Below are 69389 nucleotides of genomic sequence, written 5' to 3'. Positions count from 1 at the left end.
CCCAAGAAGCTCTTGATCTTCAAGTTCCACTGCAAAGTCTGATCTCAAGGAAGAGAGAGATTACTTTGTTGAGCAAGATTCTCTCCTCCTGTATCCCCAGGCAATTAAAAAAATTTTTGACAGCACAAGTCAGCAAGGTCCCAGGGTCCCAATATTCCTCATCCTATAGTCACTAACCTTTTCAGAAATAAATATTATAGTAAAAACCACCTCTTTCTGGAAAGGTGAGGGGGCCAGGGGGTCAAAACTCTCATGAGGCTGATTTCAAAGGATTCAAAGCCCTGTATTTAGTTATGTTCATCCAGCAAGCACTCTGAGTAGGCATTGTATGACATACTCATTCAATATTCGTAATGCTTTAAGGTTGTATTAGTTAGTGTTATAATACTGGATGCTCTAACAAATATAACCTAAAATTTCAGAGGTTTAACACAATCAAAGTTTGCTTTTCCCCTCACTTAACAGTCCAAAGAGGGTGTTCCTGGTCAATGGGTGGTTTTCCTCTTTATGGTGACTCAGAGACCCAGGCCTGGAAATGACACACATCACTTGTATTCACATCTCAGAGGCAAAAATTTGTCTTTGGCTGCATCTGGGTGCAAAAGGGGCTGGAAAATGGAAACCATGGTTGGGCAGTTGAAGTTGTTGATGAAACAACTTCAACTTCACACTACGGAAGAGGAAGCATAGGTTTTTGGTGGACAGCTAGTTATCTCTTCTGTAAAAGTATCATCATCATCATCCCCATTTTTTGGATGGGGAAACTGAGGCTTATTTAAATAACTTCCCCAAGGTCCAAAGCTGATAAGTGGTAGAGGCTGGATTTGAACCCAGGTAGTCCATTTTCAAATCCCACGTGCTTGCCATTGTATCCTGCTCGTTCACAGTGATGAATAAGATGTAGTCTCCACTGTCAAGAAAAAGACAAAGTCAGACACACCCTTGAAATTTTATTTTCAAGATTAAAGCTCTTGGGACGTCCCTGGCGGTCCAGTGGTTAAGACTCTGCACTTCCACTGCAGGGAGTGCGGGTTTGGTCCCTGGCTGGGGAACTAAGATCCCACATGCTGTGTGGTGTGGCCAAAAAAAAAAAAAAAAAGCTCTTGAAATAAGCTAAATAAGTACTTGAAAACTAGTGCTCTCACAGTCGTTCAGAGCTCAGACGCCACCTTCTCAGAGAGGCCTTCCCTGCTCCCCTTTTCTTCCAACCACCCTGCTCCTCCAGATACGCTATTTCGTGTAACCTTGTGTATTCTCTCTGTAGCACTATCTATCTGAAATCAGGCACATACTTGTTTCCTGTGGATTGACCGTGTCCTTGACTATAATATAAGCTCCCTGGAAGCAAGGAGCTTGTCTGTCTTGCTCACTTTGTATCCCAGTGACCATCACGGAGTCTGGCACACAGTAAATCCTCAATAAATTGTTGTGAAAAGAATGAGTAGACGTATCCACAAAGTGCAGATGCATTCATTTATTCATTCTCACATTCATTCACTCATGTATTAGTCATTCCTTCCTTCCTTCATTCATTCATAGACTCTTTCTAAAATGCCAGGGCCTAATCTAAGGATAGAGAGATGATAGTCCTTGGTCTAAGGGTAACTTGTGAAACCCTGGAAGGCTTCCGGTAGGTGGTAATATTAGAGCTGGAGGGAGTATTTAATTGTGCCTCAGAGAAGGGGGTGTCATATTACTTCTCTTGATGCTTTTACACCTTCATTTGGTCTGTAACCAAATACATTGCTTCCCTGGGCTTTGTAAACTATCATTGTTCAGCAAGGAGACCAGCCCGGCTACCACTTTATGATGACAAAGCTCCTGAACCCTGTACACCAGGGGTCCCTAAGCCCCGGGCTGCGGACCGGTACCTGTTAGGAATGGGGCTGCACTACAGGAGGTGAGCAGCTGGCGAGCAAGCAAACCTTCACCCGCTGCTACTCATCGCTCCCCATCGCTCGCATTACCACCTGAACAATTCTGCCCACCCCCCACCCCCGTCTGTGGAAAAATTGTCTTTCATGAAACTGGGCCCTGGTGCCAAAAACGTTGGGGACCGCTACTATACACAATATAAAGAGTAGAGAATGGACTCACAATGGGACAAGGTGGGCTTGCCCTTTCTTTCTTTCTTAGAGGGGGCCGAGGGCAGATGCTAGGTTCATAGCAAAGGGCTGGCACCTTTCTTTAGCCTATAAATAAAAATGACCCAGCCATCCATATGATGGTCCGCCCATCTCAAAGTCCTGATGTCACAGCAATGCAAATGTCACAGCTGTAGGCATCAGTGTCCCTAAGGAGAGGTACCCAATGTTTTTCTTAGAAATCTGAGTGCCTACTCTCCTATTTTCTTTTTGGGTAAGTTAAGTCAATGGATATGGCAGCTACTATGAATATGCTTAGATAATGTCACAAGTGACATGTCTGGCGCGGATCAAAGTTAGGGTCGGCTGCTAGAGAATGAAGTATTTGACCTTTCCCCGTAAGAGGCTGCTCCAGCCTTGGCATTGTGAGTTCTGATGCCAGTGGGAAGCTTTAGGGAACAGGATAAGAGCAAAGAGCCAGGTGTTCCAAGGACCGTTCACATCTTTTGGGGGATGTTTTTCTTATTACCACTGTAATAAGGTTTCGATGTCTGAAATCCAGAAAAATACAAACACGCAACAATACAAACAAAAGAAAATAGAAATCACCTCCATTTTCAAGAGCCCGGAGGTCATCAGCGAGCATTTTGATATCTACTCTTCCATTCTTTCTGTGCGTGTGTGTGTCTTTCTTTCTTTTTTTTTTTTTTAACAGAAATAAGATCCTTATCTCTTTGCAAACTGCTTTTTTTCACCTAATAACACATTGTATACATTATTCCATTCCATTTCATTGGATCGATCATGTTCTACGAGACTATTTGGAATGGCGAGAGATATTCTATGGTATGGTGACATCCTAGCTTATTTGAAAAACCCACTCTTGCTGGATATCTAGGTTGTTTACCATTTTTTCCCATGATAACAAATGCTGTAATGATTATCTTTAAGGTTAGGCATCGAGTCAAATGGTGTGCACATTTTAAAAGCATGACTAGCTCTTTACCAGCAAAGTAGAGAAATTCTAGCGGCTCTAGCTGAACAAATAAAAATAAAGGCTAATTTAAATAAAGTGGGTGTGTGTGTGACAGAGGGAGAGAGATTAACTGTAAATACAAAAATTAAACGTTCATTTCTTTAAATAGATCTACTCCACCGGGGTCATTTTGGCTCCAATTCCTTTTTCATCTAACCAAAAAAAAAAAAAAAAAAGAAAAGATGTTTGGTAGGGGAGTAGTAGGTATAATGGAACCACCAGATTTTACTTCCTTTTGTTACCAACCAGTGTTCTTGGCCTCCTTAATCAATAGAAATTGATCAGAGACCAGACAAGAAATTCAGGCAAGGCTTTATTGGGGCCCCTGCTACAGCAGGGGGCAGCAAGAACAAGTAACAGGTTCCCTTGCTGGCTTGCCCTCGGAGGGAGGTCAAGCTGGTTCCGTATATGGGGTGAGGGTAGGGGTGTGCCCAGGTGTCGGGCCAGAGGGGTAGCTTAAGTGGTTTGCCCACCCCTTTGGTGGTGGTGAGTGCAGGGGGCATGTGCTGGACGCTGCTTTGCTCCCGGCTCTTCAGGAGTGCCGGCTGGACTTTTTGGTCTCTTTGTATCTTCTTGTCCAGAATTTGTCCTCTAAGTTTCTTTGTATGTTGGAACTCGAGGAGGAGACGTTTGTCCAGGTGCAAGCATTGCAGCAAAGGGTTCCAGGTCCCAGCCTGTCTCACTTTCCGAATGTTTTTGAGTTTGTCCTTTTGCACCCGGAGGTTTCACAGAGGATTCTTAGGTGAGCTTGGGAACATTCACTTTTTTTTTTTTGAGATTTGCTGATACACACCTTTTTATTCCCTCCATCTTCTCCAAGAAGAGAAGTGGACACAGAACCAAAGGCAGCTTCCTGGGATGTCAGAGATGTATCTTCTTCAAGGGACAGACGTGTTGTTGAGGAGGGTTGGGGACAGTGACTTCCAGGACCAGCAGCTGGCAGCAGCTGTCACCATGAGATTCTGGGGTTTAGTATCTGAGGAGTTTTCTTTCTCTCTCAGTGACCAGGCCCAGCTTCAAGTGTCAAAGACAGTTCCCTGCCAACCCAGCCTGCCAATAAAAGCTGCTCCCATTTACGGGATGCTTGGTATAGACCAGGCAGTTTACATCCTCAACTTGCAAGGTGGGCATTAGTATCTCTATTTTACAGATGAAGAGACAAGAATTGAATGGTTAGCTAACTTACCCAGCGTCACGTGTTCAGGAAGCTAAAGAGTCAGGATTCTAACTCTACTCTCAGTGATTCCAGAGCCCCTAAATTCTTGCTGCTACACCTCACTTCTACTCTGATTTATTGTTATCCTTGTGTTTTACAGGTAAACTTTAAACTCATCAGGGTTACGAAGATTTTGGCTACTAAAGGAATTGGGTTTTTTGGTTGTCTATGTTTTAAGACTCCAGCATGCCATTTTCTACCAACCATACATTTTAATTGTCCAAAAAACCTGGAGATAAATACTCAGAGAATCCTGAGAACATGTCAGTGCCTTTATCTAAAAATGTGGGCTTTTGGTTGCCATGGTGAAAGGGACCCACCATCTTTCAGGAGTGGGCGCAGGACTCTCTCTGGAAGCTTTCCCAGATGCTCTTGCTCTGCTCCTTCAGTTCTGGATGGGATGCCCTAGCACCCTAAGCCTGGCACTAGAGAGGTGATATCACAATGAAATGTTCACTTTTGATGTCTGCCTCTCCCAGACATGAGAGCCTTCTTGTCACCAGCTCTCTCTGCCTTGGGTACCCAACAAAGGAGTCTAGGCTTGATTTTCTAGCACAGTGGTCCTCACTCTTTCACTTTCTGCATTTGTCCAGTCCACTCCCATTAATGGGGCCTCTTAGGCCATAGATAGAACTAAGACAGAGTTCTAGCATGGAGGAGCCTAGTCTAGTGGAGAGAGGCAGATAGCAACTCTGAATATTTAATAGCAAAAACTTGAGAATGAAACAACAAAAACTCCATGTATAAACATGGATAACTTTAAAAAATTTAATGTTCATACAGATGGCCAATAGGCACATGAAAAGATTCTCAACGTCGCTAATTATTAGAGAAATCAATACTACAATGAGGTACCACCTCACACCGGTCAGAATGGCCATCATTAAAAAGTCTACAAATCACAAATCTGGAGAGAGTATGGAGAAAAGGGAACTCTCCTACACTGTTGGTGGGAATGTAAACTGGTATAGCCAATATGGAGAACAGTATGGAGGTTCCTTAAAGAACTAAAAATAGTATTGCCATATGATCCAACAATCCCACTCTTGGGGATATATCTGGAGAAAACTATAGTTTGAAAAGATACATGCACCTCAATGTTCATAGCAGCACTATTTACAATAGTCAAGACATGGAAACAACCTAATGTCCGTTGACAGATGAACATATAAAGAAGATGTGGTACATATATACAATGGAATACCATTCAGCCATAAAAAAGAATGAAATGATGCTATTTGCAGCAACATGGATGGACCTAGAGATGATCATACTAAGTGAAGTAAGTCAGAAAGAGAAGGACAAATACCGTATGATATCACTTATATGTGGAATCTAAAATATTACACAAGTGAACTTATTTACGAAAGAGAAACAGATTCACAGACATAGAAAACAAATTTATGGTTACCAAAGGGGAAAGGGGGTGGGGATGGATAAACTGGGAGTTTGGGATTAGCAAATAAAAACTGCTATATATAAAATAGATAAACAACAAGGTCCTACTTGTATAGCACAGGGAACTATATTCAATATACTGTAATAAACCATAATGGAAAAGAATATGAAAACAAATATATATGTATAACTGAATCACTTTGATGTACACCAGAAACGAACACAACGTTATAAATCAACTATACTTCAATAAAAAATAATACATTAAAAATACAATGTTCAGTAAACAAGTCATAGAATGATACATTCACTTTGGTATCATTTACGTAAAGTTAAAAATGCTAAACCATACTGTGTATTGTGTAATGATACAAGCCTATGTATGATAAACACCAGATGTATGAGCATGGTTGCCCCAAGGAGCTAGGGAGGGGGCAGCTGTTGGGGAGCAGTGTATGTGGGGCTTCAGCTGTACGTGACATCTTGTTAGGCGTGTTAGTGTAATTGCATTATTCTTTATCCATTTTTTTCCCCAAACAGTGTGGCTTGCAGGATCTTAGTTCCCTGACCAGGGATGGAACCCAGGCCCACAGCAGTGAAAGCACCGAGTCCTAATCACTGGATGGCCAGGCAATTCCCTATCCATATTTGTAGCTGTTAATATTTCATTTAAAAAGGCAGGTTTTAAAAATATACACATATAGTCCCATCTCAATTTTATATTTAAAAGTTCATTTATGTTCTCATAGAGAAAAGATAGCAGGAAATATTAGGTTAAACCACATGAAATTGTCATTTTTGTAGGTTAAAAAATGGTTGATTATCAGCAATCTCATATGGGTAAAACTGATACACTGAAATGGCAACAATCGCTATCTCTGAGAGTAGATTTATGGATGATTTTTTAAAAAAATTCTTTAATGTCTTTTCAGATTTCCTCCCATGAACAGGTTATATTTTCCATATCAGAAAAATTTCTATGTGGATCGTTTGGAAAGAAAGAGAGAAAGCTGTCTTTCTGCTGCCCCCTTGTGTGCCCTATAGCACAGGGCTCCCTTTCCTTTCACCTGCCAGGTTAGTTAATCTGCACCACGGGGTGGGGTCCTGGCACGGGCGCTGATGGAACAGCTGCAGGTGGTTTACGCAGGATGATGGTAACAACAGACTCTGAGGGCAGTTAGGATCTTTGGCACAGAGATGCCAGACAGAGCAATTATTATGGAGCCGTAAAGATAAATCCTGCAGCTCAAGGACTAGCAAAGCCATTTTGAATGAGTATGGGCATCTAGTTCAGGGACGGGAACTCCCTTTCCCACACCGATCACCTTCTTCTCTCTTCAAGGGTCATTGATGAAACAGAAATCAAGCGAGGACCACATGAAAACAGAAACTGACGTCTTTTAATGCCCTCAAGAGCAGGGTAAAATACTCTATTTAGTTGCCGGAAAAATTAGCAATGGAGGATATGAAACTATTCACTTTACATATATAAATAATTTGGTATATGTAATATATTTCGGTTTTATAGCCACTTAAGGGAAAGTGGAGAGAATGGGCAGTGCTGAGGTAGAAAAAAAAGAGAAGTAAGGGAGAGAGGAGGAAGGAAACTAATACTTAATGGATCAGGTACTTTGTTAGGGTCGTGATATTAATACCTCAGAACAACTCGCAGAAGGAGCCACCACTGCTCTCATTTCCCAGATGAGGAAACTGCAGCTTGGAAAGATTATGGAAAATAGTGCTGGTCACACAGGCCGCAGAAATGGGATTTCGACTTAATTCAGTCTGACCACTCCAAAAGTCCTTTCTTTTCGGTCCGCCATATGCTGAGTGGGTGAGACAAAGGGGGCGCTGGAAATCCAGAGAAAGAGGACAAGTGGGGAAGTAAGAGGGACAGAGGCACCCATTGGGACCAACCACCACCAAGAACAGGAGCCACAAATGGAAAAAGAGGTTTGAAGGGGTGACAGAGCTTCATGTGTATGTGTGCACATATGCCCAAGTGAACGTGCAGAGGGGGTTCTGGGTGGTGGGGTGGGGGGATTATCCTCGTCCTGAGTATTTGATGTATACATATGTGCTTTATGTCCATCAAATAGAACGATGTATCATTAACTCAAATTTAGTACTACACAGTCTGTGACAGTTTGGACATGGCTGAGTTGATATTTAATTCTGCTTAGGAAGCCCTGTCCTTACAGGAAAAGCAAATTAACAGCAAAACGAGATTGATCCAAAGATGACATGGTGAGAAAGGCAAGAAAGCAAGATGCCGAGAACTCTTTTATTATTATTATTTATTTTTATTTATTTATTATTTTTGGCTGTGTTGGGTCTTCGTTGCTGCGTGGGGTTTCTCTAGTTGTGGCTAGCGGGGGCTACTCTTCGTTGCAGTGTGCGGGCTTCTCATTGCAGTGGCTTCTCTTGTTGCGGAGCAGGGGGTCTAGGCGCATGGGCTTCAGTAGTTGTGGCTCTGGGGCTCTAGAGCTCAGGCTCAGTAGTTGTGGTGCACGGGCTTTGTTGCTCCACAGCATGTGGGATCTTCCCGGACCGGGGCTCGAACCTGTGTCCCCTGCATTGGCAGGTGGATTCTTAACCACTGCACCACCAGGGAAGCCCCTGAGAACACTTAAAGACTTAAGAAATACCCACTTCTTGGGAAAAGCAATATGCTTATTACAAATTTGGCTTAGCTGATAAAGAGGTCCCCCAAAGAAGTCTATTGGGCTTCAGTTTGAAGGAAAGAATAGATTTTATTAGTCTAGTAAAAATAATTTTATTAATTTTGTTATATACGTAATACACAATCATATTGCACTCATTTAAAAAAAACCATGTAAGTTCACTTTCACTCTTTCCTCCCTCCTCATTTTTATCAATTTGGTATTTATCTTTCTAGACCATTTTCTACATATTTAGAAGAGTCAGCCCTCTGTATCTGGGGGTTCCACACCCATGGATTCAACTAATGGTGGATCCAAGGTTGGTTGAATCCACAGATGGGGAACCCGTGGTTACAGAGGACCAATTGTACTACAGTCATTTTATATAGGGACTTAAGCACCCGTGGATTTGGTACTGCAGGAGTCCTGGAGCCATCTCCCACAGTTACTGAGGGGTGACCGTACACATGTGTACCTGTAGAAAACGTATAGTTCTGTTTTGTTGTTCTGTCTTACATAAAGGCTACATGGAGTGGATCACTTTACCACGTGATCTTTCATTCCAACACACATCCAGGAGAGCTATCCATTTGAACTCATCTAGGCCTACCTCTTTTCCCCTTCACCATTTTTTTAAATGGTTGCAGAGTATTTCATAAATGGCTGTTTCATAATTGAAGAAGCCATTTTCCTATTGATGGATATTTACACTATAATGATTTACTTTTACTCACCACCATGCCTTAAATATCCTTGGACAGACTTCCTAACGCATGTGTGCAAGATTTGTTTTAGGACAGTTAATGAGATGTGGTATTTCTGGGTCACTGGGCATTTAAAATGTTACCAGAGACTGCCCAAACAGCTCTCCCAGTGGCCAGACTAGTTTAGCTCCCAACAGCAGTGTGTGAGATTTCTCATTTCCCCATACCCTTGATACTATGTTCTTGCAAGTCTTAAAGCTGCATTTCTTCACTAAAATTCTACTAGTCACACTTTTTTTAAAAAACTAATTTGAACTAAATTTGAACTAAATGCCACTCAATGAGGTTTGATGATTCTTTTAATTAATTCATTTAATTCACAAGTCCTCCCTCCCTTTGGCCTTTAGATATAATTTATAAGCAGTATTGATTTGCCCTCAAAGGGAGACATTGTTTAATACAGGCCTCTGATGACAGAAGAGAAGTGAGCTTATTCAAAATTCTAGGCATGGCCTGACAGGTCAAGGGCTTATGCAAGAAAAGGTTTTACAAGAAGGACTGTAATAGGGAAGAACAAACCTGACTCCATATTAGATCTGTTTCTTTTACTTTAACCTTTGTGTTCTATTGCTTTTGCTTCCAGTTAAGAATGTTGCCTATAGCCTGAAATATACAGGATAGCCCATTCTCAAGGCTCTGACTTTTAAGGGTATAACACTTTTCCATTCATACAGTGATAAAAAATTGTAGAACAGAGAAAAACATTTATCTTGTTGGAGGTTTACATCATGACCTGACCTACGTGGACAGCTGCAAGAGCAAAGGATTCCTACACCAAGAAGCTTGCAAAAACCAACCATGCCCCTCCCTCAGCTTGCCTTTAAAAATGCTTTGCTGAAACCTTGGGGAGTTCAGTTTTCTGGGCATGAGTCACCCGTCTCCTCACATGGCCCTGAAATAAACATTTCTGCTCCGAACTCCAACATTTCGGTTTGTTTGGCCTCACTGTGCGTCGGGCACATGAACTTGCGTTCGGTAACAGGGCAAGTCCTTGCATTTCTGTCAATATTTCCACATGTTCCACCCACCTTTCCACATGTTTTGTGGTGACAAAACCTTCTTCCCTGGTGTCTGAAGTTTGCAATGTCACTCTTTGCCCCGAGCCCAGGCGTTTTCCACAGTCAGAAGAATGATTCAAACAACTTCACTAAGCTGGTACTTACTGTTGGCCTAGAGCTTTACACTTTTATGTAATCTTTACAACTCTCCCTCTCATTCTTATGTTATCTTAGTCATTGTATAGAATAGAAAAATGATGTTCAGGAGTCAAATAACTCATCTGAAACCAGGATAGAAACCCAGGCCTATCAGGCTCTAAATCTTTGTGATCCGCTTTAATGCAGAGAAAGTTAACTAGAAAGTCAGACAATAGTGATATCTGACAACAGATATAGTAGAAAGACTATATTGACAACAATTATGGGCAGTGTAAGGGAGTTAATAATGAAATAAATTCAGGTATTTTGTAGAGGACTCTTCGCAGAGTAGTTTATGAAAAAGTTATATGTGTCCTATAACGCGGTGGTTACGAGCATATGTATACTCTGGAGCCAGGTGGCCTGGCTTCAAATCCTGGCTCTGCCACTTACTAGCTATGTGACTTTGGGCAAGTTACTTAACCTCTCTGTGCCTCAGTTTTCTCACCTAGATGGTGGGAATTAAAAATAACACAGATTTCAGTAAGTCAGATAGAGAAAGACAAACATAATATGGTGTTGCTTATATGTGGAATCTAAAAAAAGGGTACAAATGAACTTATCTACAAAACAGAAATAGAGTTACAGATGTAAAAAAAAAAATTATGGTTACCAGAGGGTAAGGGGGGGGGAGTAAATTGGAAGACTGGGATTGACATATACAGACTACTATATATAAAATAGAACTAATAAGGACCTACTGTATAGCACAGGGAACTCTACTCAGTACTCTGTAATGACCTATATGGGAAAAGAATCTAAAAAAGAGTGGATATGTGATACATGTATAACAGATTCACTTTGCTGTACACCTGAAACTAAAACAACATTGTAAATCAGCTATACTCCAATAAAAATTATAAAAAAATTTTTTAAAAGTCCACTTTCAAAAAAACCCCACATATTTCACTGGGTTGTTGTAATGATTAAATAAGGTAGTATTTGTAAAGCAATTAGAATAGTGCCTTGAACATGGTCAATACCATAAAAGTTTGTCATTATTATCATTATGATCGTATGTGGTCTTCACTGTTATTCCTGTTTTACAAATGAGGAAAAGGATGTTAAGCAACTCACCCACAATCATGGAATGAGTTAGCGATAGACCTGAACCGGTACCTGGGGCTCTGCCATCCTGTGCAGTGGTTTTTCCACTCCTAGCACTGCCTCCCAACTTAACTAAATACAAGCAGAGGGGTTGTTGCAGGCCTTGGGATGTCTGTGTAAGAAAAGGCGGGGCCAGGCATAACTCACATTCTTTCTTTCTGAGACTAAAAGAGGGATCTGTAGAGGAGGAATTTCAGCAACTTCAGAGAAGCATGTGAAACATTCTACAACAATTCAGTCCAGTTCCATTTCATGAACTTTTACTAGCATGTGAATTTATCTTTCCGACCTACTTCTCTTCCCTTCCATCCCAGACTCAGCATCCCATCCCAATCCACATCCCCAACCCCATCACCATCACCTGTCCTTGGATAGCTACAGGAACTTCCTACCTGGCATCCCTCCTTCAACCCATTCTCCTAACTAGAGCCAAAGACATTTTTTAAACATAAGCCTGCTCAGGTTAGTTCCTGATTAAAGTGTTTCAATGGCTCCCCATGGCTCTGAGAACTGGGACTAAACCTGTTCACAGGGCCCACAAGACTGGTCCAGATCTGGGCCTTCCTTTCATTTCCTGTCTCATAGCTCAAGTCCTGGGCTGCTGTCAGATTGAACTTTCTTCAGTTCCTCAAAATGGAGCTCTGGTATTGCACACACAATCCCCTCTCTCTTAACTGTCGTAGTCTGGCCAAGTCCTCCTCATCCTTTAAGCTTCAGCCTAGAACCCAGCTCTTCTGGGAAGCCTTTCTGCATTTTTCACTCCACTTTTTGCCCCACTGCACCCTTGATAGAATTTGTCATGCAGTATCGAAATTGCTGTGTCCTTGCCCATATGTCTCATTGGAATCTGGGCTCCCTGAGGGCAATCGCCACGTCTCTTTGATTCAGTGTTACATCTGGTATCTACCACAAGGGCTGAAGTGAGAGTTACTTACACACTGAAGGTAAGTAGAGACATTAGCTGAAACTGAGGAAATGGAGGCTATTCCCAAAGGGGAACTTGTAAGTAGGGAAAGTAACATCATTAAGGGCAGAAACATTAGGAACATTCCCAGAAATGGTGAAAGAGACTGGTTAGAGGGTCAAGATGTGGAGGAGACAGTGGCATCACCGTAGGAAGAGTTAAGAAAGAGGGTCCAGGATGAGGGAGAAGAGGGGATTACAGCAGGAGAGAGGGGATTACTGCTGGAGTTAGCTTCCAGGGTACGTGGATGTGGATTAGGGTTACCAACTACCCTGGTTTACCTGGGGCTAGCCCCGTTTTAAAACTGAAAGTCCTGCACCCTTGGAAAACCCTTAGTCCAGGTAAACCTGGGCTGGTCACCTTACGGTGGAATCAAGATTACAAGAGGAGCCAGTTTTGGACAAGGGCTACCTCCCCCTGAGTTATGAGGGAAGGTAGAGAAGCAGAGAACGCCAGGATTAAGTAAAGTGTATGCGCTTTAGTTCCCCGGCTCTCCTTGACCTTTTCCTGCTTTGTTCTCTCTGGTCCCACCGGCGGCTCACTTGGAGTACCACCCACCGATAGAGGGAGGAGCGAAACAAACAAACATGGCTTCCCCTCTAGCCCTCCCAGGCGAGCTCTCTATGGCGCCTGTCAACCTAGCCGGGCGGAGGGGCGGGGTTCCATCAGATGACCTGGGTCCCCGGCGCCGGCGCAGGCGGGGTGGCAGTGTCGCCGTCGCCGGGTTCCGTAGCCTACGCCGCTTCGCCGCCTCGGCACCTGAGGCGGCCGCCCGGCGGTCCTGCGGCTCTCCCTCCTGCCGCTGCGGGCCGCGGGGCCAAGGACATGTCCCGGAAGCAGGCGGCGAAGAGCCGGCCGGGCAGCGGCAGCCGGAAAGCCGAGGCCGAGCGCAAGCGGGACGAGCGGGCGGCGCGTCGGGCCCTGGCTAAGGAGCGGCGGAACCGGCCGGAGCCCGGCGGCGGCGGCGGCTGCGAGGAGGAGTTCGTCAGCTTCGCCAACCAGCTGCAGGCCCTGGGGCTGAAGCTGCGGGAGGTGCCGGGGGACGGGTGAGGCGGGCTCGGGAGCGCGGGGGGCGGCGCCGGGGGACCCGCCGGGCATGGCGACCGTCGCCGGTTCTCGCCCATCCATTCATCGGGCGGCCCCGAGCGCCAGCTGCGAGCCAGCCGTTTCCTAATGCAGGGGGTCCGGCGGCGAGCGAGGCGGCCAGACCCCTCCCCTCGAGACGCTCGAGTAATCCCCAGTTGCCCTAATCGTGGCAAAGGCTCCAAGCAAACTGTAAAGGGGTCCTGAGAGAGAATACTGGAGCAGGTCTCCTTTAGATCGGTGCTCAGGAAGGCCCCCCTGGAAGGTGACATTTAAGCTGAGACCTGAACGAATGAGATGGAGCCAGTCAGCCGAAGAGCAGGACCGCGCGGAGAGCGGTCGTAATGACCATCAGACGAGTAGAAAGGCGTAAGCCCCACTTGGTATAACGCTTGGCCTCCTTTGAGTCCTTACTGTTGGATATTGCCCTCCTTTTACGCTTGGGAAATTAGGTCTGTGAGGGCCTGTTGTTCACTGAGCTGAAGGCAGCTTCTCTAATTCTTACTTATATGGGCTTCAGTTTCTCTGTAAGCAATGGCGTTTACCCAAGTTTGCTTGGGGTTTAGACTGGAATCTGTGTCCAACTTTTTTAGGGAACACGGGATAAATAAACGGGGTGGGAGGGAGGGACTGGGCGAAGGGAAGGAAGAATGGCCTCGGGAAGGGGCATATGGATCCAGGAGCGTGGAGGGAAGGAGAGAAAGGGTAGGGGAGAGGGCAGGAGATCAGTTAACATCCCCATTGCAGGGGTAGGTAAAAGGGGGTCTGGAGGCCAGAGTGTGGCACTCTTGAAGAGATAGTATTAATAACAGCCTGGTTGTTTTTGTTCCTCCCTTCATTTGGGCATTTTTGTTGAATGAATGAATGATAAAAATATCATAGAGGGAGGCCAACTAGACCCTCAGCAGGGCCCCTCAGAGAGGCATTTTCTTAGTGGAGTCGCTACAGTTAAAAGCTTGCTTTGCTGGGTCTTGCTTTTAGCCTAGTACCTTGATTTTTGTCAAATATAGTTAATAAATATTCAGGGCCTTATTTATCCTAAGCAAACTCACAAGCACAAGACATTGCTCTATAAACCGAAATACCAGTTGAGTACTTTCCGGTGGGATTGGGCTGGGGTCTGCTTCTTCCTTGCAAATGATTGGTTTGCTTGTGTCTGCTGTACTGGGCATGGGCTTCCCACTGGCAGGGTATCCAGGAACTGAAGTACTCAACAGAAGATTGCTTATGAGCAGGAATTGCAGCACAGAGATGCTGGGAACACATTGATGACTAAGATAACGTTCAAGCTTAGTAAGAGAGACATAGCAGCAGGTCTCAAACATTTTGGTCTTAGGATCCCTTTACACTCTTAAAAATTACTGAGAACTCCAAAGAGCTTTTGTTTATGTGGGTTATAGGTATCAATATTTACTATATTAGAAAGTAAAATAAAAATTAAAAACATAATACACAAACACACATTATATTAACTTTCAGAGTGATAACATCGAGTATCACATATCAGGTAGCCTCTGGAAAACTCCACGGGACACTTGTGAGAGAATGAGAGTGAAAAAGATAAATAACATCTTAGTTTTGGACTCATGGATACCCTGAAATGTTCTCAGAGATACCCTCCCTTCCCAAACTGGGCCACACTTTAAGAATGGATGATATAAATAATTAAAATGCAAGTTGATATATTCTTAACAGTGACCGATTATAGTGGTACTATTGAGAAGGAAGTTGCCAACACTCCCAGAAGTGGTCAGGGAAACCTTGTTCATTCATCAAACGCTCATCGAAACCTACCGTGTGCTAGATGCCTTTCAGAGGAGGTCATACTCAGACTGGGTCATGAAGGACCAATAAAAATCCAATAAAAATATGCCAAGAGAACATTCCAGGCTGAGGAGTAATACATGTAAAGGCACAGGAGCACATTATTTTTGAGACATCTGCAAGTTGTTTAGGATGACGGGAGTATAGGGTACAAGGGTAGAAGTCAGCGGCAGTGAGGCTGCAGAGGCAGAGGCCAGCTTGACTGCAATGCTCGTGTCTCTCACTTCTGACGTCCCTATTCTTTGGACAATGTTAGATGGATAAAAGGATAATGATAGTTTCTCCTTTGGGGGCTCCATGAAGCTAACCCCTTTCTGTTCACAAATTCTTCCCATGGGTGCCATGGACTGTTCAGCCCTCTTTAGTGTTGTGGTACTTTGGGATATGGTGATGACAGGCTTTATCACTGTGCAGTGGGTGGTGCTTCCTGTGTATGTTACAGGTTAGTGGGCATCAACAGATTCTTTAAGTTGTTAACATTTATTAAGTACTCTTGGTGAAATATAAAGTTACGGTAATAAAAAAATAGTTGACAATCCTCACTCTTCTGTCTTTCCGTTCTGGTCTGATTACAATATTGAGCAGCCTGAGATAGCGTCTCACACTATATAGGCGTATTCGTTGTTAGCAGTATGGTACTTGTAGCATTCTGGAACCTTCGGGTACTTGGGAAGAAATTAGCTGGTGTTCTCTAATGTAGCCTTTACGTGAAATCAGTGTAGCATAGATTAATCAGGGAGCTACTTATGGATTTTTGTAATGCATCATGGCCCACCTTCATATTTGTTGTGTTATCTGGAGGGTGGACATAAATTGGATTCCGTTTCAAAACAAGAAATATTTTAACCTTGATGTTGTCCTTAAAAACATGATTGGATGTAGCGTGAAAAGAATCGCTAATTGGATTAGGCAGTACAATATTAACATCTCTCTGAACTATATCCAGTTGTATCTTCCTAAATGTAGCCTCAAAGTACATTGCTAATTAGTAGTGTTCCAATATTAAAGCATTAAAGAATCACTAATTTTAGCCATTTGTCTCTGTCTCAGGTTGTTTTATTGTGAAAGTTTTACCTTATTTTTATAATCGTAGGATCTTAGCGCTAGAAGGGCATTCACACTTTGTCATCTTGTCTGATTATCCATTAGTACCTGCATCACCTGTACAGCAGCCTCATCTTTTGTGTCTGGCTCAGTGGTTTTCAACCTTGGTGGCACAATAGAATCACTTGGGGAACTTTGGAGAAAATACAGCGCCTGGGCGCTCCCTTAGATCAGCCACACCAGAATCTCAGGCAGTGGGGCCTGGTTAGGGATAATGTTTAAAAATGTCCACATGTGATTTTAATGTGCAGTATAATTGAGAACTGCTGATTTAGAGTCTAGAGTCTAGACTGGTGTTTCTCAAACTTTAACATACAACAGAATCACCTGGAGGGCTAATTAAACCCTCAGAGGGAAGAGATTGCTGGGTTCCCAACCCCAGAGTGTCTGACTCAGTAGGGCTGGGGCTGGGCTAGGCGGCTCAGAATTTTCATTTTGAACAAGTTCTCAGGTGATGCTGATGTTGCTGGTCAGGGGTCACACTTCGAGAATCAGTGATTGAGACCAGCACTGTCTGATAGAAATAAAATGGGAACCACATATGTACAATAATTAAAAATTTGTCTGTTAGCCACATTAAAAAGGTAAAATGAAACAAGTTTTTAAAATAATGTCCAAAAGTGTAAGTCTCGTACAATTACAACACACCTCAGTTTGTATTAACCACATTTCAAGTGCTTAGTAATCACCTGTGGTTAGTGGCAACCATATTGTATAACACACATGTAGGCAATCCCTGAGGCTTGTCAATAGAAATGTACAAAATCCTTAGTCTGTGCAGTCCGTCTCTATAGACCTAAAATAAAATTACCTTTTATTTGCCAAAATCTATGTCCCTGTAGCTTCCTTGTTTTAGTTTAGTTTTATTGTACAAGGATAATATCCCTTTCACCATGACGAATAGTTGGAGGCAGCTATCATGTCCCCCTGAGCTTTCTTTAGGCTAGAAGTCACTCGTTGTTTATGTTCTTCATATTATTTAGTTTAAAGCCACATCAACTCATCTGAACCTATCTTAAAATGTAGTAACTAGAATCATATACAGTACTTTAGCTGGGGTCTGACCTCAAAGAACAGAACAAAATCTGACCCCCTATCCCCCGACTTCTGCATACTTACTGCCATTACTGCAGCCTAAGAGCCCATTAATTTTTTTAACACCTAACGTTGCAGTATTGTCTCATGCTAAATTACTGAGCACCCAAAACCCTTAATTAATGTAATTGGTTAGTTTTGTGAACTCAAATGCAAGACTTTACATATATCCCTATAGTGCAGTGGTTCTGAAGTGGGCATGATTTTTCCCCCAAGGGAACATTTGGCAATGGCTGGAGATATTTTTGGCTGTTAAAACTGGCGGGAACACGGTGGTAGTGGTGTTACTGGCATCTAGTGGGTAGAGGCCAAGGATGCTCCTAAACATCTTCCAGTGCACAGGACAGAGGATTATTCCAGAATGTCAACAGTGTGTGGGGTGGTGAGAAGCCCTGCTGTAGTGTGTTGGGTGAGGGTGTGGACTCAGGATACAGCTGGGATCTCCTAGAGGCCCTTTGGGCCCTGGCCGCACTGTTCTCACGAGGATCGTGAGTGCGCTTGCTGGGCTCCCTAAGGGAACCTAGGTTGTTTGTAGAGTTTGTTCACATTTCATGTGCTACTATCTTGTAACTCTGTCAGAAAAGGAAGTGATTTGTCTATCTTGATTTTTCATTTTGACTACTTGTTTTTAGTGAGCTCAAGGAAAGTTTGGTAAATATAGAAAAGTATATCGAACTAAGTTTAACAAATAATCCTAATTCCACTCCCCAGGGATAACTGTTACTAACATTTTGGTGCCTGGGATTGAATCCTGGGTCCACCACCTACTGATTTTGTGACCTTGGGCAAGTTACCTTAGGGGGATAGTAATAGTGCCCATCTCACAGAGTTGTAAGGACTAAACACATTTAATACATATAAAGTGTTTGGAACAGTCCCTGGCACATTGTAAGAGCTGTTTAAGTGATGGTTTCAGTGCTTTTTCTTTGCATACATTTGTATGTGTTTCTACATCTGTGTATATAGTATACAGACGAACATGCTTGCGCTCATGCAGTATATACAGTTTGATACCTACTTTTTTGGCTTATGTGGAGAACATTTGCCTCTGTTGCTGAAAGTTCATGAAAAGCATGTTACTTTCTGCAGAACACCATGAATTTTGAGGTGTCAAATGTAAAGCAACTAAATATGTAATTTTGCACCAAATCATGCCTTCTTTTAAACTGGATTCAAGAATAAACTAGTGGTGGCAGGTGTTAAAGTTTTAAGCAAAGTTTGAGAGAGAAGCTTAAAATTGAGAACATCTTATCCATTAGCTTACTTTATTCCTGTGGTTGAAAAAAGACTGCCATTGTTAGATTTTAGCAACAGACCCCTCATTCTAGTGTATAGAACTGTTACGTTCCAGTCCCTTCTAGAATGTTGCCCCAGATTGATGTAGAGTTTCTTGGATTCTAGTTTGTAGAATCTGTTGTCTAAATTCTCCCCTTCGCCCCACGAAAACAAACAAACAAACACAAAAAATATATATATATCTCCTTATATGTTTGAAGAGATTCCTACCTCTCTATAACTTTCTGTTGAAAACTCACTTTTCTGAGTTGAAAAACAGAAAACCTCTGTCACCTATACATTTAGGTTTGAAGTCCTTCCAGAAGTGTGATGAGTTTATATTTTGGAATTAGAATATCATAGGTTTTCATTTGGAAGAGTAAGCAGTTTGGTGTGAAAGTGGACAACTGTTTGGCTTCAGAATGGCTATTTCCTTAGTTTTGAGGATACCAGATTGTGTTTGTCTTGTTTCAGTCTCTGTGTATCTGGGCTCTGTGTTTGTGGTATAGTTTGGAATTTTAGAAGCCTTTAAGGGGTTTGAAAGTAAAGATAACTCTTACAATTTATTACCAGCATTTTAATTTTAGAAACAAAACAGAAAGAAAACTTGGAGAGTTTCCATTTGGCAGGAATAAGGACAGCATTGTGGCCCTTGGGTGAGAGGCGATGAGTCGAGGAGGGAGAGTGTCCTTGTGAACTATGCCTGTGTGTTGTCCAGGTGCTCTTCCCACAGCTTTCCCCACTGTGTCCTTAGGACTCAAAGAGGATGTTCAGCTCAGCTGTTTCTATTGGGAGCTTGACAAATTGCTATCTTTTTGGTACTTGTTAGGTGAATAGCTGAGCAGCCATAGTGAAAAGGGTTTCAGAAAAGAGGCAGTAGATATGATTTATTATTTTGGAAGGGGATCTGGGAGTCATAGCCCTTAGGTGTGGAATGGCCTGTAGTGTCTGGACCCTGTCTTCAGGTGGTTAGTATATCACCAAACTTCACTTGTTGAAGCAGCGAAAGTACAGAGAAGTTCAGTATCTCTCCTGAGTCAGCCAGCTGGTAAGTGGGGAATAGGATTCTTATTTGATGCCTCTCAAAAAGGTAATGTGATTGAATATCTTCCCTAGTGCTCTCCCCCCTGGTATCTGAGAGGAACCTGGACAGTCAGAGTTGAGGCTTTATCTCTTTTCTGTGTGAAAGATTTCCATGGATGGCCTAGCATGAAACATCATTGTTTTAGATGAACTAAGTTCATTTTTAAAAGGTCTTGACCAGCGTTTTGTTTTGATAGCAATTGCCTATTCAGAGCTCTTGGTGATCAGTTGGAGGGACACTCACGAAATCACCTCAAGCACCGACAAGAGACAGTGGACTACATGATAAAGCAGAGAGAAGATTTTGAACCCTTTGTAGAAGATGACATTCCTTTTGAGAAACATGGTAGGTTCACCGTGAGACACTGGATCCTCCAGGAGTAAATGCATTGGGTAATTAAATCCATCAGGATCCCCTACCCTTCCAGCTAGGGGTTTGATTACATAAATTATGGCATTCATTTATTCAACAAGTATTTATTTGTCTGCTCCATAATAGGCAGCGTGCTAGGCAGTTGGGAATCATTAGGTTTAGATGTAGATGCCATTAATAAAAATGATGTTGGGAACTCTCTGGTGGTCCAGTGGTTAGGGCTCCATGCTTTCACTGCCAAGGGTGCGGGTTCGATCCCTGGTTGGGGAACTAAGATCCCCCAAGCTGTGTGGTGTGGCCCCAATAATAAATAAATAAATAAGTAAAATCTGAAAAAAAAATGTTGATGTTAATTAACCTGAAAAGCTATTCATGACTTCTTATTTAGTGGTGGGGAGGGAGCGGGGAAGCAGGTTATAAAATAGTGTGTATAGATTGATCCTGTTTTTAAAAGGTGTGTGCACACAGAACCAAATTAGGAAGTCTGGAAAGATACTAACATTTTATGGTTAATTCCCGGCTCCATCTGTTTTTCAGAAACCACTCACTCTTTCAACAACTTTTATTAAGGAGAGATAATAATAGGACCTAATTTATAGGGGGTTTTGGTAAAGATTAAATTAGTTAATACAATTAAAATAAGTTCTTAATAGGTGTCAGCCCTCTGGGGATGATGGTACTATGAGTATTTAAATTATCTTCTGTAGATTTTTCTGACTTTTTAAATGATCATGCATTACTTTTGTAATCAGAAAAATCAATAAAGTCATTTTAATTTTTCCCCCCAAACCCAAACACAACCTGGTTTCTTTGAGGCAAGTCAGTTAGTGACTTAAATTAGTTCCTTAATAGGCTCAAAGCTAGTAAGAAAATACTAGCTTTTAAGCTTTGATTTTGACAGATATTTACTGAGAATCTACTGTGCTGGGTGCTGATATATATATGTTTTACAAATAACATTTTCATTACAGGTCTCACAGTCTTGTCTGTCTCTTATCAGGCAAGAGAATCATTCTGCGTTTTAGAGCACTAACTCTGGGAACCATGTCAGGAGAGGATGGGGAGAGAGACTGAGAAGGGAGATGAGTTAGAGATCTGCACATTGGCCAGATGAAAGCATAAGCGTGTCTCCACCAAGGCAGCTACTGGGGATGATGAGTGGCGTCCAGACCAAGACACAGTTTGGCAATATAATTGACAGGACTTGGGAGGTGGGGGGGGGGAGGGGAGGGGTGGGGGAGACAAAGGAGATTCTGAAGTTTCTGCCTGGGGAAAGACCAAGTTGCTGTACTGTTAATAAACTAGAGGGCAGCAGGAGGAAGACATTTGGGAGGGAAGCTATCTGTGATCCCAAAGCCTTTCTCTTTCCTCAGTGGGGAAGAACTCATTCATTAGGCACAAGCAACAAAACAGAAACAGTAGCGAAACTCCTAGCGATTAGTTTATTCTAGCCATAGCCACGGAGTTCTGACGGTCTCTTCCTGGGTCCCTTTTTGTCTAGCAGACACCAGTTAATCAGATGGTCACCAGTTTACAAATTAAGTGTGGGCGTATGGAACAAGTTTGGGAGTTTAATGCCATATAAAATGAGTTGTGTCATTGATCCAATTAAAAGATTTTAGGTGAAGAGAGTTTTTAGTTTGTGACTTTGAACATCTTCAGTGATGTTCACGTGGTAGATTTGGGGGTATGGCAGGACCCTAGGTGTACGGTGGGAAGGTATTTTCAAGAAATGTCGCTGTGCGTGCCTGCTGGTTGGTTGGTGCTTTATAAGAGTTTGAGTATCATAGAAGTGGGAAGTGACTCTGACTGCCATAGCAGAAGGGAAAAGAAACCTAGAAGTCTGCACATTCTACTTGTGTGTCAGTTGAAGACTAGACTTGTTACATTTATTACTCTTATAGTTATTTTTTTTTTTGATGTCGGGGGTAGGAGTTTATTAATTTATTTATTTTTGCTGTGTTGGGTCTTCGTTTCTGTGCGAGGGCTTTCTCTAGTTGTGGCAAGCAGGGGCCACTCTTCATCGCGGTGCGTGGGTGTCTCACTATCGCAGCCTCTCCTGTTGTGGAGCACAGGCCCCAGACGCGCAGGCTCAGTAGTTGTGGTGCACGGGCCTAGTTGCTCCGCGGCATGTGGGATCCTCCCAGACCAGGGCTCGAACCCGTGTCCCCTGCATTAGCAGGCAGATTCTCAACCACTGCGCCACCAGGGAAGCCCCAAGTTATGTTTTTAATGTCTACCTACCTTGTTATACTATGATATTCTTGAGGGCAGGGACTGTGTCTTTTCCCCACTGTGGCAATGGCTGGCACATGGTAGGCACTCATATTTGTTGACTGAATCATTGAATGGCTCACTTAACTCTTCAGGACCTGGTTACCCTTGCATCTGGCTGTGTCTTTAGGATTCTTTCTTTCCTTTAGACTGTGGCTTTGGAGAATCGGCATCATCTTTTCCCTAACTAAACAGATACCCAGATCAGAAACCTGAATGTTCTTAATGCCTTCTCTCCCTCCCTCCTCATACCCAGTCATTCATTAAGTCTTGTCACTTCTACCTCAATGTTTTTTTTCTCATTCTACTGTTTCTTAGAATCAGGCCTCTTTGGCCATTTGCCTAGATTTCTTCAATACTGTTTGCCTCCTGACCCCTTCAGTTTGTTTTCCACATTGCAGCCAGAGTGGTGATCTAAGTGGACATCAAATAGGTCTTCCCCTGTCTAATGCCTGTTGGCAGCTCCCCGTTGACCCCAGGAAAGTACCAACTCTTTAGCCCTTTCTGATCTGTGATTTTCTTCTTTCCCTACCCTCTTCTCTTGTCATTTCCTAATATATTTTCTTGCTTCCCCACCCTGCCATCTCAGCATTCTGAGTCCCTGCCAATACTTGTGTAGTCCACAAGCTCATCATGCTCTCTTTCTCACTTCTGCTTGGAACATCACCCATTCCTCTTCTGTGTGTCTGTCTTTTACCTGCCCTTTGGGAAGCAGCGTAGTTGTCTCAGCTGAGAAGCTTATCTGGTACACCTTGCCTCCCCTCCCCACTGGTCAGACTGGCTTATGTTCCCCACCTGGAGTTAGCCAAGCTGCAAGGTTTAAGGACATGGTCTTACACGAGACTTCCCTGACTTCCGACACCAGCCGCAAGTTTGTGGTTTCCCAGAACCACTCTCAGGTTTGATAATTTGCTAGAAAGACTCAGAGAGCTCACTGAAGGCTGTTATACTCACAGTTGTAGTGTGTTACAAGGGAAGAATACAGATCAAAATTAGCCAAATGGTAGAATCTGGGAAGGTTACACCTATACAAAGAGTATTGGCAACCAGGGACCCTCACCCAAACTTCAGTGTCCAGAATTTTTATTAGGGCCTCCACTGTGTAGATGTTATTGATCGATTGCCTAAGTGGTTCAACTCAGTCTCCAGCTCCCCAGTCCCCCAGGTCGTTCTAATATCACACGGCCAGAGAGGTCCACTGTGAGTCGCCTCGTGCATAAACTTAGCATCAGCTGTCAGCTGAGGCTGAGGGGGCTCCTGTGGATAACAGACACCCCTATCACTCGGGAAATCCCAAGGGTTTAGAGGTTCTCTCACAGGAGCGGAGGGCGGGTAAAGGCCAGACCTCTCTTTGGGTAAGACCACGTTCTTTACTACATGTTTCTTTCCTAAAGCACCTACACATCAGCAGTGTCCAATTTCTTGTTGTTTGTTCCCCACTGGTTATAAACTCCTTCAGGGCAAACTGTGACAGGCTGTATAATGGAGTGGCCAGGAGCCAAGGACTTGGATTCAGGATGCCTGGGGTGAAACTCAGCTCTGCTCTCTACCGGCTCATGACCTTGGACACAGTTGCAAACTACTGTGTGCCTTGGTTTCCTCATCTGTAAGATGGTGTACATGATAATACCTTTTTTCAGGGGATTGTTTTGAGGATTAAAAGTGATTTGTGAGTTGGTGGGAATGTAAACTGATACAACCACTATGGAGAGCAGTATGGAGGTTCCTTAAAAAACTAAAAATAGAACTGCCATACAACCCAGCAATCCCACTACTGGGCATACACCCTGAGAAAAACCATAATTCAAAAAGAGTCATGTACCACAATGTTCATTGCAGCTCTATTTACAATAGCCAGGACATGGAACCAACCTAAATGTCCATCGACAGATGAATAGATAAAGAAGATGTGGCACATATATACAATGGAATATTACTCAGCCATAAAAAGGAACGAAATTGAGTTATTTGTAGTGAGGTGGATGGACCTAGAGTCTGTCATACAGAGTGAAGTAAGTCGGAAAGAGAAAAACAAATGCCGTATGCTAACACATGTATGGAATCTAAAAACAAAAAGGTCATGAAGAGTCTAGGGCCAAGACGGGAATAAAGACAAAGACCTACTAGAGAATGGACTTGAGGACACGGGGAGTGGGAAGGGTAAGCTGGGACAAAGTGAGAGAGTGGTAGTGTATAAATGGACATATATACACTACCAAACGTAAAATAGATAGCTAGTGGGAAGCAGTCGCGTAGCACAGGGAGATCAGCTCGGTGCTTTGTGAGCAGCTAGAAGGGTGGGATAGGGAGGGTGGGAGGGAGGGAGATGCAGGAGGGAAGAGATGTGGGGATATATGTATATGTATATGTAGCAGAAACTAACACACCATTGTAAAGCAATTATACTCCAATAAAAACGTTAAAAAAAAGTGATTTGTGAGAAGAAATTAATAAAATCTGAAAGAGTATGAGAAGTGAGTAGAGCGGTGCTTGCCACATAATAAGCATCATTAATGCAAACTGTTATGGTTATTGTCACATTTCCAATGTCTCTCATAGAGTTAGGCATTTAGGAAGCATTTAGAAAATGTCTATTGAAGGAATGAATAAATGAGTCCTTTCTTTATGAGTGATTGGTGCCCTTCTGAGTAGGAGTCTGTGTACTGTTTAACCAGCTTCAATTCGTAGACTGACAAAGCTAATGGACTTTTTCAGGTATGTTCACTGTTTCTCGTTATTTAGAACTAAATTATACCAAAGCATGTTTGCATTTGGATTTTTCTATGATAAAGACTTCATTTTTCTTTCTCTCTTTCCATGCAGTGGCCAGTTTGGCAAAGCCTGGAACATTTGCTGGCAATGATGCAATTGTAGCCTTCGCAAGAAATCATCAGTTGAATGTGGTGATTCATCAACTTAATGCCCCTTTGTGGCAGGTAGGTCGCCTATTCAGGCAGTTATGTTAAGCTCTTGTTTATAAATTAGCTTTGGGGATGTCCTCAGATGATGGGGCTTGACTTACGATATTGAACTATGCAGGGTGACTTTAACCCAAGATGGGAAGCTTGTGGTGGCTTGGAGTTAAACCCTGCATTACAAATGGAGTCTGAAGTATAATTCAAAACCCTTTAAAATGCCAGAAATGTTACTCAGCAGTCAGTTAATTGGGTAGTTTGGGGTGGAGAGCCTCCTGTGGAAATAACTTAGATAATTTTGTAAAAATACCTCAGTGAGAATTTAAAGGATTTGCATACATATTCTAGTTTGAAATATATCTGTTCCATGTATATGTTTTTGTTTTTTAGATGGAGAAAAACAAAGACCAAATTCACTATAATAGCTGTTGCTAAAAAGAATTTCTGAACAACAAAATTTATTTCATGGCCTAGGGTGTCAAGCTCTATTTCTGTGCCCTGCCCGGCTATACATAGCGGTTCCAATGGTTTTTCTACAGCAAGTAAGATTTTACAACAAATGCTGCGTTTGTGCTGTGGGATGGCAGAGCACGCTGCTGCTGGGTCGCTTAGGCCTGCCTTACCCTCCTTTACCTTTGCTATTCTATTCTAAAGTACCCTAGTCTCCCAAACAGTCCATCAAACTGAACATTCTGGAGTACGGAAGGTCAGAGGTCGGGGTGAAACTGTACACAGACTGCCACCCCTTACTCGTCCTCCTTGCACTCAGAGAGCTTTTCACTTTGTGGCTCAGCTCCTGGAGACTGGTCAGGTGATTCCTATCAGTCTTCCTCTCTCCCCTGCTCCACTACTCCCCCATTTCTAACTTTGTTTTTTTTAATTAGAAAGTAAAACATAATGATTATAGAACAATTTCAAAATTCAGAAAAGCCCATTAAAGGCAAATAAAAATCACTCAGAGTCATCATACTCCCCAGAGATAATTACTATTAACATTTTAGTGTGCATCCCTGTTATTCACACACACTCTTAACTATAAAATCATTCATGTATGACTGGGAAGAGACTATCACAATGTCACACGTTTTAAGCAAGTCTACACACACACAGACACATCCATACGTGTATATATACACACACTGTGTATCCCTATATATTATATTATTATCAAGGCACCAATGGCCTTTTTTCCTCATTGGTTTCCTATATCACCTGCATATATATTTCTTTGTAAATTGCTTATTCCTTTGCTTAGCCTTTGCTCATTAAAAATAAAGTCATTTATAGAGATATAATTTACATGTAGCAAAATTCACCATTCTCTGGTGTATACTTCTATGTGTTTTGACAAACATAGTCATGTAAATACCACCACTATCAATATACAGTATATTTCCACCACCCCAAAAAGTTACCTCATGTCCCTTTTCAGTCACTAGTCCCCTCCCCCCACTCCCAGATTCTTGTAACCACTAATCTGATTTGTCTCTTACAGTTTTTGCCTTTGCAGGATGTCATATAAATGGAAGTATATAACTTTTTGTGTCTGGCATAATGTCCTTTTAACAAAAATTACACTACAACAAAATAAATTAGATACTCCATGGGTTGGTAAGGACTTTACGTTGCAGGGATACAGTGAGCAGGATAGGAAACAATATCTGTATGTGCTGTTCTTTGGGGTAGTGTTGTCACATGTACTGACACCGGGGAGAGCTATCATATTTTTAGTGAGGCTCTCTCTTTCTAAGGATGTCTTTGAGCCAAGAAGACTGGTTGCCTCTTTCGTTGTCCCAATTTTTTGTCTTGAAATCTTTACTGCTTAGCAGAAGTCATCAAAATCATTTGAATATACAGCATAATGATCCTCTTCTTGAAGGAATATACTCAGGGCCAACTCAGTAACTGTAGGTTGCCTTTTCCTCCTTTGATAACCGTTTTTAAAGTTTCTTAATTATCTAGGTAGTTGTGGAAGATAATTCTGCATAACTAGATTTTTTTTTCAAATACATTTATTTCTGTAGTGTCCTCTTGCTAAACATTCAGAGTATATGTTTTTAAAATAAATACATTTCCTGTATACTGGAATTGTCTACTAGGTTTTCCCCATCTCTCCCCACCCCAGTGAAGCACCTTATAAAATTTGAGAATTGAAACTGAATTGGTTGCTACTATCATGGGTAAGAGCTCTTACATTAATAATGAGGAGGTTTATACTCACAACGTACATTTTTTTTCTGGCTACAAATGGAATATATGCTTCTGTAAACAATATAGACACGTGTGACTTAGAAAATGAAAGTCCTCTGTGGTCTTTTGAATATACATCACAATTGTGAGCATCACAATTTGGTGACTGTTCGTCAAGTTATTTTTTCTTATTCATAATGCATATGTAGTGTTATTATTATTTAAATATATAAGTGTTTTAGGGATTATGTCATTCAGAGATTCTGATCAACTAATTTCCTTTCCAGTAGTCTTCCTGGGAGATGAATGGTGCTCTCTCTATTTTGCATGTGTCAAAACCAGACCCTCTGCCCTTTGAGACCTAGATATTCTACCTGGAGAAAACTTGCGTGGTTCTGACTTCTAGACCTGTGCAGTTCCTGTTTGTTCCATGGTTTTGCTGTGGTTTTAGACCACAGATATTGTTTAAATTAATAATAGTATCTTACTGCCTGTGACTTTCAGCAAAAACAAGAAGGAGGTGCTGATATTTTGGGGTTTTAACAAATAGACAGTTACTGGGCTTTCTAAAGGACAGATTCAGAATTACTGTAGAGTTTCTGCAGAGTTGGTGGTTTGGGGGGGATGCCCAGGCTCCACTTCAGGCCGTCTGTATTGCATGACTCCAGGGAGCACCATTCTGGTTGGGTTGTGCTGCAGGGGCACCATTCACACAGAACGCCTTGTGAGTAGTGCTTCCAGGTTGTGCAGTGCAGTAGTACTGCCTGACTGTATATAATTTTATTTTGCAATTGATATAAGTGGGATGTTTTGAGTTGTTAATGTTTCTCAGTATGTGTTTGATGAAAAATGCTATTTTTGTTAAAAAAAACAGTGTGGATTTACTGTGAAGCTAGTGAAGCATAAGTGTCAGGTCCTTCATTTTTATGGAGCCCCGTTCAAGGTCTTGGGAGGAGTTCTAGCAATTTTATATATGTAATTTTATATTCTTTTTCTCAAAGAGGGTCCCAAATTGTTTGAGTTTCAAGCCCAACAAATCTGCATCTGCCCCTGGGCCTTCCCTCTTGGAAGGGACCTGTGCATTTGAGGGGCTGAGAGGTACTAACACTCCTGAAACTTAAGCTTATTTAACTTCATGGTAAATCTGCCCCTGGTTTTTGAATATGCATTTTTGTATGGATTTACATCCATATAGTTGCACATTAAAGCACGATGAATCATATATACATGAGTGGAAGAAAGATAACTCAAAAATTGCTTAGGACGTATCGCAGTCATATTCCCAATTCCTTCTATATAGAGCCTGTTGACTGGGCTTCCTGGGCAATCAGGTGGCGTTTCTCTTCTGAAGTGGACACTGTGCAGATCCGCGCTGGCATCTCCCCTTCCTTTGCCTGCAGATTCGTGGTACGGATAAGAGCAACGTGCAGGAGTTACACATCGCGTACCGGTACGGAGAGCACTATGACAGCGTTCGGAGGGTCAACGACAACTCAGAAGCGCCTGCACACCTCCAGACTGATGTGAGTGAAGCCTCCGTTTTCTTCTCTGTTCTCAGCCCTGCAGGAACCAGGTCGAGAGCTGTGTACCCTGGAGCTAAAAACCAGTGATGTTTTAATAGAAAGTTGCCTTTAAGAATCTCTGGGCTTGATTTTTTTTTAAAATTTTGTTAGTTCAGGTGAGAGCAGCAGATAAAATTATTGTTCTTTTGCTTTCCCTAACAGCTGATGGCTATGATTGCATGAATATAATTTATATAAACATTTAAAATAACTTTTATGTTTTAAAATTAATCCACGCTTTGTATCTAAAATTCAGAAACTATAGAAAAAGTAGAGAAGAAAATTTAAAATGCACAGAATCAACAATTTTTGGTATTGTTTTCGTATTTGTATAGCTTTGTTTCCTGCTTTTTTGCCATTAACATTATTTCACAAGCCTTTCCTCACATTATTAGACACTTTCTTTGTAATTAAAAAAATAAAGTAAATGTCGCTCTCCCACCCTTGTTTACCTCCCTGGATGCAACCAATGTTATTAGTATATCATAAAATTACCTAGAGATATTTTACATATCAAGCAAATATGTGAGTATGTGCATGTATTTCACTTTTGCTTGAGTACATTCTTCCTATCCACAATTGTAGCATCCTCTGTATACTGTTCTGCACCATGCTTTTCGAATGGAACATATCTCGGAGTTTAATTCATAGCAGTACATAAGGAACTTCCTAAATCTTTTTAAATGGCTCCATAGTATTCTAGTGTATGGATGCATTATAATGTGCTTGAATAGTCCCTTTGATGGACTTTTAGATGGCTTTCAAACTTTGCTTTTACAAACAGCATGCAGTGCCTTATATGTGTATCTTTTCACACATGTGCGAGTGTATTTGTGGAATAAATTCCTAGAAGGTTCTTACTACATCAGAGGACGTGTGCATTTATAATTTTGGTAGATATTGCCAAGTTGCTCTCTGTAGAAGTCTTAGTCAGTTTACACTCCCACTTGCAATATGTGTCTCTTCTGCACCTTTGCCAGCACAGTGTGTTATCAAGTTTTTAAATCTGTGTCACTGTTAGGGAAAAAATAGTTTTCTTAACATAGCTTTAATTTGTATTTTTCTTATTAGTGAGCTTATGCATCTTTTCTTGTGTTTAAAACCTGCTTTTGTCCTTTTTTGTGTGAACTCTATTCATGTTTTTTGTCCATTTTTTTCCTGTTCAATTTTCTTAATGATTTTTAGGAAATCGTTATGTATTAGGGAAATTAGCCTCTATTTGTGGTATGATTTGCAAATTTTTCACAGTCTGTCATTTGTCTTTTTATTCTTTCCCATATTGTCTTTGCTCTGAAGGAATTTTAAATTTTTATGTGGCTAAATTTATCAAGTTTTCAAGACAACATATAAATGTCTTCTGGGTTTTGGGTCATGATTAGGAAGCTCTTCCCACTCTGAGGTTAAAAAGAATTCTCCCATAGTTTATTTTAGTCCTTCTGTACTTTCATTTTTTAAAAGAAATTAGATCTTGTCTCTATTTGGGATTTATATTGATATACAGGTGTGAGGTATGGATCCAACTTTATATTTTTCCTTGTGGTTACCTAGTTGAACCCAAAACTGTTTATTAATTACATGTCTTTTGTCCACTGATTTAAAATGCTGCTTTTTTCATATAATAAATTCCCATGTGTAGTTGGGTCTATTTCTAGACATTGGTTCTATTCCACTGGTTTTACTCTTCATATGTTAATGTGTTCATTGTTTTAGTTAAGAAACAGTGTATTTTAAAATCTAGTAGAACTCTTCACTCATTGTTACTTTCTTTTTTTTTTGATTTCCTGTATATTCTTGCTTTTTTTGTTTTATATATGAGTGTTAGAATATGTTTGTCTAGTTAAAAAGAAGTCCTGTTGATAATTTGCTTTTATTGGATCTCATTAAATTAATAGATTAACAGGCAAAAATTTTCATCTTTATGATGTTGAATCTTCCTAGCCAGGAACCTGATAAGCTTTTTATTTGTTTCGTTGACTTTTTGGCGATCTGCGGGAGCACTTTTTTCATATAGCTCTTTCCCATTTTTTTTTTTTTTTAAACATCTTTATTGGGGTATAATTGCTTTACAATGGTGTGTTAGTTTCTGCTTTATAACAAAGTGAATCATTTATACATATACATATGTTCCCATATGTCTTCCCTCTTGCGTCTCCCTCCCTCCCACTCTCCCTATCCCATCCCTCCAGGCTGTCACAAAGCACCGAGCTAATATCCCTGTGCCTTGCGGCTGCTTCCCCCTAGCTATCTACCTTACTACGTTTGTTAGTGTGTATATGTCCATGACTCTCTCTCGCCCTGTCAAAGCTCACCCCTCCCCCTCCCCATATCCTCAAGTCCGTTCTCCAGTAGGTCTGCGTCTTTATTCCTGTCTTACCCCTAGGTTCTTCATGACATTTTTTTTTCCCCTTAAATTTCTTTCCCATTTTTTACTGAGTTATTCTTAGATGTTTTCTGTTTTCTGTTCCTGTTGTTAGGAAAGGATCTTTTTCCCCTTTATATTTGTATATATGAGATTTGTTAACAAAATGTTAATTATGTACATACCCAGCTATGCTACAGAATTTTCTTACTTTTTAATTGAGGTAAAATTCACACAACAGAAAATTCACCATTTTAAAGTATATGATTCAGTGGCACTGAAAACACCTATAAAGCTGTGTAACCACTTCCTCCATCCAGTTCCAAAACATTTTCATCACCGTGAAGAAAACTTGGTGCCCATTAAGCAGTCATTCCCCATTCCTTTTCTATCCCAGCCACCACCAGTCTACTTTCTGTCTCTGTGGACTTACTTAACCTGGACATTTCTTATAAATGGAATCACACACTATGTGGCTTTTTGTGTCTGGGTTTCCTTAGCATAATATTTTCAAGGTTCATCCATGTCACAGCACTTATCAGTACTTTGCTCTTTTCAAGGTTGAATAATATTCCATTGTATGATATATTACATTTTGTTTATCCTTTCATCTGTTGACGGGCATTTGGGTTGTTTCATACTCTTTGGCTGTTGTGAATAGTGCTGCTATGAATATGTGTGTATCGTATTTGAGTACCTATTCTCAACCTTTTGGATATACAGTTGACCTGTGAACAACACAGGGGTCAGGGGTGCCAATTATGTGCAGTTGAAAATCCAAGTATAACTTATAGTTGACTGTCTGTATCTGAGCTTCCGTATCTGCAGTTCTGCATCTTTGGATTTGACCAGTCGTGAATTGTGTAGTACTGTAGTATTAACTGCTGAAAAAAGTCTGTATAAGTGGACCGTGTAGCCCAAACCCGCCAACTGTATATCTAGGAGTGAAATTGCTGGATCATATGGTAATTCTATCTTTAACTTTTTGAGAAACTGCCACACTGTTTTCCACAGTGCGTAGCTGCACCCTTTTACATTCCCACCAGCAGCGTATTGAGGGGTCTGCTGTCTCCACATCGTCACCAGCACTTGTTATTTTTATTTCTTTTTAAAAGATACATGTACTTTAAAAGATTAGTGTATACATGTCAATCCCAATCTCCCAATTCATCCCACCACCCGCCCCTGCCCCCCACTGCTTTCCCCCCTTGGTGTCCATACGTTTGTTCTCTACATCTGTGTCTATTTCTGCCTTGCAAACTGGTTCATCTGTACCATTTTTCTAGACTCCACATATATGCGTTAATATACGGTATTTGTTTTTCTGACTTACTTCACTCTGTATGATAGTCTTTAGGTCCATCCACGTCTCTACAAATGACCCAATTTCGTTCCTTTTTATGGCTGAGTAATATTCCATTGTATATATGTGCCACATCTTCTTTATCCATTCATCTGTCAATGGGTAATTAAGTTGCTTCCATGTCCTGGCTATTGTAAATCGTGCTGCAGTGCACATTGGGGTGCGTGTGTCTTTTTGAATTATGGTTTTCTCTGGGTACATGCCCAGTAGTGGGATTGCTGGGTCATATAGGTAGTTCTATTTTTAGTTTTTTAAGGGACCTCCATACTGTTTACCATAGTGGCTTTATCAATTTACATTCCTTATAAACATAGGATTTTCCAGAATTCTTTTTGTTTGGAGTAGTTTTTTTGTTGATTCTCTCTCTTTCTCTTTTTTTTTTAAGGTATAGAATTATATTATCTGCAGATAGCAATAACTTCTTCCTTTTCAGTTCTATACTTCTAATTTTTCTTTTTTTTCGGGGGGGGGGCGCTAATTGCATTGCTGTTACCTCCAAGACATGGTTAAATAATCATGGTGGTGGTGAAAATCCTTGTTGTGTACCTTACTTGAATGGGAATGAAGCATCATTCTGTGGATTTACCGTGGTTATTTAACCATACTCACACTATGAAACCTTTAGGTGTTTCCAGTTATTCACCACTCTTAGTGGCGCTGTGAGGAGCGCTTTAACAAAAATTCTTTCTATACTTGACATTATTTCCTTTGGATGAATTTCAAAGACTTGCTGCACATAGCCAAATGGTTAGGGTAAATTTTTAGAATAGGTTGCTTTTTATTAACATTCTAAGGAATAGACTGACATTGCTAGAGTCCACTTACACTTTTACATGCAAAAAGTGGAACTGTCCTTGCTCATTTCCTATCTCCCTGCATTAATAGCAAGCAGGGGGAGAAAGTGATTGGGAGCCACAGAGGGATGATTTTAGCTTTTCTGAAATGGGTTTAGGTTGTAAAGGCCTGTGGATACCAAGTGAGCGGCTCTTCTAGTTTTTAGAATTTGACAGGTACCCTTGAGTGTGGTGGTAGCACGTGAGGTTAAATGAGTCACGCTCACCTGTGATAATCTGGTTGGGACAGGAGCTCCGGCACACTGAAGCTTGCTGATGATCAAATAGGGCCTAGGGAACCAGATGAGAGTTGTATGTGTGTTTCTTCAAGATGAGTTGTCCTGCTGAAGAAGCTCATTGGGTGCTAGTGTAGAGGATCGATTCTGTTACTAAGCTCACAGCTCTGGAAACTGGCTGAGACAGATATGTGCTCTCTGAGTCAGCAGTCATTGCTAAAATGTTGGTCTCTAGAAGCTGTAGGCGCTCTAATGCCATTTTTACTGAACAGTTTATCCCATATCTTGGGCCTTTCTTTTTAATACTTCAGTTGTGGCCTGGAATCTCAGTGTCTGGATAAAATTTAGCCTAGTGATTGCTATTCCTTTAAGATTGTCGCTGGAATCTTTTCCCATATATTTAAATGTTTTTGAGATTAGAGGGTCTTCCTGTATTGCAGATTCTGAACACAGTTTGCTAGAGTTCATGATTATTACTCTTTCTGTGTACTTCAGTTTCAGATGCTTCATCAAGATGAATCAAATAAAAGAGAGAAGATCAAAACAAAGGGAGTTGACTTTGAAGACGACCTGAGAGATGAAGTAGAAGATGCTGTCCAGAAAGTTTGCAATGCAACTGGATGTTCAGTTAGTATTTGTCATGCAGTAACAGTGGTTTATAGACAGGCATTGCTGTGCCTAGTTTATCTGCTAGTTTTGTGGCATCACTCTAGCATGCTAACACCTGATGGGCCAAAATAGGCCCATGATATTTGTAGTTTAATTAGCTTATGTGATACAGTTTAATGAGAGATGTTCATTCATTTCTCTCTTGTTTGCTAGACTTTATCCAATACTGTTCAAAATCCTAAGGAAGTATGTGGGTTTATTATTTTCTGACTAGTGCGGTTTTATAAGAATTCATTTTATTAAATGGTTATTTCAGGTGATTAACCTTACGGAAAATTAAGACATGTTCTAAATGGAAGGTCTTGAAACCTTGCCTCAATGACATACTTTTGTTTATTTTTAGAATAGGTTGCTTTTTATTAACATTCTAAGGAATAGACTGCACATTGCTTGAGTCCACTTACACTTTTACATGCAAAAGTTTATAAAATTGTTTGTCAGGTTATTGATGTAGAGGTAGGTAGAAAAGCATACCCAGAGTCTTGATTTGTTCCTTTGTTTCTTTCATAGGATTTTAATTTGATAGTCCAGAACCTGGAAGCTGAAAATTATAATATTGAATCTGCGATAATTGCCATGCTCCAGATGAACCAGGGGAAAAGAAATAGTAAGTCCATGATTGATATTTATAAGGTTTCAAAATGATTATGTTGGTGATTTTCCAAATACTTATTTTTAATCAAGTGACAGGTAATAATTATATTGTTATTTATTCATTCAGCAGCTTTATATATGCAGGTGTTTTTTACTAGGTGCCAGCCCTGTGTCAGAAAGAGTATAGTCTGGGGTGGGGAGGGGCTTGGTGGAGAGAGATAAGTAAATTGGTATAATAAGACATAATGAAGTGTGGGTACAGGCTGCTAGGGGAATGCATGGAAAGTCCACCTTGCTCAGTTTTGGAGGAATGCAAAATGTCAGGGAAGACTTTAGCCTTTTAGAAATAAGATCCCGTTATAATACCAAAATGATCATTGAAATGGAATGGAGAGAAAAATTATTTTTCTAGTGGAAATATTTAAATTACTGGCACCTGTCAACTGGTGATAATTCAGAATTTCTTTTTGCTTGAACTGAGTTTAATTCTGTGATTCAGAGGAAGGAAAGAAGTTGTTAACAATGAACTGTTTTCTCAAGTTATTTATTTTAAATGATTTCAATATTTATTGCCAGACATTATGTGCCACATACTGTTCCTGGCATTATAGTTTTCTAATTGGGTATTTTATTATCCTCCTTACATATTTGCTATGCCTTCTTAGAAAGCTGTAAGTAACTTGGTCTTTGTGATTTTAAAATAATGCTGTGCAGTGTCTGTGCTATCCCATATGGTATGTACTTGACATGTGGCTAAGCGAGACTGACTGAGGAACTAAGTTTAAAATTTTATTTAACTTTATTTAATTTTAATTTAAATAGCTGCGTGTGGCTCGTAGCTACTGTATTGGAGAGCACAGCTTTAGAGCTTGTTTCCTTTCTGGTTTTTGGGTACAAATGAAAGATTTCCCCCTAAAAATTCATGTTAAAAAGTGGTTTAATCTAACGGAACAAAGCACTCAGCTGGTAGGAAGCTGATGAGATGACTGGTGGTCAACAGGTTATGTTAAAATTGATCTTCCGATTTCTACCAATTATTTTTTCCTTATGTTCCCCACTGCATTGACTTGATATTAGAATTTTGCCTCAAGGAAACTTGCTCTCCAAATGCCAGTGATCTAGGGACCCGGGTAATTTTGGAGTCATTTAACAGTAATCGCACTGTGTGACTATCTTAGGTTTTCAATTTAACAAAATATCTTTCTTCGGAAGATGCAGAGGAGAACCTTGAGTCCAGTGGCCGAGTGCTGAAGCAGTGTGACCCTTTATGGGAGGAGGGTGGCAGTGGCACCAGAATCTTTGGAAATCAGGGCTTAAATGAAGGCAGAACTGAAAACGATAAGTCTCGGGCCAGCCCTAGTGAAGAAAACAAAGCAAATAAAAATCACCTCCCAAAGGTAGGAAAGATGGGGCTGCAAGGGCAAATGGTGGGCTGCTGTAATTCGGTGGCGTGGAGGGAACTTGGAGCTCAATTTAGTGTGTGATTTTCTCTTGATCTATGAAAGTGGTTACTGTAGGAGATACAGGGAGTGCATGAGGGTATATCATGAAGTGGAAGGAAGACCTCACTTTGTCCTCCTGGACTTTGCAGTGATGGCTAGAAGGAAGTATACTGTGAATTCATACTCATACACGCGGATCGGCTCCATTTCCTGCCTAACATTACTGCGTGTGTGGGTGCTTTCCATGCTAACCCATGTGATTGAATCCCATTTTTTTGTAAATACCATCACCTTCAGTGAACATCTTTGTGTATAAGTCTTAGTATTTTGCATTATTTGCTTGGCTAGAATCCCAGAAGAGGAATTAACAGGTTAAAGGGCATGGATATTTGAATCTTTTTAAGGTCTTTTGGTAAATTGTCAAATGCTTCCCCGAAAGGTTGTACTGCTCCCTTCCCAACCCCACTCCCACAAGTAGTATATGACACCATTAATTTTACTGAATTTGGAACTTATCGTAAAGACTTTCACCAGGAAATTCTGAACTCAGAATGCAACGGTAATGTAAAAGGTCACAGGCAGAGGCTAAGATGTGATAAGCTTCCGAGGATTTTGTTAGGATCCCCTGGGGCAATAAATTATGTACAGGAAGGCATCCTGTGGCATATTTGAGTGTTACCTCCTGCTGGACTAGGGTTAATGTTTCTTTAGGTCATTTTGAATTGGTTTATGAGGAGAATGGAATTGATTTCGTTTGCTAGCTCAGCAAGAGGGTATAAAGTTAAATGTAAATTTGAGCAGTAATGGGAAATAAATCATTTTTGGTCTGTTAGGTGGGTTTTCTCTGTTCTCGTTGAAAGGCAGTCTGTACCCTTTGCATCTGTCAGCCCTGCATTTCCCGTCCACTGGTGCAGCCTGTGTCCCCGTGCAGGCGACTCAGGTGGCAGTCTTCTCTTTCAGGTCACGAACAAACAGAGGCGAGAACAGCAGCGACTAGAGAAGAAGAAACGACAGGAGGAGAGGCACCGTCACAAAGCCCTGGAGAGCAGGAGTAGCCACAGGGACAACAACAGAAGTGAAGCAGACGCGAGCACCCAGGTCACCTTGGTGAAGACTTTCGCGGCTCTCAACATCTGACTCTGGCCTCCTGGGAGTTGTGAGAAGGGAATGGAAAGCGGAGGGCCGTGTGCCAGGCTTTCCAGCGAGGCCATCCTTTTACAAAACGAAACTCAACCCACAGAATCACACACTGAGTTAGTTTCCTTCAAGCTGCCTCCTTTTTTGTTCAGTTTTGTCAGTGATGTGTCTTATTTAATGAAAGTGCAGTGAAGCCATTCATGTTCCATAATTAAAATATCGACTTTTAGGGGTGGATAGTTAGGTCAAAAAAAACCTTTTTAAGTGTGGTTTTATTTGCCCTGAAAATCGGAGTTCGGTGACCCCGTGATCTTTCCTTAACACTCGGGGTTTCACTGTAATTGTTCATGAAGTAGTTTAGATTAATTGCTAGAAATTCAGAATGACAAGTTTCCTTTGTTTCTCTTTCATTTTCAAACAGACATTCATACGCAGGATAGTTTATAAATGATGTCCAACTCAGGTACATGTTTAGAATTAACCTTCTTCTAATGCAAGTTAATCAGAAAATAATTCAGGAAGTGTTTTCCCAAAGTAATAGGATGTGAAGGTTGTGGCCTGTAGTCAGGGTGGAAATTAAACAGCTGCGTTTCTCTTCTTCCTGATTCTGATGCTCAGATGGGATGCAGGTGCTGTTGGTTCGTTTGCACTCAAGCCATATGATAAATAGGCCAGACTGTTAATTAGGCCTGGGCTTTGCTGGAAAATCTGTAGTGTTGCTGAGTAGTTTGTACTTGTTTCTTGACAACGAGAAGACAGTGTATCATCAGTGCTTATGATACAGTTCTGGGATTCTGATAGCGTGGAGCGCAGAAGCCATAGTTGTAAAGGCAGAAGTCAAGAGAGTCCTGAGATTTTGCTCAGGAAGAAGTCTGAAGAGGTAATTGATTTGGGGTGGGGGGGTTGGGGGTGTCTGGAAGGATTTCTAAGGCTTTTCACGTTCACATTTTAAGTAAGTAAGTGTCTTTTCTTCCTTACTATTCTGGATTTAGAAAGATGCCTTCAGAGAGATAAAAGGTAACTTGACCCTTCGCTGAATTTTCTTAGTATTGTGAAAATGAAATCCCATAAAATGCTGCACTTAACTTCTTTTTAGTTAAGCCCTGTTTGGGGATTTTGCTGTTCAGAACACTCTCCAGCACCCTCCAGAAGTTGTCAGTGACTTAGGTTAGACTAGCAGGGCAGAGAACTTACTTTGGCTGAGGCCTTCAAATGACTCCACAGTGCTGAAATAGATTTGGGTGGTGGAGAGATTTCATTCCTCAAACCGAATTAGGTGAATGTGAACTTTAAAACTGGAATGTACGAAGTGGCCAATCTTGGACTCTCTTTGCCTTTTGGGGACCTAATATTTGGAGAAATAATGTATGCTGAATCAAAAGGTAAATTATTAGTTACCTCCCCCATCCCAAATTTCAAAATTATCAGAGTTCCGAGGCAAAGGGAAAAACTATAAAAAGGTTTTGACACGTATAGACATATCATTGTGTGGGCTGGCCTTGGATTCATTGGATTGTCTTTATCAGCAGGTGATTTGCTTTCTGTGGTTTTGGTGATGTATTTTAATTTTTTGTTTGTTTGACTTTGGTGACTTTTTGTGGTTGGAGCATCAGTAGTCTCTTGGAAGTGCTCCCAGAACATCCTGGTACAGTACATCGTAATATGTAGCAGATTTAGAAACTGCACAGCATTTTTTCTTTGCACATTGCGGAGTCCTGAGTTAGAGCCTCTAGTACTCAGTCCAGACAAGTGAGGGGTCTCCGTTGTCTCACTGTCTCCAAGGGAGTGAGGTCCAGTGCTTCAGGATCTGTTCTCTTGGCTTTTAACTCTGGGCACTCTCCTGACTCTGGCTGAGCATTTCTGAGTGAGCACTCTTTTTTGTCTGTTTTGTACTGTGAGAGTACAGGAGACCAGATCCCCTCAGAAAGACTGATTGTGTACCAGAAATTCAGCAGAATTAGGAGTCAGAAATAGCTTGAGGGAGACCCATTGTCAGAAGTAGTAGGATCGCTTTATTTACTTGGTTAATGAAGGTGGCCTTGGGCCCTATTGTTTTTTCCTGTTGGGTTTTAGAAGTTGCTAAAAAGTTGCTAAAGAATACTGGGCACATTTATTTATAAATTACCTAATTCTGATCATAGGCTTCGGCATTTCTTGGGTAAAATAACAGTGGTTTTAAAAACTAATCAAATGGCTTCAGTAGTTTTCTTTTATTACCATTTCATAGTTTTCCAGTTATAATTGGTCTGTGTTTAGTATGTTAATTATTAGGAATGGGGAACATGTATCCAACTTTAGTGATAACTTCTAGCTAAGGGTTTAAATTTAGCCTTCACTGCCTCAGTCCCACCAAAGTATGAGGTAGATGGAATCCACGTAGTACTTGGTTGCCTTGGTAGGCACTTGAGAACTACTTTATTGGCAGCCAAAATGGAGGCCCAGCATGTTTAGTCCTGGGATGACTGTGGTCAGTGACGGTTACCGGGTATAGTTACTCAGGTGAACTGCATAGGAGGAGGCGACTCTTTCTTAACCTCTGTGGCTGTTAGAGGTTTGTTATGTGCGATTGTCTCGGTAGCTTTGGTCAGGAGAAGGGGGATGAGGCTGTGGTCCATAGCTGCTTACTAGTCTTATAAACTGTATATAAAGGTTTTATGGATTTTAAAAAAAGATTTTTTTAAAGGTCAAAATACAAAATAAAATTTTAGTAGCATCAGCTTTGTACTAGAGAGGTAGATGTATTGAAACAACATAGAATCACAACTTCTGAATTAATATAGTTGCCACCAGGAGATATTAGAGAAAGAATGTATATGTATATTTAATTTTTCAATAATAGGAAATATGCTTTCAGGAGTGAAGTCTGGTTGAAGAATTGTGGCAGAAAGAAGAATCTTAAGTGTTAGTTGAGCTTGTCTATAGTTTCTTTTATAAGCTCTGAAAACACTTCCCTACCTATTGTGATTCTGAGGGCTTGTGAAGTGGGAGCTCCATTGTGGGGCAGCTAGAGTGGGCCTTTGTGTAGGTCATTTCTCATGGTGCTGCCTGCTTCCCTGGGGAGCTTTGACGGTTTGAAATGATACTGTCCTGGGGTGGGGGGAGGGCCACGCTGAGGGGGGAGAGCTGCTCCCATGTTAAATAGGTAGATATCAGATGGACTTGGCATTGAACTGTGCTCGTGGTGAGTCCCTGTCATCAGTGTGCAGTTTCTCTCATTCTGAGAAACTGGACTGCCTGGGTTTTATTGTGTCCACATAGAATGCTGTCAGTTTTACCTCTGTGAGATGTTCAACTCGAATGTGCAGTCAGTTGAAGGAAACTTGGGCTCCTAGTCAGAGCTGACTAACTCTCACCCTGACCAGAAGGGTCTGTGTGGATGGCGTGACAGTGGAGCTTTGTAGTTTCAATGTCACATCTGTGGCCCTCTCTGACTCCCATTTTGGGTAGATGTGTAGCTCTTCACCTTTTTTTACCTCAAGGCTCTATCTATAGCAAACCTTTAGACTCAGAGTCTGATGCAGTTTTTGTGTTTTGACATTTTCATTATTCACTGTTTTGTTCATCTCAGCCTTCAGAACAGGCGTTGCTCAAACTCTGGGGCCTTCCGACGGTTGTTCTGAGGTGATTTAATAATGGCACTTTCTACAAGGCGTGTTTTTCTGACTCTAAAGCAAATTGTATTTTTCCATTGATGTTGTTAAGTTGAAGATCTCGATGGCATGTGTAAATGATAGCAGATCTTCTGCTGTCACATGCGAGAGGGGGAATGGATAATTGGATTGAAGTGGAGACATTGAGCACCCGGCGCGAAGTGCATTGCACAGTACGGAACTCAGAAGGTGCGCACAGGGCCCGGCTCCGGGGAGGAGCTGGGCCTCGTTGACTGCTTGGCTGCGTCTGTCCAAGGTAACGTTCCCTGTAAAAACCTCAGGCTCTTAGCCATTTCCTCTGAGGAATTACCTTCTAGAGCCTCGCTCTCCTAGTTCAGACTACTTTGTAGCTTGATTAAAACGTTTAGCATTCTCGCAAAGTTACTTGAGAAGGGGCTGGTACCGGTAGAGAACAGTTTCTGTAAGAGCGCGGACTTCTGCGTGGTGACTCTGGTTTAAGCAGGGCGTGCCCCTGGTCCCGGAACTACCCCTGCTCGCTGTGCTGTAGCCCTGGAAGGTAATGACCGCTGGGCGAAACCTCGGTGGTCTGCCCCTTATCCTCTGCATCTCGACATCCAGCCCCTCACTGTTGCCAGCCATCTGTGGTAGTTGTTTGAGCACAGTCACAGACCTCGCCTGTGGTTTGATCCCCTGGCAGGTCCCTCAACCAGAACTTGAGGAATGCGGGTGTGGGCTCCTCTCATGGTTTATTTTCCTTGGGGAGAAGGGCCCTCGGCCTCCCTGGCTCCCCTTCCAGCGTCCGCCACCAGCACCGAGCTCCGTGAGAAGAAGAAAAGAGCCAGGGGTCGGACATCAGACCTCCGTGTTCCTCTTGCTGATGTAGAAGCGCTGGTGGGTGTTAATCCCCTTTATGAAGGAGGGCAGGTGGGTCTGTGGAGAACACAGGGGCCTTCACAGGCTCAGCCACCTTCTCTTTTTTTCTAATTGCACTATACTTGTCCTCACTGCAGTCCGAAGATATTTAAGACCTCTGTGGGGTCATGATCCATAGACTTAGCAAGTCTTGCCTTATCTGTGGAGCTGGATGGGGGGAATGTGACCATTGTCTGATGTCCATAGTTCATTTCCTCCAGGTTGTTTCTTTCCTCAGATTGTGTTACTCTGAACCATTTTACTTTTTATTTACCAAAGTACTGTACTTGGCTACTTGCAGTGTTTTCAAAACCAAATGTTTCTTCTTTTGTGTTTTTAATCTTCAATACTCGGTGCAATAGAAGCTGCAAAGATGTGCCACTTTATCTATGAAATGGAGTTTTGTATACCAGTAAATTCTAGTTTAAAGAGAAAGTTTCAAGTTGTCTTTGTCACTGTCTGGCCGCCGTGTGCATGAGACAGAGAGCATGCTGGGAAATGTCCTCCTTAGAGACCTTGGCACGGAAGATGTGCACGTTCTTCCAGTGTGCGCTCGTCTGGGGTCTCACTGAGCTTAAGTAGCTGATTGTAGCTTCCGTCCAGGGGAGTATGGCCGCCGCACACACCGGCAGGGCCATCCCTCAGATTTCTGCCTGGTATCTAAGAACGTCTCTGATAGTTCGTAGTTGTCTAAATACAGAGCAGCTGTCTTTTGGCTTCCACCTTGGGGTTTCTCTAGAGCTCGGGGGCTTGGTTTGATCCCATTCCAGGAGGGAGCATCTTCCCCCAGGCGCACGTGGGCAGCGGTGACTGCACGGACTCACCTGGAAGAGGTCCTCGGGAGGGGGAAGGGCGGCCACAGAAAACCAGAGGGAGGGGACCCTTTGGCCCATGCAGCAGGGCGCCGCTCGCACCGGGCTCCAGGGCCAGTCACAGGTCAAGATTGCTGCCATCTCACCAGCCTCGCCGCGGCCTCATGATTTTGGCCTCGAGGCTCCTGCTCGCTCTTGGTCTATGTTTGTGCTCATCAAGCAGCCTTTGAATTGTTTCTGCAGGATCTTGGCACTGAACAGTGTCCGGTACCACCCTGGGTGGAAGAATTCTCCAGCTACTGGCAGGGCCGACCCCCCCTTGGGCACTGTCCTCTCTGTGTGATTTTTGCCTCATTCCGTGACCAAGAGACTTCTGGGTGCACAAATGCTATCCAGTTCCTGAGCCCACGAGGCCCAGACTCTGGACTCTGTTAACCCAACTGAGAATCTTTCTGAAAGATCTGCTAGGACCAGAGTGCTGTCCCGATGTAAGTGTCCCCTCCCCCAGTTGGAAGACTTCCGTGGCCTCCTTAATTCCATTCCGCAGTGGTTCAGCTGGGGCCGGGGGCCGTGGGGCTTCCTGGCTGGGTCTCGGTGACCCGTGAGATTGGATGAGTCTGTAAGGGCGGAAGTGTCCTCAGGCCACATAGGGGATAATTAGAGAACACAGTTTATTATTTACATTTTCCTCCAGGCTATAGCCTTGCTTACTCTGGGTGAGTGACAAGTTATGGTGCCAAAGATTGAGATACCATAAGAGGGAAAGTGGCAGCTCCCGTGTCCCCCCTTGTTAACTGCTTATGGTTGTCTAGGAGAAAACAGAGTTGAAACCCCCAGGTTTAAAGTTACCTGTTTGCCAGATGCACAGAAAGTGCATGTTGGCCTTGAGATACAACCAAAATTTGTCATGAAATGCTCTGCTCCAATACGATTTTGACTGGACTGCTGGACAGGGTGGGCCCTCAGACCATAGTGATGCAGCGATTTAGAACTTTCTGGGTTGAATAGGGTCAAGAACAATCTTGCTGATTCATGGATTCTGGCTTGGCAGAAGGAAAAATTCTCCACCTTGGAGAAGCTTGTCTGAATTTCCCTATGATAGAGGGATTTAGATATCTCAAGATGCTCAGTTTTTGTTCAATTTATTCACCAATCCAGACATCCAAGAATCCATCCATCATTTACTGAACCTGTGCTGTGTTGGAGTCTTTATTTCTGGGCATTGAATCAGACATGGACCTTGTCCTCGAAAACCTTTCAGCCCAGCAGTGAAAGCGGATATGTTAACTATGACCCAAGAGAACACAGGCCATAAAAGGAGGTACTGATAGGAGGGCTGTGAGTTCAGAAGGGAAATCAAGGAAGGCTCCGTGGAGGAAGTGACATTTAGACGAGGCATGAAAGGGCAGATAGGAGGTGGAAATAGGAAGCTAAGATATTTGGGCCCGAAGGACCAGCATAAGCAAACCCCTCCAGTGGGAGAGTAGGATGGCCCACGTGTTTGGGACAGTTTATTAAGGGTATACAATTCGTTTGGAGAAGGACTGGGAACTCCTTTCTTCAAACACTTGTCGCGTGCCTTTTGCTACTGGAAGACTAATGCTGTGCATACTGAATGAATTCCAAAGATCAGAAATACCTGGTTCCTCCTGACCTCTTCTTAAGTGTCACGAGTCAGCCTGTATGTGCATTTTGACCTTGGAACACATCACAGGTAACAGCCCTCCAGGAAGAGTGCTATGTACCGTCTCTCCAGCCAATTTTACCTCATTGCCTCTGTGGGACAACAGATCAGGGCACTGAAGGTTAACGATTTCCAAACACTTGTCCATTTAAGATAAATGTTTTAAGATAAATGGCACTCAGAGTAGTGGGCCAAGGGGCTATTCAAATAAATTAGTATAGTATTTATCATGTGTATGATGCCGCTTCTGTAAAATAATCGCAATTATCATGTGTCTGTGGATTCAATTAAACAGATATTTATTTAGCGTCCACCATGTGATGGATTCCACAGGGGAGACAAAAGTGCAAAGTGACCTAGCACAGATGGAGCATCTGTGATGCTCCAGGCACTTTGAATAAGTTATCTCATTTAAACCTTAAAACCACCCAGTGAGGCTGATGGTCCCATCCCAATTTTACACATGAGGAAATAAATAATGGGTCCAAGATCACAGAATTGAACCCAGGGCAGTCTGCCTTCCCCATATAGGAACCCAAAACAAGAGCCCAAATAGCTGGGGTAAGTATCCCTAAGAAAAGGATAAACACATTGCTTGGCTGTTCAGAGGAGGGTGAAATCTTCTCCAGGTGGAAAAGCACGTGGGAAAGGTGGCATTTGAGATGTGCCTCAAAGCACATGCATGGGAATGTGGTGATAGGGAGCCTGTGAGAGGGAGGCTCCCGGGTTGAAGGAAGCTGTCGCACAGAGGTGTGAAGACAGGTGGGCATGTTCTGGCAGTGGCGAGGAGCACAGAGATATATATATGGCGGGAAAAGCAGATGACACCAAGCTTGAATGCCAGGGCTTGGTGGACAATGGGGAGCCACTGATGGTTCAGGGGCAGAAGAGTGATATGATGGAAACCAACCTCTGGGAAAATGAAGCTGGCATTGTGGACAGGATGGAGGCTGGATGGAGAACGGAGGGCTGAAGAACCTTAGGTCCTGAGAGCCTGATCTTAGCTCTATTATGACACTTACCAGTGTAGAGTAATTGGTGTTGTCTGTCTATAGGTTGGCCACATCAGATTTAGCTCTGTCTCCAGGTTTCAGCAAGGGGCCAGGAGCATGGTTTGTATGAAAGCGTACTGAGGGAAAGAATGGAATTTAATACAGTATTCAGTTCTCCAGCAGTGACGCTGCGAAGAACCCTAAAGAAGTGGACGAATGTCCATGAAATAATAATTGGACTTAACTCTGGAATTCCAATGTGATTTGATTTCTAATCGCTTACTCAGCAAGTTATTTAATTGAACACTTGGTTCATAGCTTTTGTTAGGGGCCAAGTGGGAACAAAAGCAAAAACCATCCAAATCCTATCATCAAAATTGGAGACGCAAGCTATGAAACATTCAGGTAACAAAGTCCCCTCCCCAGCCTTGATTTAGTCCCCATGCCTCATTCAGCCATTAATTCATTCACTCATTCATTCATTTGATAAATTAATAAACATAAAGCATTTAGAACAGTGCCTGGTGAATGCCAAATGCTTAATAAATGTTAGGTATTTTTTGTTATTATGACTATCATTCATTCATTTATGGGATGCTTATAATGTGCTAGGCATTATTTTGTGTACATTCACACATGCTAATTTATTAAAACCTTGCTACAATCAACCTACCAGGGAAATGTCACTGTTCTATTTTACAAGTGCAGACACTGAGGCTGTCTGTGGCCATATATCAGTGCTTTTTGGATTTCAGTGTACACACACGAGTCACCTGGGGGTCTTGTTAACTCGGCGGTCTGGGGTCAGGTCCAAGATTCTGCATTTCTAATAAGCTCCCTGAGCAGCGAGGTCTAGAACAGATGCACCACTGCTAACTGGCAGAGCAGAGGGCTCTACCTGGAAGCTCCGACATCAAGTTCAGGGTTCTCCTTTCCTTTTTTCAGCCTTTTCCACCAAGTCTGCACTGGAAATCAAGCGTATGTACTGTAGACACAAACAGGATTTAGACGGAATCATTCTTGCATTCACCACATATTTATTGATTCTTCGAAAAACAGACTGCACCGAGGCTTGTTCTTAAGTTCCAGTTTTCACCCTGTCAGATGGTTAAGCAACTGTAACATGACAAGGTACTCCTTCCATCGCTGCCTTGAATCCATAACGCCCAGAGCACCACCTCTCTCCATCTCCCGCAGGTCGGTTCCTTCTTCCTGTGTTTCTCGTGTATGCAGTCGTACCATCATTCTAAGATGTCTGTAAGGACTTACTGATTATTTCTCAGCATATGATTACTGAAAGTGCGAAGCGACCGGTTTCACTAGAGCAGAAACATACTTTGCCCCCATGATGAAGGGAAATTCAGGCTTAAGCCAAATTTGTTTCCACCTATTAGCCTGAACAAAATGGACAACAGAGGGCGCCTCAGGACCACTCTTCCCAACAAACACTGTGCTCTCTTCCCCACCCACACACACTGTGCTTTACGACCTGGTCTGGTGATTATTCGCCAAGGATTTGAGTCAAGTCACAGCCACAAAGCACACACATCTGCCCCTCTCGTGTTTTGTTTGTTTGTGTTTGTTTTGCTAGCACAGAACTTCTTCACCTTTTAAAATGTATGATGATCATCGATTTGATGGCTTCAGGCTCCTTCCTGCCCTCAAAGTCCTGAAAGTTGCACATGTGCCATGAAATGGACAAAGGGAGTGGATGTTTATTACCTGGCCGCTGAGAGCGTTGCCTGTGCGATGCTTTTTTACATGCTTTATCTCATTGAATAGGCTCATCCCAATCCTGGAAGATTTTATCAGCATATTATAGATAGAGGAGATATATCTATATGTAGGAGTAGAATCTGCTGAAGTTCATTGCTTCCCAGATAGGCTGCATTCCATTTGATGGGAATCCTTTGGTGCTTTAAATTGGCTCCAGAGTTGGCCCTAGGGTGTTGGATGTTGAAACCTTTCCTCTTCCCCTCCCTGTATCAGGAGCCCGACCTGGCCTGGGCATCCTCACGGCTGACCTTCCCTGGGCACCCTAGGCTGTCCAAGATGACCACCAGAGGGGTAGAGTGTCAGTGACTGATACCCACTCATGAAGAAATGAAGGCACACTGGCATGGGTGTGAGGACACCCCTTCAGGTAGAACTTTCCCTCTCTGAGCCCCGGATGCCCATCTGTCAAGGGAGGGCTTCGAAAAAGGTGATTTGAGAGCTTCTTTTCACTTTGAGCCAGTCTTCTAATGGGAGGGATTTGAAGCCTGATGACATGGTGGGGACAATATTTTTAGGTTGGTATTTTGCGTGCTTCTCACATTATGCCATATGGCCAGAAACATTCCTTCTAGAGATTGCCATTATTATCTTGGATAAGATGGTGGAATGTTAGAAAAAGAGAATCACAAAAACTCACTGTAATGGGAAATTAAAAGGACAGAATGTCAGAACTGTGCACAGGGGCCATCCGTGTCAGACCCACGCTGTGTCCCAGTACTTAGCACATTGTTGGCACATGGTGGGTGCTCAAAAAACGAATGAATGCATGAAACTGTAGACTAATTAAGCCCTACAATGATAGAATCTGAGGATCAGTATTAGAATTATGGGAAAATATCATTCACATATTCGGAAGAGGGAACTGAGATCCCAGGGGGTGGGTTATAGAATCTTCTGGGTGCTAAAGGGCCCCGGGCATGGCTCTTCCTCATCTGGGAGCTCTCAGGGAGGGATGGGTTTGCAGGAAAGGAATTTTCCAGAGGGAGGGGCTTTGGTGCCAACGTTCCGGAGGTCTGGGGCTCCAGCAGCTGGAGGGCAGGGGGCCGCAGGGAAGAAGCGGAGCACAGCCTTAGCAGGGTGGGGTAGGTCCGGTGCACAGCTTGTTGGGGTAACGGGCATATTTGCGGTCGTAGGTGCCCAGGTTGTCACGAAAGCAGAGAGCAGCCCTCTTGTCACACTCGCAGGTCTGTTGTTGGCAGGTGGTTCTGCCGGCTGGATGGGACGAGGTGAGTCAGGGCCTGGGCGCCTCGGTCCTGCCACTCTCAGACATGCAGGGGACTGCTCTGGGGTCCCTGTTCTCAGCCCCATTCTCAGCCCATTCTCATGGGGGATGTTCCAGGGATGGGAGAGAGAAAGGGCAGAGTCCCGGAGGGCCTGCTGGGGCCCAGGATGCTGGGAAGCCTGGAAGTTTGTTCTCCTGTCCTTTCCCAAGCCCACTCCACTGCCCTTAGCCCTTTCTCCCATGGGGAGACCATCTGGTTCGCTAACTGTCGTCCGCCTCGGCCCAGGGAGGGTGCATTTCCAGGCAACTCCTTCTCCCATGTAACGCGTTACTGACAGTGAGGCAGCCATCAGCCAGAGAGGAAAGCTGGGACGCTTACAGCAGCTCAACCCCAGATGGCCTCGGCGTGCCCCAGAGGGACTGAAACTGGGGCCTGCTCGGCCGTGCCTATCTCCCTCAGAGCGGACGAAGCCCATCTTCCTAGCATTAACTTTAGGGCTCCCCTTCCACACGTGGCCACACCCTGCCTGGGGAGCAGAGCTGACGTCAGCTCTGCAGGCACCAGGGGCCCCAAAGCCTCCTCTTCCCTCCACTGCCTCTGTCTGCCCTGAGTGGCTCTGGCTCCTTTTTGTCCCCACGAAGACATCCCCCGGCTCAGAAATATCCAGGTTCTTCACTGTGCTTCGCAAAGGTCAGCCTCATTCCCCATCCGGGTTCTGCTCTCACCTGCTCTTTCAGCAGCAGTCAGAGTTGGAAGGGGCTTAACAGCCACGTCAGCTCCTTTGGGGGGTTCTTACCAGAAGCTGGACTAAGCCAGGGAACTGAGTGATTGTCTCCCTTTTGTAGATGAGGAAGTAGAGGCTTTTGAGGGGTTACGTCACTTGCCCAAAGACATACAATGGGTAGGTGACTCCCTGACCCGGCGTCCCTCTTCACCTAACACCTCCCCTCACTCATCCTCTCAGTGCTGTCCCTGACAGGTGGCTTCCTAGCCTTGCATGAACCCCCAGGGATGGGGAGCTTACTACCTGTCAAAGCTGCCTTGCTGGGAACAGGCATCTCTGAGCCAAATCTGCCTCCAGTGGTTCTGGTCCTTGTTCTGCCCCTCCCCCAGGACAGACCTTAGAGATCTGAGCGGAGTCTTCTTTGACCCTCCTAGACCCGCCTGCTGTGCCCCACGCTGGGCCTGCCCTCCTTCCAGGCTGCTCCTGGCTTTGTGGCAGGAAGAAGGTTTGGTTCTCTGATCTGAGCTCCCTCCACGGGGCTGGGCTGCGTGGAGCCCTCCGCACTCTGACTCGGGGCAGGCTGCTTCCCCAGGCCGGGGACCAGAGGAAAGCTACTTGGTCCAAGTGGGCACTGGGCCTGGCAAAGATGAGCACCGGTGCGCTCAGCCTTTGGGAGCAGGGTCTGCTGTCCCAAATCCAAGCTCCAGCTCTCTCTGTCTGGGGCTCTGCCCTCAAGGCTCTGTCCTGGGAACCTTGCCTCTAGCTGCCACCCAGGCCCTGGGGAGGGCTGTGTGGGTACAGCTGCCCTGGGGCTCAGCTCTACCGCCTCTGGCTCCTCTCCCCAGAGGCCGGAGCTGGGAGGGCTCTGGCTAGGGAAAGTGCCTGGGGTCAGGGCAGGAGCTGATGGGTCACGTGCTCTCTAGGCTGGGTGCCACAGGAGCATCTGGGTAGATGGACAGGTCTCTCCCCACTTCCGTGATGATGGAAGATCCCACGCCCGCCCCAGCCCAGGTGACCAGGCTCAAGGGTCTCCATCACGAGAGGGTTCCTAGCTGAAGCTCTCCCCCAACCTGGTGTCTGGGGGAGTCTAAGGCTGTTCGCTTACCACAGAAGATGCTGTGCCTGCTGGCAGAGAAAAGATACATTTCCAATATGGGTTCACAGCCCAGCTTCTCCAGACTCCCATAGCAGCAGTCATGGGCGTGGCAGCACCTATAAGGGTCATGGTTGGCTTGGAGGGGCCTGTGAGCCAGGCTGGGCAGAACCAGGGGCTGCCTGGGGGGCTCAGTGCCCAAAGGGGCTCAAAGTGGAGGTCGGCCCCAACTTTCTAGGTGCCCCCAGCCCCTCCCTCCTCCCAGGATGCTCCCCCGGCCTCTCCATCCTCCAGCGAGGTGCTCTACCTGCTGGGCCACCTGCTCACCAGTCTGTCTGGTCCACTGGCCCGTGGGAGCCGCCGAAACCACAGTAGCAGCCATAGTCAATGTACTGCAGTGCAGGCTGCCCTTTCATTCTCTCAGTCATCACCCCGAACTGGACCAGGTTCCCGACAGCCAGGGCCACTGCTGGGAGGGAGGGTGGAGGAGGTCAGATCCCTCAGGGCCCCACCCTCTGCAGCCAGCTGCCCCTGATGTGCCCCCAAATCTGAGTCCAGACATCTCTCTGATTGTCTAGGTAACCTCACCTCCCTAAGCACCTCATTCCCAATAATAGCAATGCTAAGCAGTAATAATACCCCCATGACATCATCGCACCTTGATCCCCTAGTCCTCACCCGCTCGTGTCAGCACACGTGACCCCCCACCCCCCACCCCGCTCTCCTTCCACCATCTCCCAGAATACCGCCCACTCATCCTCCCGGGTCCCTACCCTTTCTGATCGCCTCCCCAGGTGTCAGCCCCATCCCCGCAGGAACTCTGTCCCTGTCAAGTCCCATCAGATGTCACTGGATAAGCTTCCAAACCACCTGGACTTCCCCAAATTCCTCTAGGTCCTGATGATGCAGCAATGGGGGGCTGCTGACCCGGGCAGGTTAGAGCCAAAAATGGAAACTTAAGTGAGGGATGGAGCGGGGGTGGCAGGAGCTCGTGTGCTGTCTGGGATCCCTGCCAGGCCCTCTCCCCCGCCCCACCGGGCCATCCGGGCTGCTGTCTTCCCCTCTCCCCCTTCTCCACTGACTAGTGATGGCTCCGGAAGAACTGGCCTCCTCAGGATGTCCAATCACACCCTCCTCAGGGCCCAGCTCAGGGGCTTCCAGGGAGTTGGGGATTCCTAGCTGGGGCAGGGGAGGGGTAAAGGCAGGAAGGTTACTTACCCATGAGGCAAAGTAAGGTCAGAAGAGGGGGAAGCTTCATTCTGCTGGGAGGGGAGGGTGCAGGGAGTAGAGAAGCTGGGCTGCAGGAGAAGGAAGTCAGCAGGGGTGCCTCTGATCTCAAGGCCTCTCCGCATTAGTTAAATACCAGGGTCCTGTCCACTCCCCCTCATTAACCCCTGAATGCCCAGTGACGGAATGATACTTCCTGGTCTGACACTTTGGCCAAGTTTCCAGGGGAGGGGCCAGCCTGGGGCCTGTGGGCTCTGCTTCCAGGCAGTTTGGGGAAGGTGGGGTCGATCTGTGGGCTTTCTTCTCTCCGCCCTTCCCCTCCCCTCCTCCTTTCCCCAAATCACCGTGCTTGGTCCCACCGAGGAGCTATATGTCTTGGCTGTGCTAGGCGCTCTTCATTCTTGGTGTCTTTTTCTCATTCTCATTTTATTGATGCAGCCTAGAGAGGCTGAGAAACTTAAGTTCTCAGCTCCCTTGGCCAGGGAGCACCAAGGGCAAGTCTGTCCTGTTTCCATGACGCTAGCTCCTTCAGCATGGCCCCGACTCCCCTTCCTGCCCCTCAACCAGCCCCTGTGTTACCCAGACAGAGAGTGGTAATGGCAACTTGACTCCATAGCAGGGGGCCATTTGTCCAAGAACCTAGAATCCAAAGCCTGGGCGCTCAGCCAGCTGGGCTTAGGGTTTTTTCTTTATTGTTCTTTCCTGGGCAGGCTCCTGCTTGTTTGACAGGTAGCGAAAATACTCCCAGTTAAGAATTCTGTCTCCCCAAACCCTCGAGTAGTGGAGCGTGGCTGCCATAGAAACAGGCTCCATCTGACTCAGCTGGAAAACCCACATTCCGGCATGAACTGGAAACTTCCATCCTTTTGATGTCATCTTAGGGCCTGGGTCGGGGAGACAGTAGCCTCCTGGTCCAACTTGGCCCCCAGAGAGCGCTGCTGTCCCCATCGTCGGGTCAGAACACTGAGGCCGGGCTTCAAAGCTTGGCTGGAGGTTCGTGGGATGGAGGAGAGGACCCGACTCTGTCGTGATCAGAAATGTCGAGGTCCCACAAAATGCAATACCAATTTATGATAAAAACCCTCCAGAAAGCATGCATAGAGGGAACTTACCTCAACATAATAAAGGCCAGATATGACAAACCTACAGCCAATATCGTTCTCAATGGTGAAAAACTGAAACCATTTCCACTAAGATCAGGAACAAGACAAGGTTGCCCACTCTCACCACTATTACTCAACATTGTTTTGGAAGTTTTAGCCACAGCAATCAGAGAAGAAAAAGAAATAAAAAGAATCCAAATCAGAAAAGAAGAAGTAAAGCTGTCACTGTTTGCAGATGACATGATACTATACACAGAGAATCCTAAAGATGCTACCAGAAAACTACTAGAGCTAATCAATGATTGGTAAAGTTGCAGGATACAAAATTAATGCACAGAAATCTCTGGCATTCCTATACACTAATGATGAAAAATCTGAAAGAGAAATTAAGGAAACACTCCCATTTACCATTGCAACAGAAAGAATAAAATATCTAGGAATAAACCTACCTAAGGAGACAGAAGACCTGTATGCAGAAAACTATAAGACACTGATGAAAGAAATTAAGGATGATACAAACAGATGGAGAGGTATACCGTATTCTTGGATTGAAAGAATCAACATTGTGAAAATGACTATACTACCCAAAGCAGGATAATCTGTCTATTGGTGTAAGTGGGGTGTTAAAGTCTCTCTCTATTATTGTGTTACTGTCGATTTCTCCTTTTATGGCTGTTAGCATTTGCCTTATGTATTGAGGTGCTCCTATGTTGGGTGCATATATATTTATAATTGTTATATCTTCTTCTTGGATTGATCCGTTGATCATTATGTAGTGTCCTTCCTTATCTCTTGTAACATTCTTTATTTTAAAGTCTATTTTATCTGATATGAGTATTGCTACTCCAGCTTTCTTGTGATTTCCATTTGCATGGAATATCTTTTTCCATCCCTTCACTTTCAGTCTGTATGTGTCCCTAGGTCTGAAGTGGGTCTCCTGTAGACAGTATATATAAGGGTCTTATTTTTGTATCCATTCAGCCAGTCTGTGTCTCTTGGTTGGAGCATTTAATCCATTTACATTCAAGGTGGTTATTGATATGTATATTCCTATTACCATTTTCTTGATCGATTTGGGTTTCTTTTTATGGGTCTTTTTCTTCTCTTGTGTTTCCCACTTAGAGAAGTTCCTTTAGCATTTGTTGTAAAGCTGGTTTGGTGGTGCTGAATTCTCGTAGCTTTGTAAAGCTTTTGATTTCTCCATCGAATCTGAATGAGATCCTTGCTGGGTACAGTAATCTTGGTTGTAGGTTTTTCCCTTTCATCACTTTAAATATGTCCTGCCAGTCCCTTCTGGCTTGCAGAGTTTCTGCTGAAAGAGCAGCTGTTAACCTTCTGGGGATTCCCTTGTATGTTATTTGTTGTTTTTCCCTTGCTGCTTTTAATATTTTTTCTTTGTATTTAATTTTTTGATAGTTTGATTAATACGTGTCTTGGCGTGTTTCTCTTAGGGTTTATCCTGTATGGGACTCTCTGCACTTCCTGGACTTGATTAACTATTTCCTTTCCCATGTTAGGGAAGTTTTCGACTATAATCTCTTCAAATATTTTCTCAGACACTTTCTTTTCTCTTCTTCTGGGACCCCTATAATTTGAATGTTGTGCATTTAATGTTGTCCCAGAGGTCTCTGAGACTGTCCTCAATTCTTTTCATTCTTTTTTCTGCTCCCTGAAAGTTATTTCTACCACTTTCCCTTCCAGCTCACTTATCTGTTTTTCTGCCTCAGTTATTCTGCTATTGATTCCTTCTAGGGTTTTTTTTTTTTTTTTTTTGCGGTACGCGGGCCTCTCACTGTTGTGGCCTCTCCCGTTGTGGAGCACAGGCTCCAGACGCGCAGGCTCAGCGGCCATGGCTCACGGGCCCAGCCGCTCCGCAGCATGTGGGATCCTCCCGGACCGGGGCACGAACCTGCGTCCCCTGCATCGGCAGGCGGACTCTCAACCACTGTGCCACCAGGGAAGCCCATCTAGAGTATTTTTAATTTCAGTTATTGTGTTGTTCATCCCTGTTTGTTTGCTCTTTAGTTCTTCTAGATCCTTGTTGAATGTTTCTTTTATTTTCTCCATTCTATTTCTGAGATTTTGGATCATCTTTACTATCATTACTTGGAATTCTTTTTCAGGTAGGTTGCCTATTTCATGTTCATTTATTTGATCTTGTAAGTTTTTACCTTGCTCCTTTGTCTGTAACATTTTTTTTTTTTTGATGGGTGGGGCTGTATTCCTGTCTTACTGGTTGTTTGGCCTGAGGCATCCAGCACTAGAGTTTGCAGGCAGTTGGATAGAGCTGGGTCTTGGTGCTGAGGTGAGGACGTCTGGGAGGCCTCATTCTGATTAATACTCCCTGGGGTCTGAGGTTCTCTGTTAGTCCAGCAGTTTGGACTTGGAGCTCCCACCAGAGGAGCTTGAGCCTGACCTCTGGCCTGGGACCCAAGATCCCACAAGCCGTGTGGCATGGCAAAAAAAAAAAAAAAAAAAAAAGAGCGATACAATAACAAAGAATGAAAAACAAAATAAAATTAGAAAGATAAAAAATATAATTGAAGCAACTGCAATAAGGTAAAATAAAACCACAACAGAAAAAAAAAAAAAAAAAGCCTTGACCATGGTGGGTGGAGTTTAGGCGGGGCAGGAACTTAGGCAGGGGTGGGGTTTAGGGTGAGGTGGGACCTAGGCCGGTCGAGGGGTGATGTTCAGGCGTGGGGCAGGGCCCGGGCCCTACTTAGCGCCTGTGCAGAAGGGGAGAGGCCGCACCTCCAAAGGAGGGCCTCCGGAGTGTGGAGTTCCGGAGTTGGGAGCTAAGGCCCTGGGTGAGGGGGCGTGGGTGGAGCTTAGACTCAGCGCGTTGGAGGGGGTCTCCCAGTGTAGAGGTGGGCCCTGGGGGCGGGGTGTAGGGGCGGGGCTTGGGCTCTGCGCGGCAAGAGGGAGGCTCCAAGGGCAGAGGATTTCCCAAAGTGCACAGGGAAAGCGCTGGCCACCTCCCCTTCCGTTCCTCCGCCCCCCACCCTGGCACGGTCCACCCCCAGGGTCTCCCCGTCCCCGCTGGACCCCTAGTCATGAGTGGGTCCAAGTGGGTGTAGGAACTCCTCCCCTCCTCCAGCCACCCCTCAGGGGTGCCGATCCTGGAGGTCCAGCCTTTACTTTTGCTCCCCCTTCCCTCCCTCCCACTCCCTCAGGACCCGCGCGGCTGGAGGGGGCCTTGGTGGGCAGAGGATCAGGCCCGGGATCTCAGCAGGCTCCCCGGGGCCCAAGTAGGCAGGGGAAACCTGGCCAAGCTCCCGTTTGATCCTCTGCCCTCCCAGTTTCCCGCTTCGGGCCTGAGATTCCTTCCCCTCCCCCGCGCCGCCCCTAAGGGGTGCCAGTCCTCTCCTGCCTCCACTTCTCCTCCTCCCTCCCTCCCCCCCGCGCTCACATCGTACCAGGTCGCTGGGGGTTCCTTCTGACCCCTTAGGTGTCCGTGGTCCCCCACGGGTGCCTGGTAGGTACCCTAGCTGTGCAGAGACGCGAATTCCACGTCCTCCTGGTATGCCATCTTGACTCCGCCCTGAGCTCTTCTAGTTCATGAGTCATCCAGTTTCCTTTCACCAAATTCCTTTTTGACTTTGGTTAACCAGAGTAGGTTTCTGTAACCGTTCAATGTGCTTGCAAACAAAAACCTTTATTTCATATAGAAATTGGCACCAGAAAGAAGGTTGTAAGCAATAGGCCCTGGGATAGGTTAACGGGCACAGACGGGGCCATGATTTTCGAACGCCAGCTGCCCATGGTACCCATAGTCATTAAACAGCCACCTGCTCACAAGGGCAAAGCTTGGCGTGCTGGGTGCTTGCTGACGTACAACAACTTAAGAGGGATGAGGAATAGAAAGACCTCATGATGAGATGATTGTTTTGACGGCATTTGGTTAAAGAGGGAGGTATTTATCATACCCAGGACCACGCATCATATTATATGTCAGATTTGTTTATTTCTTCTGTTCTCCCCTAATAGAATGTGAGTTCCTTGAGGGCAGACACTTTGTCTCGAACACTGTTCTTCCTCCAGTGCCTAGAACAATGCCTGGCACAAGGTAGGCACTTAAGTGAGCAAATGCATGCATGACTAAACAGCAAGCTCTAGTTTAGAATTTCTAGAGTAAGAAATAGAAGGGTTATCCCAGAAAGAATCAAAAGAATTTGCTAATTCGTATTATAAAAAAATCTGGGGAGAAATTGTGAGAAAAGATGTTGAAGCTCCTCCACCAAGAGTAAAATGTTGTGTCAGGTTGAACTTATTACTCTGGATGCCCTAGCCCAAGGTTCTGTAATTCACTGTGCTAATCTGGGCAGCTCTGTGAGTCTAATGTCGCCTGGGTTGGTGAACTCATACGCTGGTTCACGGCATGTGGAAAGTCAGAACTCATTGTCTTAACGTGGAGTATCAACCAGAAAACCACAGAAGGCTGCAAATAAGAAAAGAGTGTATTTGGGGTCTTAAGAACTGCAAGTTAGGGGCTTCCCTGGTGGAGCAGTGGTTAAGAATCCTCCTGCCAATGCAGGGGACACGGGTTCAAGCCCTGGTCCGGGAAGATCCCACATGCCGCAGAGCAACTAAGGCTGTGTGCCACAACTACTGAGCCTGCTGTCTAGAGCCCATGAGCCACAACTACTGAGCCCTCATGCCACAACTACTGAAGCCCGTGTGCCTAGAGCCTGTGCTCTGCAACAAGAGAAGCCACTGCAATGAGAAGCCTGCGCACCGCAGCGAAGAGTAGCCCCCGCTCGCCGCAACTAGAGAAAGCCCTCGCGCAGCAACGAAGACCCAACGCAGCCAAAAGTAAATTAAAAAAAAAAAAAAAGAATAGAATTGCAAGTCAGGAGACACAGATTCCGGTAAAGTGGAAAGAGTGTTCTGGGGAAGAAAAGGAGTCAGGGGCTTATAAAGGCAAAAGCCATGAAGCTGTACTCTGATACAAGAAAGGAAATATTTGTGCTTAAGGGATGGCTACCATGGGTCATTTTAGGGTAAGGTCCAATCAGTATCTTGAGTTTTTGCCAGATGTTCTGTTAGGATAATAAGCAGTCAAAAGGTCAGATTCCATCCAGGCTGAGATGTACCTGGGTCATCCTTCCTCAATGGCCTCCCTCCCTTTTCCATTTTAGAGAGCTCTCTTACCAGTACCAACTCCATTTTGATTTTCCTTTCACAAGAGGGAGGAATGAAACAGGTGAAATTATTTCAGTGGGGTTGAGGGATGCCCAGGGTGGCACAGCCAGGAGGCAGCAGGCAATTATCAGGAGCAAAATGAGTGGGGGGTCATCCTGGCAATAGCTGGTGGGTGAGGTGATGAGATCTCAGAGCATGGGCTGATCTACTTTGGAGTCACCAGAAATGAAATGGGCTGGTATCCCACTGAGATCGTGTTTGATTTGAGTAATTGACACACCCGAATGACAGGATACTGAATATACAGCATCTCAACTTCAGTGAAGTTCCTTAGGGTCTAGGAGCCTGTCAGGATATCCCTTCTGAATTAGAGGGAGACTCAGACTGGCATAGATTTCCATCAGGTACAGCTGTCAATCATCCTGGGACTTCCTATTATTATCTTTGTGAGTTTTTAAAAAAATTAATTAATTAATTAATTTTGGGGGCTGTGTTGGGTCTTCGTTTCTGTGCGAGGGCTTTCTCTAGTTGCAGCGAGCGGGGGCCACTCTTCATTGCGGTGCGCGGGCCTCTCACTGTCGCGGCCTCTCTTGTTGCGGAGCACAAGCTCCAGACGCGCAGGCTCAGTAGTTGTGGCTCACGGGCCTAGTTGCTCCACGGCACGTGGGATCTTCCCAGACCAGGGCTCGAACCCCTGTCCCCTGAGTTGGCAGGCAGATTCTCAACCACTGCGCCACCAGGGAAGCCCTATCTTTGTGAGTTTGATGCACTGTTTTTTGGACTTTACGTCTTCACCTTAACTTACATTCTTATTTTGTTGGAATGCATCCTCAGATAATTTTCTAGGAAAAAGAAGCAACTTCTAAATCCTTCCATGTCCCAAAATTTCATGGTTACCTCACAGTTTCTCTGGATGTAGAACTCTATCCCAGCAGTTGGCAATTATGGCCCGTGGACCAAATCAGCCCTTTTGCCGAATTCTTATTCCTTTGTAGATAACCTCTTTATTTCCCCCTCTTTCTCAGAAGCTATAAGATCCCTTGTTCATCTTTAGTGTTCTAAAATTTTGCAGCAATGTGGCTAGGCATGAGTGTTTTCCCCATCTGATTTTCTAAGCACTCAAGTGAGGTCGTTCAATCTGAGGACTGTTATTCTTCAGCTCTGGGGGATTCTCATGTTTCTTTGAGAATTTCTTTTGCTCTGTTTTCTCTTTTTTGGATTTCCTATAAGATGACTGTTAGACTTCTTGGATTGATTCTCTGAGTCTCTTTTCTGTTATATTTTTTCTTTTATAGTCTTTTGGTTCTACTTTCTAAGAATTACTTTGACTTTTTCTTCCAACCCTTCTTTGCTTTTAAAAATTACAGCAATCATATCTTTTTTTAAAACTTCTTTCTTGTTATCCACTTACTGTTTTAACATAACTTCCTGGTGCTTTATGAATGCATTATTTTCTTGAATCTTTCTGAGGGTAACAATTAGAGATTTAAAAAATATATCTTCTGGGGCTTCCCTGGTGGTGGAGTGGTTGAGAGTCCGCCTGCCAACGCAGGGGACACAGGTTCGTGCCCCGGTCCGGGAAGATCCCACATGCCGCGGAGTGGCTGGGCCCGTGAGCCGTGGCCACTGGGCCTGCACGTCCGGAGCCTGTGCTCCACAACGGGAGAGGCCACAGCAGTGAGAGGCCCGTGTACCGCAAAAAAACAAAAAATATATCTTCTGTTCTCTGAATTATCTCAGTTTCTACGGGGTTATCTCCATCACCTTGTTTATGTTGGCCTCCTTCACTTTGTAATGTTTCTTTACGTTTATGGTAGCCCTTGATGGTCTGCTGATATTATAAACAAGACAATAAACATCTCCATGCATGTGGGTGGGGCCTGTCATCCAGTGCTTTCAGATGGATGGGCAGGGAGCTGCCTTTGTGGCAGCATGGAGAGCTCTTTTATTTTGGGCATGAAAGTCCACATTAGTTACCCTAATTATTGTTAGACAGCTTTTTGAAATAGAAGTCCTTTGATTTTTTTTTTTTGCTAGGAGTGTAGTGGGGACTGGGGGTGGGGAGATGGGATGCCCAACCACTAGGCATTCTATGTGTGTATACGTGTTTATGTGAGTGTGTGTGTATACGTGTGTGTGTGTGTGTAGTGAGGAAGGTTTGTTTTAACATCTCCTCTCCATTTTGTTGGTAATAACCACTTTTTACTTTGCAAACCATCTCTCCCCTCCATTCTATGTGATCCTGTACAATTATTCGTCATGGTGCCCTGCATTTTCCACCACTAGGGTAGACTCGTGACCCAAGATATCCAAGCACAGGTTGTTTCTCCTGGCTACAGGGGTATTTCCAGGAATAAGCACTTAAAATGGACCAATCAGAATCTTTCCTTAGATTTGATTTATGGGTCTCCCCTTTCTCTGGGGCCTTGAGCTATAAAGACCATGCAAGCCTGGAGCTGTCAGTGACCATGTTTCTTGACTACATGGGAGAAGCTTCCTATAGAATGAAGCCACTATGCTGGTGGAGGCGGGCAGAGAGATAGACAGATAGACAGAGACAGAGAGACACAGAGAGATATTGAGATTCTTGGATCTAACATTGTTTGATTTCTACTCTGAACCTTCAAGTTATGTAGACCAACAGATTCTCTTTGTGACTTAGGCTAGTTTGACTTGGGTTCTGTCATTTGAAACTGAGAAGGATCAAGAATAACCCAGAAGGTTTCTATGGGTAGCAGAAATCTGGTTCTACTTGTACTCAGGAGACCCCAGGAGGGGTATCTGGGTGGTACAAGGAGGTGAGGCTGAACACCAGGTGCAGAGGTTGGAAACTTCAACGAAGATCCACAGGCTCAAGCATGGCTTGGAAAGAAAATAGCCTCAGCTTTTCAAATGGGCCAAGTGATCACCAGGAAGTGCAGCATGGTATACCAAGACCCTTTCCCAAATGTCCTGGGCTGGGTCAATCCTGAAGACGATGGTACAAGTTCAAGGGAGGGGGAAGAGATTCCTCCAAGACATGACTTAAATTGCCTACCAACCTGCGTCAGGTGAGCTAAATTGATTTGATTTGAAAAGTTAAAGCATTGTGACATTTCATGTACTTGAGTGTCATGGAAGAGATCATGCTGTTGACTCTCCCTCATCTTATCATCATCGTCATCGTCCACCTATCACCATCCCCATCATCTCATCTCCCAAGTCTATGCTGCTCCGTGTTAAGTGACACCATGTGTGAAACACTAACAGCCAAGCTTAGGCCCATCCCTTTCTCATTGTTCCTCACCAAGGGTTAAAACAGGTTCAAGTCTTTTCCCACCCAGGGTCACCTTGTTATACTTTGATGTTAGACATAGAACATCTTCAGATCAAGATCTGAAATAAAGTGTCCATCAAGTCCTTAGCTGCTGAGATAACAGAACAAGGGTGATCCAAGAACAGATGAAAGCAAGTAAGTGTCTTCAAACATTAACAAAAGGCCGGAACTAGACAAGGAAAAAGGAATCTATCAGCGAGTTAGTCAACATGGCATAAGATCTGCAAGACAGTTTCAGAGTTCCGATATGAGGGAGCGGGTCCAATCAGGGAGGGCTACTCCACAGAACTAGGCTCTATGTCACGTCTAGAAGGAGTTGAATTAATTACTTAATTTATAATACAATGGCCTAAGGGGCAAAATAGTCGTGACCATTCATTACATAAATGTTGACTGAGCATCTCTTATGTGCCAGGTTATGTCCTGGTCCAAGAACAAACCGGATATGTAGCCCATCCTGCAGGTCTGTTGTCCCAAAGAGGAGATAAGCAGGTGCAGAAATAACTTTGATCCAGTAGAAAGAAATACGTGACGTAGGAGCCATACACTTAGAGATAAAATTCTACAGTATTTGTGTTAAAATGTTTCAAAATGTTAAAAAAAAATTGAGTCAGGTGAGATAAGATGTTCTTCTGGATCTGGGTTAATAAGAGACAGAATTTAAAGTTCACTACGAAAGCTACCTACATGGGAAGGGAAAAATATTATTTAATGACCTTCCTCCAAAACCCACATCTGATGTCTGTTAGGAACGTAAGAAATAAACAGGGAATAGAACTAGGGAAGCCCAATACAGGTGGCATTTGATACAAGCTGCTGTTTCCATACAGGTGGAGCTTCAGGTGATATTCTTAAGCAAATATTGGCAGGTTCATGGGGAAGGACTTAGCAAAAGTGTGGGCCAAGCAACTTCACCTTGACCTTGAACTAGGAGCCTGCCTTAGCACAGGTACATGAGATAACAGAGGTCTTTAGCAGATGCCGGAGGGCTGTGGGAGCTTTAGGCAGTGTGCACAGCTGAGGCAAAAGGATTCATGATGGGGGAACGAGGCTTCCTGTAGGCAGGTCCTGAAGACACTGGGGGCAGAACGATGACCTGCTGAATTTCCTGTGTTTCTTCAGCCAGGTTTGCAGACCAGGACTTTAGCTTCAGCTAAATTCGAGTGTGTTTTCTCGGGACAGTGCTTCTCAACCTTAATGTACATATGAATCCCTTGGGGGTTTTCTGAAAAGGCAGATTCTGATTCACTTAGTCTGAGTTGGACTTGACTTTGAATAACAGGTAGGTCCCGTTCCAGACCTGCTGAATCAGGATCTGCATTTTAAAAAGTTAATTATTTTTGAAATTGAAGTATAGTTGATTTACAATACTTTATGAGTTTCAGGTGTACAACATAGTGATTCAATATTTTTATAGATTATACTCCATTTAAGTGATTATAACATATTGGCTATATTCCCTGTGCTGTACAATATATCCTTGTAGCTTATTTATTTTATGCATAGTAGTTTGTACCTCTCATGACTAGTAACCACAAGTTTGTTTTCTTTATCTGTGAGTCTGTTTCTTTTTTGTTATATTCACTAGTTTGTTTTACTTTTTAGATTCCACATATGAGTGATATCATACAGTATTTGTCTTTGTCTGACTTATTTCAGTTAGCATGATGCACTCTAAGTCCATCCATGTTGCTGCAAATGGCAAAATTTCATTCTTTTTTATGGTTGAGTAGTATACTCGTGTGTGTGTGTGTGTGTGTGTGTATCTCCATTGTGTGTATATATATCTCACATCTTCTTTATCCATTCCTCTGTTGATAGACACTTAGGTGGCTTCCATATCTTGGCTGTTGTAAATAACGTTGCTATGAACATTGGGGTGTATGTATCTTTTTGAATTAGTGTTTTTGTTTTCTTCAGATTTATACCCAGGAGTGGGATTGCTGGATCATATGGTAGTTCTATTTTTAGTTTTTTGAGGAATCTCCATACTGTTTTCCAGAGTGGCCCTAAATGTAAGGCCGGAAACCAGAATCTGCATTTTGACAAGATTCCCTGGGAGATTTTCAGACACGTTACATTTTGAGCAGTGCTGCTCTAGAGTATGAAGGCTTTAGCTTTTAGCATTAAAGGCTCCTGTGGTCGGTATAGATGGATCGCCCAAATTCCTTTCCCTTTACGTTGTTTTGCATGGGCTCAGAGCCAAGGCACTAAACTGTAGAGGATCATTCTCAACCAAGGGTGATTTGGCCTCCAGGGGACATGTGGCAAAGTCTGGAGAGGTATGTGGTTGTTGCAACTGAGAGGATGTTACTGGGATCCAGTTGGTGCAGGTCAGGGATGCTGTTAAACAGCCTACATTGCCCAGGACAGACCCCACAACAGAGAACTACCCAGCCCCAAATGTCAATAGTGCTGAGGTTGAAAACCCTGCTGTAGAGGGATCAGCCTTGGATTTAGATGGCTTGTCCAATGTGGTCAATCCCACACAAAGTCTCAAGTTAGCTCTGAATTTATCAATGACAGAAGTCAGGCCATGGTCAAATTTTAGACCCACCCATGGAAAGGTGGTAGATTTTATAACAGAGAAAAAAAATTTTAAAGGAATGGATACTTTTACTATAAACATAACATCTCATCTACTTGTAGTTAAGGTATAGAAATGATGCAATTAGATTATTGTCAACTTGAGGGTTAAGGCAATTAAAGTGGCCTGCATTTGTAACATTTCTCATGACCTCATCATTTTTAATTTAAGAAAGTCTCTTTCCTTTCATTTAAGTCATAGTGTATACTTTCTCTTACACCTATTGCAAGTATTGGGCACAAGGGAATAAAAAATGCCAGGAAAATGCAAACACAGCAAATGTTATTCTCTCCAAACTACTTTGTCCTTCCAGTTCTGTTCCCTGCCCTTCCTGCGTCCTGGGAGGCTGACCCCTATGGCTGCATCAACAGGTCCACTTGAGCTGTGGCTTCCTGTTGGGTTTGGCCCCAGGGAGGACCAGCGGAAGAATCAGAGGAGGGAGGAGAGTGAGGTCAGGATGTTTATTCCTCTGGGCCCCTCTCTGGGGAGGGGTATGGGTGTGTCCCTTGACTGAAGGCCACACCCCCAGGCTCCTCTCCTCACTGCCCACCCCCCGCCCTCCCCGCCCCCCGACTTTCCAGGCATGGAGATGGTAACAACTACCCCACCATTACAAATTCCTTGAGATTTCCCTACACCTGCCCACATCTTTGCTGAAAGTCCTTTTATTAAAGTCTCCTTGAGTTACAGTTCGAAGGGGCTACATATTTTCCGTCAGGACTTTGACTGATACACACTCTGATCAATCAGTCTCACTCCCAGAACTTCGCCCCATGGCTCTTCCTAAGGTCACCAAGGATAACCATATTGCTGGTCCAATGGCTAATTCTCAATACTCACCTTAGGGGACCTATCGCAGCATTTAACACGCTGACCCTTCCACCTCCTTGGCCCATTTTCTTTACTTGGCTTCTACCACCTTCTCCTGGTTTCCTCCCCAGCCACTCCTTCTCATCTTCCTTCCCAGCTTCCCTTCTCCACACTCACTCCCTTGGTGATGCCATCAACTCCCACGGCTTTTCAGTACCATCTGTTGGCTAATGACTGTCAAGTTCATACCTGAAGCTCAGGTATGCACTTCTGTAAATGGAGATGCCTTTATTCACCTGCCTACTCAACACCCCCACGTGGATGTCTGACAGGCATCCCAAAGTCAACATGACCAAGAGTGAACTCCTGACCTGTCCCCAGAGCACTGCTTCACTCTGTCTTTCCCATCTCATTCCATGGGGATTTCTACTTCTAGGGGGCTTAGGCTGAAAACCCTGGAGTCACCCTTGACCCCTCACACCCCTTATCCGATTGTTTCTCCTTTCAAATTATATCCAGAAACTGACCACTTCTCACCTCCTCCATGGTTCCTGCCTTGTCTGAGCCGCCGCCATCTTGCCACCTGTATGCCACCCTCACCTGTATGACTCCCTCACCTGTATGACTGCTTCTGCCTTTGCTTCCTACAGTTTCTTCTCAACACACTGGCCAGAGTGATCGCTTTATGTGCAAGTCACATCATCTCACTTTGTCTCAGAATAAGACAAAGTCTCACGGTGGGAGACAGGGTCCCACATGGTCCAACGCCCTGTTTCCAATCCCTGTTATGCTGTCTTGCTCAGTGTGCTCCAGACACCCTTGTCTTCTGGCTGGTCCTCCAACATGCCAGGCTCACCCTTGCTCTGGGGCCTCGGCCCTGGTTTGTCTCTCTGCCTGGCAGGTTCTTCCCCCAGATGTTTGTTTGCTTGACACCCTCACGTCCTTCAATTTTTTTTTCAAATGTCACTTTCTCAGTGAATCCCCCTCCGACCCTATTTTCAGTTACAACTCCTCCCCCATCCCATTCCTCTTAACCAGCTGTACTTTTTCTATATTCATAACATTTGTCACCTCCTAATATAATTTACTTTTTAAAAAAAATTCGAGGGGCTTCCCTGGTGGCGCAGTGGTTGAGAGTCCGCCTGCCGATGCAGGGGACACGGGTTCGTGCCCTGGTCCGGGAAGATCCCACATGGAGCGGCTGGGCCCGTGTGCCATGGCTGCTGAGCCTGTGCGTCCGGAGCCTGTGCTCCGCAACGGGAGAGGCCCGTGTACCGCAAAAAAAAAATTCTAGATATTTTCTATTAGTGCTTAAAATTTTTTTCACACTACATAGCTTTTATTTATCATCAGCATCTTTTCCATCTTCTCTTCCTTCTATATAATTTACTTTTAATTATGTTTACATTCATTGACTGTCTCGCCCCTCCTCCTCCCTGCCCCCCACCATCCCAGAGCAGGAACCTTGGCCAGACATCTGTTTCATCTGGTGTGATCTGTGCACTTGAACAGTGCTGGAACATAGCAAATGCTTAAGAAATGTTTATTAAATGACTGTATAAAGAATCTAATAGGTCTAATTCTATGCCTGATAAACAGAGGTTATTCTTCCTAGCCAAGTGTGTGTGGGATGCAAACAAAAACTGACCACATGTTAGATCTCAGAGAAAACATCAATTAATTTAAACAAAAAAGGTAGAAATAGTACAGACTTGGTCTACAACACAATAAGAAGCAGTAATAACTAACAAAAGAAGAAAGAAAAGCCTCTATCACTGGGAAAGGGAATTCTTCTAAATGACTCTCATATATATGAAGACATTTTTAATATTGTAGAATAATGAAAACAGCATTTCACGGTTACAGGTTATAGATTAAACCATACACAGAAAATTGATAGTCAAATGCATTCATAAGCGAGGAAGAATGAAATGAATAAATTAAGCATTCAATGCAAGAAGTTAGAAAAAGAATGACAAAATACACAGAAAGGAGCGTAGGAAGGAAACAAGACAGGTAAGAACAGATTGTAATAAGTAAAAAAAGAGAAAAATAGCAGAACTGACAAGTCAAAGAGCTGATTCAAGAGGGGAAAATACCTAATAATATAATCTACGAGTCTGATAAAAAAAAAAATGGAGACAAAGCCAGCGTACAAAATCAGAAGTGTGAAAAAGAAATAACTATGGATATAGCAGCGATAGGTACATTGTTTCTGCCCCTCTCCTAGGGTTGGGGAGTGGGCACCTTTTCCCCAAAGACCAGTCACCACCGAACCACAGCTGAACCACGGAGATGAGGTTCTCCAGCTTCTCAGGGGTCAGTTGCAACACTGGGTGGATTTCCCGACGCCCCTTGCAGGTAGCTGTGCCTGGCTTCTCCACATTGAGCACCAAACCTGCCCCCTGCCTTGCTGTTTCTTCCATGGTCACCATTGGTCTCATTCTGGTCTCGAATAAGGGTTCAAATGTGAAGTCTTCTCCTTAAGGTCTCAGAGAGGCTTCCTGTCTCCCAGGACAACTGAGCAGGTTGCTTAAGTCCCTCAGAGATGTCACTGGATTTCTGCCTTGGGTGTTGCCTCTCCCCTTTGCCACCAGACAGGGTCCATCCGTCCGCCACTGCCTCCTTGTCCGTGAGTCAGTGGGCAGTTAGGGGTCCTCTCTAGCTAGGCTTGGAGTTTGCCTGCTATCCAGCCCTGGTTGTTTCTGTCTTGGGACTGGGTAGATTCCCCCCAGTTCTTTGACCAGGTGATGGAGCATGAATGAACTGGTCTGTGCGCTGTGGAGGAGAGGCAGCACCTGGGGTGGGGAGCACAGTGAAATTCACCACCCCCAACCTTGGGGGTGCTGGGGAATCTGCTTAGTAATCCTGGGAATCAGGAAGTCCTTCCTCAGCCCTTAAGACAGAGGACTCAGAATTTGACCCCACGTTCGAGACTAGAATGAAGCCAACAGTGACAGCAGAAGAGGAAGCAGAGCAGGGGTGGGGTCAGCGTCCAGGTGAACTTTGTCCAGTGGCAGGGTGATGGGTCAGTCTACCACCAGACACGGCGATGCTGCTTCCACAGTTCTCTGCAATGCCCCGTCTCCGAGCTGCCCATCCAGGAACCTGCCCGGGTGCCAACACCACCTCCCCTCACACATGTTATTTGGGGTGGCAGTCGGCAGGCACTGAGTCATTGGGAATTGGCCTTCTGTTCAACTGCCTAAGGCTGGCTCTAGCTCCAGCTGCCAGTCAAGTGCAGGGACCTCCCACCTCCTTCCTGGTCCTTGAGGCTCACCATTACCTACCTTTGTTTATCAGTCCCTGTTTCCTGTAACTGCTGGAAAATGGGTGGCTTAAAATAGCACACTTTATTCTCCTATAGCTCAGGAGGTCAGAGGTCCAAAGTCAGTTTCACTGCGTAGAAATCAAGGTGTAGGCAGGGCTGTGTTCTCTCTAGAGGCTGTAGGGGAGGGTCTGTTTCCTTGCCTTTCCAGCTTCTAAAGCTGCATTCCTTGGCTTGTGGCCCCTTCCTCCATCTGCAAAGCCAACAGTGCGATATCTTGCTTCAGTAGTCACTTTGCTTTTCTCTTCTTTGGTAAAATCTCCCTTTGCCTTCGTCTTATAATAAAGGATACTTCTTGATTACATGTAGAGCCTCCCCTGCCTAATCCAGGGTAATATCCCCGTCTCAAATTCCTTCTTTTAATTACTTCTGCAAAGTCCCTTTGGCCACCTAAGGTAACAGTCACAGGTTCCAGGGATTAGGACCTTGATATCTTTGGGATATTCACCCTACCACAGTTTCCATCACTGTGACTTCTCACAAGGGTGTTCAGCTGTTGAGGCAAGTTTTTCTTGCCCTGACACGTGCCCTAATCTCCCACGAGCCCCAAGGTGTCCAAATGTGGGGTGCCCAGTGCAAGCTGTGCTGCTGGTCCTTTTCTTGTCCTGGGCTGTTCACCCAGAGCCCCTGTGTGGGCGGAGTCTGATCCCACACTGGCTAAGGTCCTGGCACCAGCTCGGTCATATCGCACTCATGAACCTCTTCCTCCAGGCTGCCTGCTCCACAGGCCCCCTGCCTCCCTTGAAATCCTTCAGGGACCTTCCCTTGAGTAGGGCTGGCCATTATCCTGCCCCATCAATTCCGACCTAAAGGAGGAGTCCCTGCTCCTGGTTGAAGTGTCTGTTCCGAAGTCTTCCCCTGCCCCAGGGGCTCTACTGCTATCACCACCCCTGGCCCTCTGCTGCCCCTGGCCCCTGAGAAGGCATTCCGACTCGCTGAAAGCCATACGGGGTCCTCACCTGCTCAGTTTGCATGCCTCGTGGTGGAGGTCAGCACAATGCACATGCACCTCTTGTGTCTGAGGCTGGGGAGACTCACTCCGGGTACCATCCCGAGAGAGCAGCAGTGATGTTTATATATCTCACAGTGAAACATCTATGAGATAAATAAATCTCTCTCATCCTACTGCTCATGTCTTCATAATATGACATATCTGTTGTGTCAAATATCCCCTCCCCATAAAGGCTGCGGGTGAGGAGGAAAGAGA

General features: G+C 44.1%; 2 protein-coding genes across 5 annotated transcripts; one reads left to right on the top strand and one right to left on the bottom strand.

Moving 5' to 3' along the window:
- Positions 1-13096: 13096 nt before the first annotated feature.
- On the top strand, positions 13097-47603 carry OTUD3 (OTU deubiquitinase 3). Of its 2 annotated transcripts, XM_022551856.3 has the most exons (8): positions 13101-13474; positions 20090-20238; positions 25363-25475; positions 29045-29167; positions 34493-34624; positions 35177-35273; positions 36473-36657; positions 37663-47603. In XM_022551856.3, exons 1-8 carry the CDS (start codon positions 13254-13256, stop codon positions 37837-37839), a joined length of 1197 nt encoding a protein of 398 aa, XP_022407564.1. In that variant the 5' UTR covers positions 13101-13253; the 3' UTR covers positions 37840-47603. The 2 variants fall into 2 exon arrangements, with proteins under 2 accessions (XP_089755868.1, XP_022407564.1); XM_089899742.1 differs by lacking the exon at positions 37663-47603 and having other exon boundaries at positions 13097-13474; positions 36473-37656.
- On the bottom strand, positions 46865-56567 carry LOC111163294 (group IIE secretory phospholipase A2). 3 transcript variants are annotated; one of them, XM_089899769.1, is made up of 5 exons: positions 56416-56567; positions 51885-51964; positions 50994-51132; positions 50679-50785; positions 46865-48838 (listed from the first exon to the last, which is right to left on the bottom strand). In XM_089899769.1, exons 2-5 carry the CDS (start codon positions 51922-51924, stop codon positions 48696-48698), a joined length of 429 nt encoding a protein of 142 aa, XP_089755895.1. In that variant the 5' UTR covers positions 51925-51964; positions 56416-56567; the 3' UTR covers positions 46865-48695. The 3 variants fall into 3 exon arrangements, with proteins under 3 accessions (XP_089755895.1, XP_089755885.1, XP_089755879.1); XM_089899759.1 differs by lacking the exon at positions 56416-56567 and adding an exon at positions 52729-56153; XM_089899753.1 differs by lacking the exon at positions 56416-56567 and adding an exon at positions 52729-56150 and having other exon boundaries at positions 50994-51135.
- Between the last annotated feature and the right edge of the window lie 12822 nt (positions 56568-69389).

This window comes from Delphinapterus leucas, chromosome 1, assembly GCF_059928025.1.
Source record: "Delphinapterus leucas isolate spDelLeu-1000000601 "Yukka" chromosome 1, BTC_Dleu_Yukka2, whole genome shotgun sequence".
In the NCBI taxonomy this organism is placed as follows: Eukaryota; Metazoa; Chordata; class Mammalia; order Artiodactyla; family Monodontidae; genus Delphinapterus; species Delphinapterus leucas.
Note: the sequence above shows the minus strand (reverse complement) of the source record. Positions and strands in the feature narration are given on the sequence as shown.

Bases quoted from the DNA above. Each gene is read 5' to 3' on its own strand.
- OTUD3 (XM_089899742.1), top strand. From the start codon at position 13,098: ATGACCTGGGTCCCCGGCGCCGGCGCAGGCGGGGTGGCAGTGTCGCCG. The intron at 20,239-25,362 runs GTAGGTTCACCG...CTTTCCATGCAG, and splicing joins CATTCCTTTTGAGAAACATG to TGGCCAGTTTGGCAAAGCCT. The intron at 29,168-34,492 runs GTGAGTGAAGCC...TGTGTACTTCAG, and splicing joins CTGCACACCTCCAGACTGAT to TTTCAGATGCTTCATCAAGA.
- LOC111163294 (XM_089899753.1), bottom strand. From the start codon at position 52,841: ATGGGGACAGCAGCGCTCTCTGGGGGCCAAGTTGGACCAGGAGGCTAC. The intron at 51,136-51,884 runs GTAAGTAACCTT...CCTCCCTCCCAG, and splicing joins GACCTTACTTTGCCTCATGG to CAGTGGCCCTGGCTGTCGGG. The intron at 48,839-50,678 runs GTAAGCGAACAG...CGTCCCATCCAG, and splicing joins CAGGCACAGCATCTTCTGTG to CCGGCAGAACCACCTGCCAA.